The following is a 56534-nucleotide window of genomic DNA, read 5'->3' as shown; positions in this document are numbered from 1 at the left end:
TCTCGGGGTGAAATCCATACTCACCATATGGAAAGAGAAGAGGATATTGGAGGCTCATGTACAGAGGGTGGTCGTCACGTATCTGCTGCAAAGTGTCAGATTGGAATTGAACGACTATATCTCGTACTCCAATTGTTGATGACATATCCCTTACAATAAGGCCTGCGACCTCACTCGTACTCGGAAGATCATATTCTTTACCTTTTCCTTTATCTGAGAGCAACCTTATATTAAACTCTTGCCCGCTGCCTTCGTAGTAGTCACGTGCCCGTCGAAAAAGCTTAGCTAAACAGTTATTCTCGTCAATCATCTCGATGAGGCGCGCCAAGGTTGTCTCATCAAGATTACCTTCTGTTGAGGTTTGGCCCATCGCGTTTAAACGGTTTCTGACTTCGTTGCCCGTATCAAATATATAAAGCTGGAGATATTCGGGGGGACGGCCTTGTCTCGGTATAAGCGAGCCAATTCTATGGTGGTTTTGACCTTGAATCCGTACAGTGTAAGGTCCGGGAGCATTCACCATACTATAATCCATCTTCATTCCAATGGAGGTGAAAGCCAGTACCGAATTATAGACTCGAATAGCGTCTCGAAACCACCTATACTGAAGAAGTTCTTCTAACAGGGGTGGGGGTTGATTGATCAGTGGAAGCTTTATTTGGCCATGGTTACAGCAAATTGTGAAGGTTAGTTCACCTGTTCTGGAGTCTTTACCAGTACTCTCTGAAGTCCACATTAATGCACCACATTTTGTGCATTCTATGATGGGGTTATCTTCGGATTTAGATGTGGAGCCTTTATCTGTGGTTAAACGTGTTTCAATTTGTTTAGACATATTGTGGTTAGTATTTTTACAGTAAAAAGCGTTTAATATTTTATGAAGAGATATAATATATATATGATTTCCTGTATTTTGTAGGCTCATAAGCCATTTTGAAAAACACATAAAGTAAAAATTCTTTTATGATTTTAGAAATCCGCATTGAAGGCTATTGGCAACCAAAGTTTTTCATCAGAATTATCTAACATTGATCGGATTTGGTTTCTTAATTATCGTGATCATTCTCGACACTGATTTTAAATAGTAGTTTTAAATATGTACCTTTCTTCCCAGTTATTGTTGGGTGTAAGCGATGGGATTCTCGTGGAGCATGTAGACCTATGCGTATTACATATGCAGATGAATAAATAAGGCTTTGTAATCGTTTCTTTAGTGTTTTGTGGTTGACAGAGATAGTTACCTTGCGGTAGGGATAACGTTCGTTTGGATAGCAAGATGGCTTTTCTCATCCCTCGTGCGTTTTTGTGTCTCACTGGTTAAATGGTAAGCGATCCATTTAAGAGAATATAAGCATAAGACATTGAGGAACAATAATGCTTATAGGTTTATCAGATTTTATACTGTAAATGTCACATTTAACACAGCCACCTGTACGATTAAATTAGATAACTCAATTAGTTTATCAATAGATACAGATGAAGAATATATTATTATAATTCTTTTAAACTTACAATCATAATATTTGGCTTTGAACGTCGGTGGATTGCATATCTGATTGACTACAAAATATAATCATAATTTAAAATAATATGTTTGTGGAGTACAAAATAATATATCTTGAGAGTAATGACACACCTTTAGGTTTGTTGCGTGCTCCGAGTGGGCGACCTCTTTTTCTTTTTTGTGTGATTCCGGTAGAAGTTTCTGGACGAATGCAATTTAGGAAGGTGTTATAATATATCTATATACTATTTTCTTTAAAGTTATGGGAAAACAACATATCACAAATAAAGTTTAAGGTATATTTTATACTCATCGTTATAAAAAATTATTTAGAAGAATGTCACGGTGCAGATCATTATGCAAGCCTCGGTGAGGGCAACAAAGAATAAAATGAGTAAAATGAAACTAATACTCTAGATATATGAAAAACTTTTAAAACTAAAAAAATGGAAAATAATAAAAAAAAATAACAAAATTTAAAAATTGTAAAAACTAAAAATAGGTAAAAAAACTGAGGAAAAATATGATAATTAAGACGGTAATAGATCGTGCAGAAAGTTAGATAGTGCAGATAATGCAATAATAGATAGGGCAGAAAATTATTTTAAAAAGTTCATCTTGTATTAGAAATTAATATTTAGCTAATTAGTAAATATTTCATAAAAATAAAAATTATTTATTCTAATGGTTTTTTAATTGATTATATATGTATAAGTTTGAAAATTATTAGCCTCGCGAGTGCAAGCAAAACACATATCATTCATACAAAGAAGAAGAAATTCATTGACTATATACATACATATTATTACTTTTCTTACCACTTTTTTATTAAAAGAGTTTTATCTTATGTTTATCAAACCATATACATGCTTTTCCCCTTATTAACACTAACTCTTATTAAAATGGAATAATAATATATGCGAACTCCAGCTTCTAATATACGTATAAAATAAAAAATAACAAAAAATTGAGTGAGTTTGTATAAAATATAAGACAGTAATAATACAGAAAATATTAGTTTTAGTCTATTTACTATATAGAGAGTTTTTTTTTAATTTTTTTACCATGCTATTATTTCAAAAAGAATTATCTTATGTTTATCAAACCATATACATGTTCTTTTCTTATTAATACTAACTCTTATAAAAAAAGAAATAGTCATATATGAGAATTCCAGGTTCTGTTATATGTCGTTAATAAAATGATAGTAAAATACAGTGCTTTCTATAGTATACAAATAAGTCCACGAATATAATTTATGTTTTTTAATAATTGATTACTAACCTTACAAAGTTTTAACAGATTTGTGGAGACCAGTTGGATCTCATCTGTAATTCAGTTATAAATTTTATAGGCTATATGTAATTATTCTACAATATGATCGATAAATGTATAATATGTCAATCATAATTGTATTATAAATTTTTTATCTCATTTTGAATTGGGTTATTCTTATAAATAGACTATTTTCAAGTTTTGGTCACTAAATTATATCATAAGGAGGAAAATTACCAAATGTTTCATTTAATAGGTAAATGACATTAATACCCTAGATATATTTAAAAAATTTATAAAATTTGAAAAATAAAAAATATATAAATATTAAAGAAACATAATAAAAACTTTTATAAAAAAAATTAAAAATAACAGAAAAAATTAAGGAGGAAAAAATATTTTTAAATTTTTTTTTGGATTATATGTTTTCAAATACGAAATTTTTTTATTTTTTTGTTTTTTTTCCCCAAAGTTTTTTTTTCAAAACATCATTAAAATTTGTAAATTAAAAGCATAATATTAAAATATGCTATGAGTAATATCTGTCATTTTCTCAACTTATATATTAGTTTTTTTATATAGTTGGAACAAATATATGCTTTAAAAAAATAAAATTATAAATACCTATTGTTTTCATATTAGTATATTTAGCTTAGTATATTGAGAGACATATGAAGTTCTTGCGAGGGTACAGAGTTATTAGCCTACCTTTTATAAATAAAGATTGAAATGTTATTATTTAATAAAAATAATTTGCGATGTAAAAGAATATAAAACTTCAGATACCTGTTATCTCCATATTAATATATCTAGTTTAAGTATATTGGGAGACATGCTAAACCAAGAGTTGTGGTTTTGTTTTATACGTGTTCTGTTTTAAAGCTATATGAACTATTCTCAATTCCGTTTGGTAAATACAATACTATATGCAAAAGTATGTATTTTTGTACCTGCAGTTTCCAAAGGGGGTGTTCGAGGTGTGTTCTCCATTTTTGTGTAACTTTATCCTGAGAAGCAAATAGATTGTTAACTATAGGGGTGGATTAATATTCGTATACCGTTTGTTTGTAAAAATTTGTTACACTTACAGAGTCGTTTGGCGAGCTTTGTAGACAACTGTAAAAGGATCTAAGTAAGAACAGAGAAGGGAAAGAAAAATGTTACAGAGCGTTTTGATAATCGAATATGGAGATGGGAGTAGAAAGCGTTTTGTTTAATTCTTTAGGAGAAAGGTTTAGGAAAGATATTAAAGTGATTGAGATATGAGAATATTTTTTACGTTAGTGAAGGAAAACACATTTAATAATTGTGTTTGACATTAACGATATTTTCTCATTTTAGTAAGTAAATCCTAATGTATTTACGGACCAGTTGGGTTTTTCATAAACCTTATGGATTTGCGATATGGAAATATATTCATACTATTCGTTGGATTTAAGTCAATCAAATGAAAATAAGTAAAAAATAACATGTTAACCCAAATTATTTAAACACTCTGATATTTGATAACAAATGATTCTTAAAAAAAACTCTCATAATTCAAAATGAGAGAAACCATAGTCAAGGAAAAAACTCTCATAATTCAAAGACATAATGAAAAAACCATGCAGGCAATTGTAAAGGAGACAAACACGTAAACTGAATTGAAGTTGCAATCTCTGAGAAGTGTCACGAGAACCCTAGTTCCCACACTTAGGGCGTTTAGCTCTCTCCAGCTCAGAACTGTCACAGGTTCTGTTACTCCCATCTGCTGAATCCACACGGTTTTCGGATGTCTCCTCAGACGTCGCAGTAGCCTGGTTATCTTTCGAAGACACTGTGGCTGGTGAAGTGTCTAGTGGGAGGATTTTGGTCACGGTAAGAGATCGAGTCTTACCAGAAAAGTTATGCTCTGTAACTTTGACACAAAACTTATGCTTCTGACCAATGGTGCTGATTAGAGCTTTCGGAACAGGCGCCTCAAGGTTAACTCCTTCGTTCCCATTAGCCTGACATTCAATCAAAACAGGGCCAGGCTTATACGTTTAAGAGTTTAGCATGATGAAAAGAAAACAACATCTACCCAAAACGTTTCAGAGCTTATATACCTATATAAAGTTACCTCAAAATAGCTTCTGACTAACTCTGATGTTGGCTTCCCAGTCAGCTAATGACCAGCTTCACCAAGTAGCACAAAGACAGCTTGCTCTCTGTTGTCATAAACGGATATCTTTGACAGGTACCTGTTATGAAAGAATGAGAACATAATACCAATAAAAACTTAATTGACGTTCAGGTCAGAGTTCTTACTGTGGAACACCAGATACATTAACCTTTCCACACTTCTTGTTTGTACAGATCAACGAAGTTGGACCTTTGCTAACCTTAGAATGGCACCCACTGCAGGCAATATAGTACCAAGAAGAACCATGCACTACATCATCGATCGTAGCCGTGCACTCAAAGAAGGCGTTCTGCGAATTTGCATAAGAATATAAATTTCTCTTAGTGATTGAAGTTATATAGATTGAGTTTACCTTTGCAGATTCCTGCTCGATGTAGGAGAATACTTCCCCTATAGTCAGTCATTGTCTCACGTTTGGTGACTACCTCTGCATTAACCTGCTCAGCAATATCAGGATTAGAGCCCAACCTGAGACAGAGTAAAAATAATTGATTTAGTCAGTCAACTCAGCGAGGTAACGCGAGCACTTCATTGAGTAAAAGAGTAAAAGCAAAACACATATACGCTTACCAACTGAAGTAATCTATGGTAGGTTGGACATCGTAGTCCATAAACACACGTGAAGAGGACATTGAGGTCAAGGCCAGAGTACATGTTGTCAAATGAAAAAACCCATTAAAGAACACAAAATGTTGATATATAACTGTAAGAAACCTATAGTATAGATAAAAATCAGAATCTCCGAGAGTCTTCGTGTTAACGGTCGTGACCAGTAACACAGTGGGTGTGCCCTCGTACGACTTGAACTTTTTGCAGAAGTCTCTTGCAGCCTGATCCCAAAGGTATAGCTTCATGACCGGTCCACTGGAAAAAAAAACGATACTAAATAGTTAATAGGAGTAAAGAGAAGTAGTTTCCAAAAAATAATGTACACCTACTCATGTGATTGGACATGAATCAGAACACGCCTAGCTTTTGCTATCTCCACTTCGTCAAGAACTGGTGCCTCAACGATACTCTGACCATTAACCAACTTCATGTGGCCAACAACATCTAGATAAACATCACAATAGTTACATCTAAATTAAAATTCATCAACTTAATGAATCACAGCAAAAAATGTTTAAATATTGTCAACTTTTTTTTGTCTTACACATTTTATAAACTTTAAGTTTAAAAGAATCTAAGTAATTCTAATAATCCAATTTTTTACGTACTCGACAGATATCTTTATTTATAAAAGGTAGGCTAATAACTCTGTACCCTCGCAAGAGCTTCACATGTCTCTCAATATACAAAGCTAAATATACTAATATGAAAACAACATGTATTTATAATTTTATTTTTTTAAGCATATATTTCTTCTACGGATATAAAAAAATCTAATAAAATCCGAGGACCGAGTTCAGAGAATACTGAACAAACCCAAAAAATTGATTCAACCAATTTCAGATCTACGTATCTAAGCAACATTCTAATTATCAAGCAACTCAACTAAAAAATAACGTTGGGAATCATAGAGCTTACCGTAGAGGTCTCCTTTGAGGTTGCAGTTAGCTTGAAACTCTTCATATGAATGGAACCGGAAACTGTCCGCATCAAAATGAGTGGGACAGTCTAGAAGAACCATCAACTCCGAGTTCCATGAGAACGACACTGTAACGGTATGATCAGCAACCCGAAACACCGATTTGATTCTGGATCCGTAGAAGTTGTTGAGTTTGTAAACAGATCTTCGCTTCATCTCAGGCAGATATTTTTCAATACGCCATGGGGAAATGAATCCTTGAATAACAGTTCCCTGCGAATAACAACATAAGAGAAACCAATATACGTAAGTGAAGAACGATAAGCATAAACTTCTTTCGAAATGATAAAAAACGGTTAATTACTATAACCTGTTCGTCGATGAGTAGCATCTCCATGCCAATAAGCGTCTTCTTTAGCGGATTCCAAGCCTCCCAGAAATGGATGAGCCGAAACCACAACTGAGCTTCGTGGGGACTCAGCGAGAGATCTTTGAAGAAGACGACTTTTTCGTCGTTATCGGAGGACACAATCGACTTCCCATGTGGTTTCATCGCCATCAATTGAGTTTCTAGGGTTTTTATTTGTACACGGGGGAAGAAACAATATATAAAGAAGGAGGAAAGGGGGAAGATGAAAAGAAACCATAAGAAGAAATTGATGGCGGAATTGATTGAAAGAAACCGATCGTGAAGAATGGGATGATCAAAACACAGAGGAGAAGACGAAGAGAAATGGGGAAGAGAAGGAGAGACTCGCGACTTGCCTCTATAGATCTAGGTTTAACTAAGGAGTAAGCCGTAACACAAACCATACGAAGCCTATTAGCCCAGACCGAAAAACGAATCAATCCCATTGAAACAAAATCGAAGCCCAGCCCGAAACCAAATGTTGTGAGTGGCTGATTATTTTAGGTGACGTGGCAGCCTAGATTTTGAGAAAATGGAGCTTTTAGTATTGTGATATTATACTTGTAAATATGGACAGAAATCGGCCGTAAATTTATGACTTCTAACACTACTTTATTCGGCTGGCACATTTTTGTTTTCTGTCGCGTCAGAATTGACAGCAAAAGCTTTCATCATTACAAATGGGGTAAAATCGACTACTCATGGCTTAAATGTCATATACCATACCATTAATATCAATCAGTGTGTAGTTAGCAAATATAGACTTCAGTTGGGTATATTTAGCTAATTGTCTCTAAAATTAACTAAAATTATATAAAAATAATTATTTGGATGATATCTTAATTATTATTTTTATCTAGGATACTTGAGATAATTTTAATTATTCAATACTTTATATAAATTATATAAATTTTAATATTTTATCTGAATAACTCGATATTTATTTAAATTATAAAAAAAAAAAACTGAAATGAATCAAAATCAAATTATATCCTGTACCCAAAGTAACCAACCTAAACTGAACCAAATACCTGGACTGGATGGATACCACCAACACCTAAACTTAGAAATTCGGTTTACACTCTGGTTTATTCCGGTTTTATCAATAATTAGAGATGGTTTGCTTAAAACTGGACTCCGGCGAAAAAAGTTGCGATCTTCAGGTTTCTCCGACAGAAAAAAAACAGAGTGATGCGGTGGAACAAGAAGAACGTCATCAACCTAGTCTCCAGCTCCACCCACCTCCCTGCCCCTCTAACCCCGCCGCCACCCGAGATCTACCGCTTACCCCAGCCTCCACCCAAACCTCCCAACAACAACATCTCAATCCCTCCCACTCTCACCCTCTCTCCATCTCCACGTCACTCCCACTTCCTCAACTTCCTCGAATCCAACCTCCCCCACCACCAAACCCTAACCCCCCAATCCCTCATCGCCTTCCTCCGCTCCAGCCTCCGCCCCCACCCTCTCTTCGCCCACCACGACTTCGCCGTCTTCACCTGGGCCTCCACCCTCGACGCCTTCCGCCACGACCACGACTCCTTCCTCTGGATGTCGCGATCCCTTGCCGCCACCCACCGCTTCTCCGATCTCCACCGTCTCCTCCTTTTCATCTCCTCAAGCCCCTGCCCTTGTGCATCAGGGATCTTCTCCTGCCCAAAGCTCGAAACTTTATTCAATTCCGCGATCGATGCCTTCTGCAGAGCTGGGAAAATGGATTACGCGTTGTTAGCGTTTGAGACGATGAGGAGATTGATCGATGGGAAGCCTAGCGTTGGCGTTTACAACACCGTGTTGAATGGGTATGTGAAGAAGGGTTGTGATATGGAGAAGGCGTTGGGTTTTTACAAGAGGATGGGGAAGGAGAGAGTGAAGCTTGATGCGTGTACGTTCAACATCCTCATCAACGGTTATTGCAGGAGCGGTGAGTTTGATATGGCTTTGGGTGTGTTTAAGGAGATGAGGGAGAGAGGTTGTGAGCCTAATGTGGTTAGCTTCAATACTATTATAAGAGGGTTTTTCGGAAAGGGGAAGGTTGAGGAAGGTGTTAGAATGGCTTATGAGATGATTGAGTTAGGTTGTGGAGTCTCTGAAGCGACTTGCGAGATTCTTGTTGATGGGTTGTGTAGAGTAGGTTTGGTTGATGATGCTTCGGGGCTGGTGATGGATCTTTCGGGGAAAAGGGTTTTACCTAAAGGGTTTGATTATGGGGGTTTAGTTGAGAAGCTTTGTAGAGAAAAGAAAGTGGATAGAGCGGTGGAGATGGTGGAGGAGGTGTGGAAGAATAATGGTGGAGCTCCGTGGTTGATTGCTTGTACTACACTCGTCGAAGGGTTGAGGAAATCAGGAAGAGCAGAGAAAGCATCAGAGTTTATGGAGAAGATGATGATGAGTGTAGGTTTGGTTCCTGATAGTGTGACGTTTAATTTGCTTCTTCGGGATCTATGCGATTCTGGTCGTTCGATGGATGCAAACAGGTTGAGAGTGTTGGCGACAAGCAAAGGGTTTGAGGCCGATGAGACGACGTACCATGTTTTGGTTTCGGGGTTCTCGAAAGAAGGGAGAAGGAAGGAAGGAAAAGTTTTGGTGAATGAGATGTTGGATAAAGACATGTTGTCTGATATCCTTACATATAATAGATTGATGGATGGTTTGTCCACCGCTGGAAAATTTTCAAAGAATCAAGTCCCGTTAGTTTAACCGGTGAGACTTCTTCGGCCAAAGGAATATGTCAAACACATTTGATTTTGAAGAAACTGAGATAAAATGAGATATGAAATGGAAACCAAGTTATATAGTAGAGGTCTCATAACAGTTTAATTGTTAATAACTGCAATTTATTAACAGTAACCACCCCTTGAATTCTGTGACTGGAGAGAGATTAGGTATGAAGTGTAACGATAACAATATCTCCAAAGCCAAAGCCAAAACCTATTCAGACAAGCAAGCTCACTTTTGTTACGAAAAGCAAAGTCTTCACTTTTTTCTTTTTTTCTTTTTTTTGCTTTGTAGAGAAAATCTCCTTTTATGAGAGTTTTTAATAAAAAAACTGTATTTTTTCTTGTTCATGGAAATATGAGAGATTACTTTGCCTTGTCTACAACGTTTAAAGTTACACTAAACTAGTAAAGGATTCACTTTACTCTCGTCTTATTCCTAGCAATGTCAGTAAAAAAAATTACTAGCAATGTCAGTTTTGTTGTGTAATATAAGTTAGGAAATAAAATTTATATATGTGTATCGTGAGTGGGAGAGAGATTTGATAAAACTTAAAAAGAGAGAGTGATGAGGCAACGTAAAGAGAGAGAGGGGTTGACTTTTTCATTCGATAATTGATCATGTGATACAAAGACATGAGAGGATATTTATAGTGAGATCAAGTTGGTGAAACAACCGACTATAAAGAAAATACAAAACTTTAATTAATATATCTTTTGTAGATATTTTCTAATAGATAAGCATAATATCTAATAAGTTTTAAAAAAATTTTGGGTCACTGGCGGTGCCGGTCGAGTGCTACAATGCCTAAAACGCACCAAAATATTATGCCCCTTTCAACAATATTTTTTTTACTTTTATTTTGTTTGCAAACAAAATCTTAAATTGTTTTTATTATGCTGAAAAAAATTATTCTAAAAATGTTTACTAGTGTGGAAGCCCCCTTAGTCCGTCGGTTTAATTAATGGTTCATTAATGCTTCTACACCAAGAGATCTGAGGTTCAAATCTCAGAAAATCCAAATTATGCAGATTACGAAGAAAAGAGGTTACAAGAGATCTTCAGCATGATGTATGGCGTACCATCGGACATGGATCTCATAGGACCGCTCGGAGTGACACAATTAGACGTGTATTCATACAAGGTGGTAAAATTATCGGATGTAGAATCGTCTATTTAATATTTTCCATTGTTGTAATAGCATAATTAACCAAACGTTAAAAAAAAATGTTTACGAGTTTGTAACCCACGAAGAATAAAAGAAGAATTATATGTGGTAATGCTAATGAAAGCAGAGGGAATAAGAATTGTATGTGGTAAATGACATCGGTCAAGAAAAGAGATGTTAAACAAAGATAGTCAATAAAGGAAACCAGATGGATCAGATTCTTTCGTTATTATCTACTCTTTCTGTTTCATAATAAGTGTCATTCTAACATTTTTTTTGTTATACGAAATGTTTCATTATAAGTGTCATTCTAGCATTTCTTTTTGTTACACGAAAAGTATCACTTTACAATTTCAATGCAAATTATACTTCAATAAAGGAAACCAGATGGATCAGATTCTTTCGTTATTATCTACTCTTTCTGTTTCATAATAAGTGTCATTCTAACATTTTTTTTGTTATACGAAATGTAACATTATAAGTGTCATTCTAGCATTTCTTTTTGTTACACGAAAAGTATCACTTTACAATTTCAATGCAAATTATACTTACTTTCAGCTGAAAAATAACTGCAAATTGCATTGATTTTATAAATAATTTTATTTATCTCAAATACTATTTGTCAGAGAGATGTAATTAATAACAATTTACATATATTCCAGCAACTTTCTTAATCTGTGTGAAAAATGTCATAGTGACACTTATTCTGAAACGGAAATAGTAAAAGAAATTAAAAAAAAATAGAAGAAGGAAGGCCCACGATTCGAACCAACACATGTGAGGTAAAAATAGAAGATGCCAAAGCCATTGGACCAAAGGGAATTATTAGTATTTGGTGTCCCTAAGAGCATCTCCAATGTAAAACTCCATTTTTTTTTTCAAAATGGAATAAAAGTGAATATGAAGTAAAAAATGCTCAAACCCTACTTCATAGTGATGAACAAAAAAAAAAAAGATTATTCCATTTATGGAGTAAACGTCGTTATGGAGTAAATATGAAGTTGGGTGAAATATGAAGTTGGATTAGAGCAATCTTTATTCTATTTTCTCTTTTACTCTATTTTGGAAGAAAAAATGAAGTGAGGTTAGAGACGCCCTAAGAAGTATATATTTTTTGGCGCCTAAAACCCTAACTTTATGAGCTTTAGTCCAGGGCCGGCCCTGGTCGTTGGAATCCATTTTTATTTTTGCTGTGTCGTTTACAGATGAATTTGGGCTGCCGAGTATTTCCTGATTTTGATAGCAACAGCTCGAAGAATGATGTAGCCATGGTACAAACCGTGGCATCCACGTCTTCTCTCTTGGAACATCCAGATCAAGGGAAAGGCTTGGTTGATATAAAGATATGAACTTGGTCCTTAGGTTCTGTCATTTTTTGGGCTGCAACTTCTGGTGATGGAAAGCATATATAAACCCACTACGAATAATAAAGCCATAGAGGGTTAAAAAATGTGTGCCTCTGTCTCGCAGGCCCTGAAAGCAAATAGTGTGAAACTGTGAATACCGTTTATTGGTTTAGACCAAGATGTTTGCTTGATTTCTGATGATGTGCACCTTTGATTTATTTTGCTACTACCATATAGAAAAATCAAATGTTTTTGACCAAGAGGTTTGCTTGAGTTTCTGACTTTATTTTGATACTATCGTATAAACATACTAAAATCAATAAAGAAAATCATTAAGAAGAGATGAACCCTTTTAAAAAGAAAAACCTATCAAAATAATATCACAATTATAAAAAAAACTACCAAGTTACAAAACAAAAGGGTTGAAATGAAACAACAATAAGTAAGGACTAGAGAAACACACATAAATAGGAAAAAGAAATTGAAGACAACCATAGCTAAAAGCTGAATCTCCTATATATTAATTGAGAAGCATTTGAAAAATTAGAACCTTAATTTTGTATTAATTAAAAAAAACCCCAAATCCTAGGTGGCACTCTAAATGCCTTCTAAATTTCATTTCAAAGAATTCTAGAGCATCTAATATAAAGTATAGTTTAATCTAATGGTGTCACATTATTCCATAATTATATAACACTAGAGAACATTATATTAACCTAAAATATAGGAAGTGTGTATTATTTCTTTAAATAAAAGCTACGGAATTACCTAATATGATTTACATATATATAGCAATTAATGATTATGAATAATAAAGATTTGATAACAATTTTTGCATCCTTCTTCATTTTTGTTTAAATGTATATTATTAAAAAAATTAAACAATCACATTAACCATATAATAAAAAAATTAGATTTTTTCTTATATGTTATATTTTGAATTTTTTAAAATGACTTTAATTTACAAAAATGAGAAAACCTTATATGTTATATATATTTTTTAAATGACTTTAAAATACAAAAATGAGGACACCTTATGTTTTATATTTTTCTTATATGTTAGAATTTTCTTATATGTTATATTTTGAATTTTTTTTAAAACGACTTTAAATTACAAAAATGTAAGTTTTTCTTAAGTATACGACTAAAAACATTAAAATGACCTGTATCAATTTGATGGTTGATTTGAAAGCTTTCAAAACCATATGGAAGATAAAAGTCAAAATAATTTAACTGTGGAAACAACACTGTTCACTTTTTCAAGAATGTGTTCGAGGGAAAAAATAAGGTTTTTATGTCATAATTTGTTTAATGTCCACTAGAGAACATTATATTAACCTAAAATATAAGAAGTGTGTATTCTTTCCCTAGATAAAAGCTACAAAATTACCTAATATGATTTACATATATATGACAATTAATGATTATGAATAATAAAGATTTGATAACAATTTTTGCATATTTCTTCATTTTGTTTAATTTTATATTATTAAAAAAATAAACAATCACAATAACCATATAATAAAAAAATTAGATTTTTTCTTATATGTTATATTTTAAATTTTTTAAAATGACTTTAAATTACAAAAATGAGGAAACCTTATATGTTATTTTTTTTTTTAAAACGACTTTAAAATACAAAAATGAGGACACCTTATATGTTATATTTTTCTTATATGTTAGATTTTTTCTTATATGTTATATTTTGAATTTTTTAAAACGACTTTAAATTACAAAAATCTAAGTTTTCCTTAAGTATACGACTAAAAACATTAAAATGACATGTATCAATTCGATGTTTGATTTGAAAGCTTTCAAAACCATATGGAAGATAAAAGTCAAAATAATTCAACTGTGAAAACAATAATGTTCACTTTTTCAAGAATGTGTTCGATGGAAAAAATAAGGTTTTTATGTCATAATTTGTTTAATGTCCAATCCGATCAACCCATGATGTATTAATTATAGTTTTGTTCCATTATTTTTAATAAAAATTGCTCTGATCCATCGGAAAGAAATTATATAATAACAACAAAAAATATTTTATATATATAAATAAAATGATCAAATATATAAAAAAAACTATCGATAATATATACAAATAAACTTACCATCCGCAAGGCGCAGGTCTTATCCTAGTATAATCTTATTATATAAAGTAGAGATTCACTTTCTTTTCATGATGACACGTCATCAAATAAGGCAATGAGAGCACGCCACGTGTCCCAATTTTTAAAACGCTGCGCTTCATTAATGGAAACAGTGGTCTGCTGCGTTTTATTTACGGTTTTGTTACAGGGCCAGAGCTATTTATTTTCTAACTTATTTATACATCGTTTTAGGCTAATGTGGTTTTTTAAATTGGGCTTATTTTGTAGATTAGCTCGTGGTTTTGTAAATTGGGATTATTTTGTAGATTAGCTCTGGCCCACTCTGGTGGTGTCTTCTCCAAAACGCTTGCTACAAAGAAATTCAGACAGTCGCCACCGACTAGCAGCAACCGTTTTCCCTTCCATCAATGAAGATCTCAGTGTTAGGTATCGCTTTACTTCAATTGCAAGCTTTTCAAATTCGTCGTCCATGTTTTGTCGATTGGAGTGCTTCTAACGGGGAAATGAATTCAGGCACCTGTCCACTCGATTCATGAATCATCATTAACACTTATTTTCCACTCATGACACGATCTCTCATTCAATGAATGAATTTTCTCTCATTCATCTCTGTGGATCCATTACTACAAATATGTAAGTTTTCTTCCTAAAAATTCATTAGTTCATTCCATTTAATCAATTTTGTTTAAAATCTCTCAGCGATTAGAATGGCTCCAGTCTGCTACTCGGTGATTTGAAGGCCGGCTGTTGTAGCTCCACCGTTGTAGTGCGTCTCATGAGATTCTGGGAGGCTCGCAACGTTAAGAAAGCCAACAAGCTTATGGTGTTGATATGCTCTTCCTCAAACAAAGAAATTTTCCAGGGAACAAAAACATGAGGACCTTCCAGTTTCATGAGAGTTTATATTTTCTGATTTCATAAGAGTTCTGAAACTTTAATTTTCCGCCTTTTTCATACAACTCTCATGCAGGTCTCATCATTTACATGTATCGGTTGTGATGATACAAACGCAGTCGGTGTTCTTAGGTTGACATTATTTTCATTCCGTTCATATTATCAAGCATCACCAAAGTTCTACCTTCTCCCAGTTGAACTTACAACTTATATGGATCCGTCTACGTCTTCCAGATACCGTGTGGATCCTGCTATCGCAGATAAGACTGACGAAGGTAATATATCTTTGGTTTGTTGGAGTTCTTAATAGGTAAAATGTTATCTCTTAGATCTTCTTTCATAGTAAGATCTGTAAATGGCAATGTAATGCAATTTGATGTTCAAGTTTGCAGATTTGAGCCACGAAGAATTCAAGAACACGTATTTGAGGCTCAATACTGATACACGAAGAGGCGATGATGAAAGATCGTATGAAGAGTACGCTTATAAGGACGTTGATGTCGAGGCTTTGCCTAAATCTGTTGATTAGAGAATGAAAGGAGCCGTGTGCTATGTCAAGAACCAAGGCTCTTGCAGTAAGCTAAAATCTTGCATGTACTTTTAATTTTTTTTTTTAGATTTTTTTTAATTGTTATGCATGAAGTTATTCGGCGTTTTCGACAGTTGCTGCAGTGGAAGCTATAAACAAGATTGTGACAGGAAACTTGACAAAATTGTCTGAGCAATAACTCATAGACTGTGAGTCTGTGACACGACTTACAGCAATGGCTGAAACGGCTGTCTCATGGATTATGCTTTTGAGTAGGCTGTCGAGAACAGAGGTCTTCGCAAGGAAGAGGATTATCCTTATTCCATGGAAGAAGGAACTTGCTAGACGCAAAGGTTTTTGTGTAACTGCGAAAAAGGAATAAATTGGTCATAATAATTCTCTTTGCTTTTAAACAGGATGAATCTGAAATGGTAACTATCAGTGGGCACCAAGATGTACATATAAATGATGAGAAATGTCTCTTGAAGGCATTGGCTCATCAACCTCTCAGAGTGGCTATTGATGCCTCTGCTAGAGAGTTTCAGTTCTATAGCGGTGTAAGTACATTATTAAACCCTTGATCAAGAAAATGAATAGTCTTCTCGATGTTTGAATTATTGTATTTCGGTATATGAAGGATGTCTTTGATGGGCGGTGTGGGGTCGATTTGGACCATGGTGTTGCTGCAGTTGGGTATGGATCAAGCAAGGGTTCAGATTATATCATTGTGAAAAATTATTGGGGACCAAGATGGGGAGAGAAAATTTACATCAGGGTGAAGAGGAACTCTGGAAAACCCGAGGGTCTCAATCAATAAGATGGCTTCTTTCCCCACTAAAACGGAGTGATGATATCATTTTATCTTATTTGCATTTGATTATTATCTTCATAACAACATGAATGTTGTCATGAAATTGTTATTTTACTGAATATAAACGTTGTAACAACTATGAGAAATAACAACAAAAAAAGATGATTCAAACTATAGAGAGCATTATTAAAGTGAATAAAAAATAGAAAGTACATTAGATAATAGAAGAAGAGTACATTAAACAGTTTCTTGGGTTACGTAATTGTAAAAAACAAAATATCAAATACAAAAGTGACTTCCTTTGTCTACTAAACTTGAATATGAGTCTTTGTATCTCGATCATCATTGTGTCTGAACCAAAGTGCTTGCCGAGGATTTCCTCTCAAAAAACAATTCAATTCATGAAACAAATATATAACTAAGAGAGAAAATAACTTCATCTACTTACTCCAATCGAATGTATTTTTTAAAAAAACTCTATGTTACTTATTGATGTAGTTAAACTAAAATAACCATTACGAGAAAGTAAATAATTACTTTATAAATTTTTATTATAGTTAAAAAATAATATAATTTCTAAAATAAATAGTTAAAAATTGTTGTTAAAAGTTATAAAAGTTAATTCTACTTTTAGTTAATAAATTTAATATTTTTAAACAATTTGATTAATAAATTATTTACAACGGGCGGGTTTACCCTAGTTGAACATATAGGAAAAAATGATTGAAAGCATATAAATGGGAAAAGACACATCAGACAAGGAATCTCCAAAATCAAGAGGCGAAATGATGGTGAAGGTAGGCATACACTTGGGTAGATACACAATCTAAAACTATGCAACATAAATGAAGATTTGAAAATCAATTTTATTGTTGGTCAATATTTGTGCGGCTAACTATATATGATAAAAAATCAATACTCTTATAAAAATTATTGAACATCAAAGAGTGAAAAGGACAATCATGTTGATAATGACGATTGAACATTAGCTGACAACCTAAGCACATAGTCATATCATTTTGAAGTGGCAGTCACAACATTGTTTTTCTTCTTTAGAGTCAGCTCGGTTGTCCAAATAGTGATAGGATTAGCTTTCCTTCCAACTTTCCCAAAAGCTACTAGTGTAGCACCAACATCAACCACACTTAGTTGAACCTATTGAATCTAAAATCAAATCTGGCAGCAGAAACATCTCTCACTCAAACTAGAACATTTCTCCATTCACAATCTCTCCATTCACCAGCTTCATCATCAAACCAGAGTAGCTTCCTTCCAATGACTCTAAGCAGAATCTTTCCAAAGAAAACTGTGTGGGAATAGCTCTTAACCCCCACAAGGAAATACTTTTGAAGGTTCACTGAACCACATACCATTGTGAGCATCAAGAACATGCTTCATTGACTTATCACTAGAACTGGAAGCAGACCACAGAGCCAGTTCCTCAGTAGCAGTAGAGCCAATCAAGAACACTATGCTGTGCATGTGCATGTAGAGAAGGGGATCTTCTACCACTCTCCAGAGTTATCGGTTGCACAGAAAGATTCTGGAAACAGACCCTTACCACCACAACCTCCAAGAACAAATATGGTCTCTTTAATTACAAACAAAAAGCTACTCTCGATCTCTATTTGGCCATGTATCAAAGATACAGTCTCGTTCCAGACACGAATTCCAGAATCTAAAGATTTCAATTTAGAGTAAACCTGGGAAAGAACAATAAAACAGTAATTGATAGACAGAACAAGGGCTAAAAGATGTGCAAAGATTATTTTGGATTGAACAGATATATTGTCGACCCAACACTAGTCATGTTCGAATGTCCAAGAAAATACTCTGCGAAGAGTAATTTCATCAGCCAGAACTCTGACGAAACAGTGGCCTTGTCAGTGGTCTTGTCAAGTTTCTTCCCAAGACAAAACCAACTATGCGTAAGCTTAGTAGAGTTGTTGTCACCTAAACATAGGTACACCATCGGCTCCTTCAGTTCTTCTGATCACCTCTTGAAGAGAAATTCTAATCCAAGAATGGAATCAGGACCATGTGAAGTAAAAGCGGCGGTCCGGTGGTGTTGGATTGGAAATCTCGCGAGGCAATCAAGGGTTACGTTGGAGTTGTTCTCAGGAAAAATCGTCATCTTTCTGCGCGAAAAAGAAGAATATCAACAATGTGAAATAAACGAAAGCTTTCTTGGAGAAAATGAATAGGTTGACAATTTCGAATTCTTCTAGTTGCTTTTTAGTGGTTCGTTATGGCCGAATTAATAACTTGTTGGAAAGCTCGTAATGGACACTAAAATAACCTGAGCTGGTGCTGGGATCTTGGGTCTTCAACTTGATCAAGTATGCTGACAACGTTCTCATCAAAGACCCTCTGAAGGTTTTGGTTATATGCAGAGATATTAAGTTCGAACTTTACTTTCCTAACAAAATTTTTGACAAACTTGTGTAGAGAAGTCATTAGGATTGATTATGGAGAGGTAACTGGTTTCAAGCAAGGAAAGAAAATAAGTCAATAATGAAGATTTGGGAGCCAAGAAAGGAATGATAAGAGAATTTTGGTAAGATAGAGATATACTATTTCAATTCCTTTAAAAAAAACCGTAAAAACATGTCACAATGGTAGAAAAGGTGAGTCGAGGAGGGGATGAGAGTTAAATGGAATTATTAGGGTTTAGAGCAAAAGCAATTGTCAGCGTCCACGATAATCAGAAGATTAGTCCTCCTAGGGCTTCCGATACGGATGACGTGTAAGATTAAACTCTTGTTTGTTTCCATCTCATATCTAAGTTGTAGCTAGCCCCACTACAAGAAAAATGTATTTTCTTAGCGTAAGAAAAATGCTATTATACGTGTAAGATTAAACTCTTGTTTGTTTCCATCTCATATCTAAGTTGTAGCTAGCCCCACTACAAGAAAAATGTATTTTCTTAGCGTAAGAAAAATGCTATTATACGTCATTGTTAGCATTATTGAAACCGCTATGTATGCCCCAGTTATCTTAGATCTACCATCTATTATAGTAATTTTCTAAATGCTACCGTTTATGAACGTTATGATAGCATTTGTTATTTCGCATTTATATTTTAGAATTATCATTATAAATTAATATATTTTAAACCAAAAAAAATAATTTTTTTTTGGTCAACCAAATAAAAAATATTAATTAATTTCTAATACAATTAGTTTGAGAAAAAAAATAGTTTATTATTAATATTTTGGTTTACAAATGATATCGGTTATCAACACTGATTTACACACTAACCCGGTTTAGAAATCTAAACCTAAAAAGGCTTAACCTAACAAAAAAATTAACCCTAATTTGTTTCTTCAGCCGCCATGAAACACAAGAGCAAAAGACGTTGCGGAGGAGAGGAGCCGTCGCGGAGCAGACGAGGAGAATAGCCGTCGCGGAGCAGACGAGGAGAGGAACAGACGCGAAGAGGAGGCGTGACGGAGCAGAGGAAGAGAGGAGCCGTCGCGGAGCAAACGAGGAGAGGAGGCGTCAAGGAGCAGAGGAGGAGAGAGACGTCACAGAAGAGAGGAGCCGTCACGAGCAGATGACGAGAGGGGGCGTGAAGGAGCAGATGAAGAGAAGCGTCACGAAGTAGTGGATAAGAGAGCCATCGCGGAGCAGAGGAGGAGAGAGTCGTCGCGGAGCAGAGGAGGAGAGAGTCATCCCGGAGTAGAGGCCTCGCCACTGGCGCTATCGGTGGTGGCTTCACTAGCTCTTCTCCATACGGTCGTTGGTTTGTTGCCAAGAAGAATGATAAGTTAGATACAGAGGAAGAGATTGTGAGACGGAGATGAAAGCGAGCTTCGTGAGAGAGAGGAAGAAGAGCAAAAACAAAAGGAAAGAGATAGAGAAGAGGAGAGTGAGATGAAGACACGTATGAGGGAGAGGGGTGAAGAAACACAGTTTAACTAATTAATCAACGGCCAAAAATATTAATTCTAATTTTGAAGGATAGGCCAATAAGAAAGAAGGACGAAGATCACAAGAGAGTGATTTTGGATCTTTGGATCAAAATCAATCAAAGGCCACAAAAAGCTAACAAAAACTAGTGTTAAGTATGAAGTATATTTTTTACAAGGTTTGAAGTATGATGTTTAGGGTAAAGATTAATTTGTATAATAAAGAGTATTTGAGTTTACTATTTATGATATAGAAATTTTGAGATTATTGTTTGAACATAATAAACTGTTATTTATGTTCAGATTTGGTGTTTAAGTTTCAAAATATTAGATTAATATTAAGATAATGAATTATGATTTAGATATAGAGTTTAGGGTTTTGAAGCATGGTGTTAGAGAATATAATATTTGAAATTTGATTTATGAATTAAATATATGGGGTTTGGAGTTAGGGTAAGATTTGAGTTTATCTTTTGAAAATATTAAATTGATAGTTTATATTAAGGTTTGGTATTTAAGTTTGAAAATATTAGATTAATATTTAGATTATGATTTGGATATAGAGTTTAGGGTTTGAAGTGAAATGTCAAGGGTTGGTTTTAAGATTTTGAGATTAAATTTTGAAATAACTAAATTTTGAATTTTAATTTAAGATTTGGAACTAAAGTATGAACAATAGAGGTATTGAATACAATATGTTAGTGTTTATATTTATAAATTGGAGTATAATTAAAGATAGTGGATAGAGTTTAGGGTATAGAGTTTGACTAAGATTTAAAGTTTTTGTGTTTTGGAAGTTAAATATTAAGATTAAAAGGAATAACTTTGAGTTTAAGTTTACAATTTCAGGTTATTGTATGTAAATATTAGAGTTTTAACGTTTATGTTTAGAGTTTATGATTTAAAACATGTTTAGGGTTTAAAATTACAAAGATTAAAAATTGAATTTTCATAGCAGTTCTTAAAACAATGCTATCATAATGTGCTATCGAAAAAAGAGAAAAAAATTACGTCTTGGCGCGTGTCTAAGTTTCACTTAAATATTGGCAATATTAGTGATTTTTCCTTTAATTTTTCATAGCAGTTCGGAAAACAACGCTATCATAATTTGCTATCAATACCACTTTTTTTTGTAGTGCCCTTGCGTAGGGCTGGGCACGAATACTCGTTACTTGCTTTATACCCGCTACTTGATCCGTACTCGCCTTGTTTTTTCAAGTACTCGTCGTTACCAAGTCAAGTATGAAGTCGTTGAGTTTTGCTACTTGCAAGTACAAGACAAGTAACAAGTATCACAAAAAAAATTACGACTCGCCTTGATATTACTCGTTACTTGTTTTACGACTGAAAAAATGATAACTAAACCATAAAACCAAAGCTCTAAACATATATTTCTTTGTTGTAAGAAGTAAAAAGTACTTTCTTATTGAATTCTATCTTCTTTTTTTATATCAGGTGCAAATATTTAATTTAAAATAACTCTCGTGTTTTTACCTAGTCAAGTAAATAAAACAAACTTTGATAACTTTCTCTCGTAAAATATTATTTATCAAGTAATTATTAGAAACTTGGAAATATATCAAAGTAATTAATAAATACTTGTAAGTATCAAATAATCGAACAAGGCAAGTAACTTGCAAGTAACATATTTTTGGACAAGTACTCAAAATAACAAGTACTCGTTTCCGACAAGTCAAGTACTCGTTTTCAACAAGTCAAGTACACGTCCAATTCATTACTCGGTCAAGGCAAGCCAATTATCAAGTATACGTAGAAAAACAAGTACCCGCCTTGAGCCCACCCCTACCCTTGCGATGCCTTGTGCTACAGTTAGCTATTGCTCTCTCACTTTTCATATCTACGATTTGTTCCAGGTCTGAAAAGCCAGAAGCCAGTATCGATTATTCAACTCTTATACCTTCCCTCAACGAAGCATTGGTAAGTTGTATGCATGCGTTGTTTCATTCTGGAAATTAAAAAAAAAAAAAAAACTCAATTTTTTTTTTCTTTATTTTGTAAATAGCTGGAGGCTTGTGGCGCTTTCTCGGCAGATCTTTTGCTAGTGAGATATCTCCAGCGCTTGGAGTCTATATTTACTGGCGTACCAATCCCATGCGATGTTCTTTTCACGGATCCTCTTTCCTCCGAGCTCAATGTGAGCTATTTTTTTCTTCTTAATCCAAAAAAGAAGCATATTTTAGATTTAGATTTTTATGTTTATGTTTATTTTTTTGATAAAACAGGTGCTATCTCATATTCGTGATCCTTTTCTCAGTTCCTTACACCAATGGACCAAGAAAAAACTATCTATGAACTCATTCTCTCGCGTTGTAGGGTGGTCGTTTATTCATTTTCTCGATCCTCAGTGTCCCCGTTCCATACATTTTCATAACATTTCTGATGTAAGTTTCTGAAACCCTTTATCACTACCTACCTATGATCCGCGACCTAACTGCATTCATTATATATATATGCTTTGTTAGGTGACGATATTTGCTGCATTAACACTGTCACTACGTAGCAACCCTCTTTCTTTGGTTGTCCGATTGCCTCTTATGCGGAATAGGCATCTTTACTATCAAGAAAAGGGCGTGGATTCTGTCCCCCTTACAATTTGGATGGTAAATCAGGCCTCCCAGTCTAGTGTACATGCAGGACTGAAAGCATGGGTGCATAACTTGTTACCACTACTACTAGTCGATAATAGCCAGAAGACTCATCAGTGGACGGAACTCATCCTGGATATTGTCGAGAAGTTAGTACTCAGAAAGTGTTTTCTTTGTTCCCTTTTGCTATTTTGTATATACTACAATCATCTCAATGCATTTTTTTTTTAAACAGAATTTTGGCGAAACCAGGGACTCTGGAAGAACTTGTAGGAAGTCCTTCTTGGGAGTCCCACGTTGTGATTCCTATTACTTCACTTAAGACCATGCTGCGGGTTAGATTCCCTGCTACCGAAGAAGAGGTAGGTTGTTGTATTGGAATTTTTATTATATAAAACAAAAAAAACTTTGAGAGGATGATTCTGATCAACAAGCTTCGTGCACACACACAGGATACAACGAGGAGGTTTATGGAAATTTATCACTCGTTGAAGCAAGTAGCTCTTGCCGGTGCACAACTACGCATGGATCGCTTTGAGCGGTTATTCACTGATTCTTTGAGATTAGCTGGAGAATGTATTAATTATTATATATTTATTCGTAACAAACAAAACACCACCTTTGAATCAATCAAATCAATCAATCATTGAGCTGTTTGTTGTTTGCAGAAAATCCTGGTGTAGCCAGGGAAGCTATAGCAATCGCTATCTGGTATCTGAGGACCAATATATAAAAAGGATGTCGGCTTCCAGCACTGGCACAGTCGCTTAGAAAAAGAAATGAAAGCTAGTCTTGATCTTCTCAGGACACTTGTAGAGGAGGAATATCAGCATTCCCCCAAACCACTACCATCAACCCATGCAAAGGACAGATTCATTCAGCAGTTATTCATCGTTTCTTTGAAACTAGCTGGAATAAAAGGTATTACTTAGTAACAAAAACAAAAACCCCTGATTCTTAAGAGTTTGTTACTACTAATATAATGCAGGAGATCCTGTTGTGGCCAAGGAAGCTGCAACAATCGCTTTGCATTTTCTGACCGAAAATGATGCTGTTTGCTGGAAGTGTTGGCGCTATGTCAGTAAAAAGAATCCACATGCTAGTGTTTTTCTTCTTCAAACGCTTGTACACCAATGGACTAATGATCATTCCCTCAAGCAGCAGCTGTCATCATCAACAACCGATGCAATGAAACAATTCATTCAACAGTTGTTCATGGTTTCTTTGACATTATTAGCTGGAGAAGGAATACCTGTTGTTGTAGCCAAGGATACTAGAAAAATCGCTATTTGGTGTCTGATGGAAAATGTTGAGTGCTGGAGGCACTGGGATAATCTTTATAAGAAGAATATAAAAGTTGGTGTTGCTCTTCTCAAGACGCTTGTAGACGAGTGGAAGGATCATTCCCTTAAACTACCATCATCACCGACTGATGCTGTCATTCTCAGTCGCACTATGAAGAGCTTCAGTCACCGAGTAATGCCTCTTACTCGTCTAACTTCACTCTTGATTTCATCTCTGACCTTAACTTGTGCATTGTTTTCTCGGAACAAGAAAGGCATCACTGAAAGAGGAGAAAAAGCTTCTCTTTACAAAGAAGCTCACAAGTTCTGCAAAGTGATATCCCGGAAACTCACCCACGGCAGCATTACTGTTGTGGTTCTAGTGACTGCAGTAACCACTGCTGCATTTGTTCTGTTGTATCTGAGCGTGTTTGGTTATTTGAAGTAGATGTAACTCTCTTGAGGGTCTCTCGTGTGTGGGAATTTTGAGTACTGACCAAAGAGTAATCATTGATTTTTTGGACCAGGAGTGGTTGTCACATTCGAGTACTAACCAGATAAAAATACAAACAGAAACAGTTGCTTGGGAAGGATTGTAATAAATCTAGTGACCTAACACTTATCATATTCTTTAAAGAATTTATGATGGTGAAACAGAGAATCACTTTCTTGTTGACAAAGGAACAGCTCTCAACACATAAAAGCATCAAAGTAAAAGATAATTTTATTATCTCATTCCTCAAGAGGACAAAACAAACCAACCTACCAACACCAGCTTCATCTTCTACTGCTTGTTTGTTTGTTCAGAGAGGGCAACTCGGGTTCCTCATCAATGTCCGTAATCTCCCGCTCACTTTTGGCACTTTAGGTTGTGCTCTTGTCTTCAAACTCTCAAAATACTGCAACCATAAAACCAACGACCATTATAGTGCTTCTCAGACGCAGTGTACATATTTGGTTCCAAAAATACAAAAGCTATACCTGTTGCTTCCTCTTCCTCTCCAACTCTCCCTATTTAAACAAAAGTAATTATTACAATCCTTTTCACAAAAAGAAAAAAAATAGTGTTTTAACAAAATCAAGATCAATTAATTAATACCAATGCATGTTTTAGCTGTGCGTTCTCTTCTTTCAACTGGTTCAGTTCTGCTTCTAACTCCACCGTATATGCCTTCATAACAAACAGTAGCTTTTTATGTGACAAGGAACATTTAAATGGATGATTACAAAAATGTTGTGTATAGCAACCTGCTTTCTTGCTCTAGACCTGGCAGCAGACTGTTAAGTATAAAAGTCTATACTCAACTGAATACTTCTTATAAAGGTTTGCTCAATCAAATTACAACAATAGAGACGATCTCATACGATCGAATCTCTCACTCTCATACGAGTAAGGATCAAGCTCATACGCTTAGATCAATATTATTGTAAAATGATCGATGATCTCTAACTGCCACTCTACAAATCTATTTATACTCATCCATCTTTCTTCTGATGATTTCCACGTGTCACTTAAGCTCCTCAGCTCCCTTCTCACTTGCCAGCTCAGCTCTTTTCCACCTTCTTCTCGAATAAGTATGTTTATACCTATCAATACTCCCCCCTTTGAAATTAAGCTTGCCCTCAAGCTTGTATGACGGAAATTGCAGCCTAAACTCCTCCAGCAACATCCACGTATTGTCATGATCCAAACGATCCCTCCATTTCACCAACAACTCTTCCTTGCCAGCCTCCGTGACTCGTGATGCAACGATGTTCTCTGGTTGCAGAACCATATCAGTCAAATCAGAACAAACAGGAGGAATGGCTTGCACAAACTGTCCATGTCCCAGCGCTGCCTTCAATTGCGAGATATGAAACACAGGATGAATACGAGCCTCGTCTGGTAACTTTAATCGATAAGCAACCTTCCCAATGCGCTCACTGATCTCATAAGGCCCAAAATATTTGGCTGCCAGCTTTTGACAGTAACGACGGACCACAGTGTGTTGCCTGAATGGTTTTAGCTTCAAATATACCCAATCCCCTACTGCAAAACTCAACTCTCTACGATGCTTATCCGCACTTGCTTTCATCAAATGTTGAGCACGCAGCAAATGCTGCTGAATCTGAACCAACATCGCATCACGTTCGCGTAAAGCCATCTCCAAATCATAATTGTTCGTTGAACCTTCTTCAAAACGAACAATAGCTGGTGGCTCCCTACCATAAACCACTTGAAAAGGAGTAGCTTTCAAAGCTGTATGAAAAGATGTATTGTACCATAGTTCAGCCCAAGATAAAAATTTGTGCCACGTTCTTGGATGACTGGACGCAAAACACCTGAGATACGTCTCCATACATCTGTTTAACACTTCCGTTTGGCCATCCGTTTGTGGGTGAAAAGCTGTGCTGTACTTGAGTTTAGTTCCCGAAGCTCTGAACAAATCCTTCCAAAACGAACTCAAGAACACTCGATCTCTGTCAGAGACAATTGAACGCGGAAAACCATGATGCTTAACAACCTCAGAAACGAATTTTGAAGCCACCTCTACCGCAGTAAACGGGTGTTTCAGTCCAACGAAGTGAGCATATTTGCTAAGCCGATCAACCACCACCATGATCACATTAACCCCTTGAGAACCTGGAAGCCCTTCCACGAAATCCATTGACACATCTTCCCAAATACGATTCGGAATGGGTAATGGCTGCAACAATCCTGCTGGTGCTAGTGTAGAATATTTGTGAGTTTGGCAAATGTTACACTCAGAAACATACTTCTGCACCCTCTGATACAGACCCTCCCAATGAAACATCGACTGAATCCGCTTAACTGTTTTTAGAACTCCTGAGTGTCCTCCTTGTTGACCATCGTGATATTCTGATAACAGTAGTGGAATGGAGGCTGAATCCTTTGGTATGACCAATCTGCGTTTGTACCAGAGCTTTCCATCAATCACTCTAAACTTGTCATTAACAATTTTGCCTTCCTTAATCCACTGAATTTTCTTCTGAATCTCTACACACGCTTCAATCTCCTTATATATATCCTCCACTTGAAGTGCTGCTGGTATAGTAAGAGCCAACAACAGCGAACTCATCTCTCTCACCACGTTCCTCTCAATCCTTGATAAACCATCCGCTGCCTTATTATCACACCCTGGCTTGTACACGATGATAAAATCAATGCCCAATAACTTCGTCAGCCAGCGATGATATTCCATATTTACCTCCTTCTGTTCCAACAGGTATTTTAAGCTTCGATGATCTGTATGAACCACAAACTGACGCCCCAACAAGTAGTGCTTCCATTTCTGAACCGCCAAAACCACTGCCATCAGCTCGCGTTCATAAGCTGGTTTCATCTGCTCTCTCTCTGTTAAACCGTGACTGAAGAACGCAATTGGTTTACCATCCTGCATCAATACAGCCCCTACGCCAAAGCCTGATGCATCCGACTCAATAACAAAAGGTTTTTCAAAGTTTGGTAAAGCTAGAACCGGTGCTTCTACCATTGCTTTCTTAAGTGAATCAAACGCCAACTCTGCTTCTTTAGACCACTGAAAACCGTCCTTTTTTAGTAATTCTGTCAATGGTCTTGCGATCGAACCATAACCTTTCACATAATGCCTGTAATAGCCTGTTAGTCCCAAAAATCCTCTCAACTGTTTCACTGATTTCGGCAATGGCCACTCTTTCATACACTGGGTTTTGATCGCATCAGTCGCTACGCCGTTCTTGGATATGATATGACCCAAATACTCAATCTGCTGAAGACCAAACGAACACTTCTTACGGTTAGCCAGCAACTTATGCTCCTGTAACACTGAAAGTACCAGCCGTAAATGTTCAGCGTGTTCCTCGACAGTCTTACTGTATATTAGCACATCATCAAAGAATACGAGAACGAATTTTCGAAGATATGGCTTGAAAATGGAGTTCATCAATGCTTGGAATGTAGCCGGCGCATTTGTGAGTCCAAATGGCATCACTAAGAACTCATAATGCCCTTCTACTGTCCTGAAAGCAGTCTTTGGGATGTCTTCTTCTTGCATACGGATTTGATGATAGCCCGAGCGTAAGTCCAGCTTAGAAAAAACGGAGGCGCCATACAACTCATCCAATAGTTGATCAATTACAGGAATTGGGAATTTATCCGGTATCGTAGCCTTGTTCAATGCCCTGTAATCAATACAAAACCTCCATGATCCGTCTTTCTTTTTTACCAACAAAACTGGACTTGAAAACGGACTTGTGCTCTCTCTGATTATCCCTGCTTCCAACATTTCGCAGACCATTTGTTCCATCACCACCTTAGTGTTGTGTGGGTAACGATATGGTCTCACAGAGATAGCAGTCACCCCTGGTTTGAGATTGATCGCATGATTCTTTCCTCTAAAAGGAGGCAAAGCCGTCGGCAATGCAAACACCTGATCAAACTCAGCCAGTACGTCTAACAGCTTATCCGGAATCATAGGATCGGTTGATGTTACCCCACTAGAGATAGTGAAAAGCTCTTCTCTTCCTTTTACTACCTTAGTAGAAATAGGAGACAAAGACTTCATAGAGAGCTTGGAAGTGTGGAGTGATGGATCCCCGAACAATGTCACTTTAACTCCTCCATGAATAAAGGACAGTTCTTGTTCCTTCCAATCCACCTCACATCTTCCTAAGGTCTCGAGCCATTGAATGCCTAAAATAACATCAACCATTCCAAGTTCCAAAGCTATAAAATCTGATGTGAAAGTCGCATCTGCTAGTTGGAACGAAACCTCTCTGCACACGCCCAAACTGTTGACTGAGGCTCCATTTCCTAGCAAGATGTCGAAACTTGTTTCTGCACAAACTTTCAACTTAAGTTTCGTCACAATCGATGGAGTAATGAAATTGTGAGATGCCCCACTGTCTAGCATCACTATCACATCAGTCTTCTGAATCTTTCCATATAACTTGGTGGTCTTTGGCGAACCAACACCCAAATACGAGTTTAATGACAATGTGCATAACTCTTGCATCTGAGCCTCAAAGAAGAACTCTTCTCCGTCGTCCTCTTGATCCTCCACGACTTCCATTTGTAACCCGTTGAGTGTAGTCATCACTCTTACATCTTTATTTGGACATTTGTGAGCTCTTGTCCATCCCTTAGCTCCACATTTGAAACAAATGAATTCTTTACGCATCCTGTCCAATTCTTCATTAGTGTATTTCTTCACTTTACTCTCATTACTACTGCTATTCTCACTCTCCTTCTTTTGTTGAGCGGTCGTAGAAGAAGATCCTCCCGCACTCGTAAACTTATTCTCACTATCAACATATCTTCTGTGAGAATTGTAATGGGACGAAGACCTTAGTGGGTTGTGTTGATGCTGCTTGTGCTCGATCTTGTCATGTTTAGTTGCTTCACTCACCACCTTGCAAAAGGCACTAGACTCCATTCTCAACACAGCAGCAATATGATTTTCCAATCCCACTGGCTCCTTTATTCTTATCACTTCCTTCATCTCTTGGTTGAGCCCCGTGTAAAAAATCTTGATCAAAAGATTATCATCCAATCCTTTAACCAACCCTGACAATTCTTCAAACTCCGAGATGTAATCGCTTACAGACCCCGTCTGTTTGATAGAAAACAAGCGTATTTCTGGTTCTTCTTCAATAGATTCAGCAAATCTCAATACCAATTTCTCTTTGAACTCCCTCCAATCTCTGAATCCTCTTCTTTTCAACTCCCATCCAAACCATTTCTTCACCTTTCCTTCCAGACTCAGCCCCACCAATTCCAACCTTTCTGTGTCATCATACTTCCCAATACTAAACCAACGTTCGACCTCCGTAATCCAAACGTAAGGTTGCTTCCCGGAGAACAGTGGCATTTCAATCTTTCGCAGCATCGATTCTCTGTTTGCAAGATTCATATCACCAGATCGATAACCTAGCACTCGTTCCTCCGGATTTCGTTCCCAGTTCGAGTGATATACCTGAGGATTAGATGATCTTGGATCGTGATGAGGACGATCGTCGTTGCGATTGTTTGACTTCTCCAAGATCTGTAAGATAGAACCGAGTCGTTGATTGAGCTCCTCGAATCGAGCATCTGCTTCTTTTCTTGCGCGATTCAATCGAATGTAGCCTCCTTTCAAGAACTCTAGATCCATATCTTGCAACTCGTTATCGGTTTCCTCCTCCGTTTCGTCTCGCGACGGACTGGGCTCCCCAACTTTCGCCTTCGACATTCTTACGATTTCGCCGGTAAACTTCTCTTCGCCGGAACTACTCTCCGCAGCTCAAATCAAGCTCCGATCAGCTCGATTCCCACCTTCGCGTCGTAACGAACCTGCTCACCGCACCAATTGTTAAGTATAAAAGTCTATACTCAACTGAATACTTCTTATAAAGGTTTGCTCAATCAAATTACAACAATAGAGACGATCTCATACGATCGAATCTCTCACTCTCATACGAGTAAGGATCAAGCTCATACGCTTAGATCAATATTATTGTAAAATGATCGATGATCTCTAACTGCCACTCTACAAATCTATTTATACTCATCCATCTTTCTTCTGATGATTTCCACGTGTCACTTAAGCTCCTCAGCTCCCTTCTCACTTGCCAGCTCAGCTCTTTTCCACCTTCTTCTCGAATAAGTATGTTTATACCTATCACAGACTCACGGTTCTTGATCATCCTCCTCTGCCTTCTCTCCACTACTTTCTCCACTGGACCATCCACTACTCTCTTCCTTCCCCTTAACCCTCCCATATCAACTCCATACTGACCTCCTATGTTATCCACTTGCCCATGTCCTAACCCATCTGACGATACCGGGCTTAACGGTCCGACCATCCCCATTTGCTGTCCACCTGCTCCAAACCCGCCACCACCACCGCCATAGCAAACACCTTGCTGAACCGGTGGTGCCTGCTGATACCCACCTACTCCTCCTGCCCTTTTACCATAATCACCTACACCCACCGGGAAAGTAGGATCACCACCTCCTGGAAACACACCGTAAAGCTGTTGCTGCTGAGTAGATGCCGGTATAACACTAGTCGGGGTCGGGTTTAACATAGGTTTAGGGTTAGTGGGGTGCTCTCTAACCACACCAGCCTTCACTAAGAAATCCTCAAGTGTCATCTCCCCGAACGTTGGTTGCCTAGTCGCACTCTCACCACCGCCGTTATTAGCATTGTTTTGACCGTTACTACTACTAGTACTACGTCCGTTGTTGTTGTCTCCACCACCACTACCACCACCTCTATGTATCTCAGACCAAACCTCTTCAACAGTCTTCCTACAAAGAGGAGCTGGAAGTGTCAACGAGCCTTGTCGTGAAAGACTCGGCTGCTTAGCTATCCCTATCCCTGGCTTCTTATTAACCCCTTGGTTACCTGAAGAACCACCACCACCACCAAAGACGCCGCTCTCGGTTCCACCATTGTTGAAACCGTTATGACTCGGTGGAACGGGATGTGAAGCTGCGGCTGCTTGGTGATTGTTGTTGTTATTCTCCTCAGCGTTCCAAATAGAGACGAGGAACTCGTCCATGTTCATGGACCCGAAGTTCTTGCCGTTCTCGCAGAGAGCGTGTTGGAACTCGTCGAGTGTCAATGAGTAGATAGAGGATTGTCTTCCCAACGAAGAAAACGGATGATTCTCTCCTCCTCCAGCTCCTCCATTTTGTCTTGCTTGCGCCGTCGATGTTTCTACTTCTCGTTCAGACATCATCTCTGTTTCTCTGCCCACCATCTACCAGCTGCAGACAAAGAGCGTCAAGATTACGTCATTTGGATATTACAATCTTTTTATGCTATATTAATGCTCAAAGGACCACAATTTTTATGAAAAAGTTAAAAAAATTAATTTCCTGAGATATTTGTTTTAAGTTTTGAATGGGTAAATCTAGTAAAGTAGTGGGGATTTATACAGATGCGAATCACTTCAATGTTACATGAAAAAATGGGATTTAAAAAAGAATCTCTATGGTAGTGAAGACGGTCCACGTGAAATAAAGAAGAACGGTCTACATCATGACAGCGACAAGCGACTACTAAATTTAGCAATAAACAAACTAATAATTTCTCATTTCAATAAAGGTTCCGTTTCCGAAAGAGGAAAATATACCCCCACATCATTAAGCCAACTTATCAACAAGACAACACATATATTTTCAAAAAAAACAAGACAACACATATATGTTTTGGTTTATTTGTTTTAAAACGTTGATATTAGTTTAGAGCTTAATCTAATATAATCCTAAAAATAAAACAATTATTACTGAGTGTGAGTACCAATATCTTTCATGTTTATCCACTTTATAAAAAAAAAATATATATTATTTATTCGCAGAGAAGAACCGTAAAGCAAACAAACACATAAAACAGCCTTATGTATATAATATATTAAATCAAAGATATTTAGCTAAAATTAGCTAAAATTAATTAAATAATTACTTTCTAAAAACAATTTTAAATCCAAGACATATTCCTAAAGTTTAATCCAAGACATATTCCTCAAGATCTTGAGGACAAAAATAATTATAGAAACTGAAAGAGAACCTGAAAATTAAATCTGTCTCCCAAAAGCGGTGGCTCAGTGTTCCTCCACCACCGGAAAAAGTTGAGAAAATACTTTTTTTTTTGTTTCTTGGAGGTTCTCCTCCTTCACATAGATTCAAAGACTTCAGAGATTTTTTTTACCGAGAAACTTGTGTTTTGGTGTTGTAAAGTGGAGAGAGAGAGAGATGAAATGTTGAGGGAAGCGGTAAAAGAGGTTAGCTGATATATTTATATTCACCGTGAGTAAGGGTGGCGCGTGGGACCTGCGACAGTGGCGTGAAGTGAAACATCTTTTGTCTAAAGTTATCTCTTTGACCAATGAGATTTCAAAGAAATGGAAAAATAGAGAAGTCCAGGTCCAGGCCCAAGATCAGAGGCAAAGAATCGGTTCGGCTACGTCGACACGTATGATACACGTGTTGTCTTACTGTTTCTTGGAGTGTCTTCCGTAGAGCATGACACGTGTGACTCTCTGCTACGAGATGTTAATTTACGTCAAAACTCTCTCTGGATTCTTTTGTCAGCATAGCACGTGAGGAAACTGGATTACGAGTTAAGAAACTGTTATAAATCCATGATATGGATATGTGGATTGCCATTAACCATCAAGGAGGTTTACATCCGATCAGATTATCCGGTCCGTCTACACCCGTCTCCGGTTTGTCTCATCCGTCCAAGACTAGTCAAGATGAAGACTCATCCAACCGGAGCATTTATGAGCTTTGACCAAGACTATATCTTTGTGGTCAATATGTAATAAATGTGTAGATTTTCTCCTTTGTTGTAAACCCTTATGAACCTCCACTATATATTGATAGTGAGAGCTAATGAGAAAGACACAACTTTCACAACAACACTTCTCTCATATTTCTAACACGTTATCAGCACGATTGTGCTCTCCACCTGAGAAATCTCTCTCAGCCGGCGATCCTCTTTCCGGCCAGCTCCTCCGGTGCTCAGTCTTTGCTCCACCGGCGCTCAGCCTCCTCTCCACCAGGCCACCTCTCTCTCTCCGCCGGAAAACTCCTCTCTCTCTCTCAAATTCCGGCCAACTCTCACGGTGATCCTCTCAGATTCTTGTGGTGAAAAAGGTAAACAAATCAAAACCTTGAAATCTATAGAACACCATTATGTCTGAAACAAATCTAGGATCTATATGAATCCATAACTTATAAACAATCTATGGATTTAAAATATTGATCTTGTTTCTATGATCCATATGATCCATATGAAACTTGATTCTAAAAGTATCTTGAATCCATAAAACTTAAAATTCTCTAAAGGTTCTATGTTTCTCTAAAAAACTTATAAACTTATCAAAATACCTAAAGATCTACATGAATCTTGTTTATAAAAACTTATGAATCATAAAATTATTAGAGAAAGCTTAAACCTTTTTGATTCAATCCTTTTGTTTGGCCATTTTACCAGATGTGATAAACATAAGTGTATAATCTGGCCAAAACAAAATTCCATCAATCCCTTGTTGTGCCATTTTCGGCCAGAACTCCTAAAATCAGTCAACCCATCAATAAAATCGAAATTAAAATCATTCATTGCATATCCTTGACTATTAATATTTATTTTGTAACTATCAAAGTTTTAAAAACCTTTTATGATTTTTATAAATGCATAATCGATTTTATAAATGCTTGTTTGAATTTATTAAGTGCATATCTTTGACTGAAAATTATTTCTAAAAGTTTTATAAGCCATAGTCTTGTTTTAAAATTGATATGTCATAAGGTAGAATAAAATCTGGTTGAAATCATTTGATCATATTGTTAATTAAACCAACCATGAACCGATTTCATATCATACTGAATTTTGATCACATAGTTTGCTAGTTAAAATAAAACTTGATCTAGTTTCATCCTTGAACTTGATTCTATGATTAAATTATGTACTGATCATTTGCATACCTGATAGCATCATTTAGTAAATCATTAGATCGAACTTGAATCATCCATGAACTGACCTTTGCATGCATCCAACTATCATATTGTTAAAACTGGACATAGGTATCACATAATTGAAACCAAACATACATGTTCGCATAGCTTTAGCAATGATGATACTAGTGCGTCTGAAGTGGTTCATGTTGTTTGCATCTAAATGATTCACACTGTTTGCATATAGTTAGACAAAATCGGTTTCCATTTAAAATTTAGTACATTTGCTTTATTCAAAATTATAAACCAAGTTTTAACCGATTTTGAAAATCTACTTTTGTTTACAAATATCTTGAACATTTTATCTTAATGCATATAAAATATTTTCTGAAAATAAAATGCATAATAAACCATCAATCTCCTTGGCATATAAATTCAAGTCCTGAATTATATTATGAATCCTTACTCCTTTATGGATATTTGATTCAGATGTCGAAAATCAACAACCTTGAATATGCTTCCCTCAATCTCTCCGGAGATAATTACCTCCAATGGGAGCTTGATACCAAAATCCTCTTAAGGTCCAGAAACCTTGGTGATACTATCACTGAAGGCACTGAGCCATCAGACAAGGATAATTACAAGGCACTTGTTGTCATTCGCCATCACCTTGCTGAAGGTCTCAAGGACCAGTATCTCACAATTGAGAATCCTCTGGAACTTTGGACAGAGTTGAAAACCAGATTTAATCATCAGAAAACTGTGATATTGCCAAAAGCCCTTTATGATTGGAGAAACCTGAGAATCCAAGACTATAAGTCTGTGGAAGAGTATAACTCGGCTTTGTTCAAAATAGTCTCAAAGTTGAAACTTTGTGGTGAGACTATTACTGATGCTGATATGTTGGAGAAAACATTCTCCACATTCCACACCAGCAATGTTGTGCTTCAGCAACAGTACCGAGAGAAGGGTTTCTCCACTTATGCTGCCTTAATCTCTTGTTTGTTGCTAGCTGAGCAAAACAATGAGTTGCTCATGATGAACAGTGAGCTAAGGCCTCCTGGTGCTAAAGCATTGCCTGAGGCACATGCGGCCGTAGAGCCAAAGGATGAGACTCCAAGAGAGTCATACCATGGTCGCATGAGAGGCCGTGGTAGATGGCAAGGTCGTAACCGTGGATTTCAACCACGTGGCCGTGGATTTCAACCACGAGACCATCTTGGTCGCAGCCGAGGCCGAGGCTACAGCCGAGGTCATCAAGCTAACCGTGGGTATAAGTCCGACTTCAAAACCCATGGCTCGAGCTCGACCAAATCTGCTTGCTATCGTTGTGGGATGACCAATCATTGGGCTAATAAATGCAAAACTCCCCAACACCTTGTTAAGCTCTACCAGGAGAGCATAAAGGGCAAGAACTCTGAGGCAAATTTCGTCCATTATGATAATGAGAATGATCTGGACCATGAGGATGATCAAGCCCATGGCAGAGATGGTCATGAGGATTTTGAGACTTCAGACCTCCTTACAAGTGGCTGAATATGAAGATTTCGATATCATATTGCTTTTGTCTTTGCATTTTGAATTCTTGATTTGGCTTTATGTTCTATGACTTTGGCAATTCTATTTATGAAATAAAGTTTTTACTTTATATATATGCCTTATACAAAGTCGAAATTATTAAGAACATAAAACAAAGCCATTAAAAACATACTCTAAACCTTAAGTAATATCTAAGGTGTTGACTCTTGTCTATTTTTCAGAAATGAAAGAAGACAAGAACCAGCTAGTAGTGGATAGTGGATCAAGTCACACTATATTAAAAGACAAAAGATATTTTGTTAACCTCATTTTAAAGAGTGCCAATATCAATACTATAGCAGGCACGGCCAGCCTTATTGAAGGCCATGGCCCGGCTCACTTAGTGATGCCTAAAGGCACGCATTTAGAAATTTCTAATGCATTATATTCTCCAAAATCAAAGAGAAATCTGTTAAGTTTCAAAGACATTCGCATGAATGATCTACATGTTGAAACTAGGGGCGAGGGAAAGAAAGAATTCCTCTTGATTTATGAAAATGCCCAAGGCCATAAGAAAGTCCTAGAGACTATCCCTGCTATATCAATAGGCCTCTATTGTGCCAATATAAAATCGAGTGAGGCTAACACTTCAATTCCTAATGAGTTCAGAGAAGCCTTTAAACAATGGCATGAAAGGCTTGGCCATCCTGGCAGATCCATGATGCGCAAAATAATCTCGAGCTCAACTGGCCATTCCTTGAAAGATAGGATAACTATCCCTATGAGCATTACATGTATTCCATGCTCACAAGGAAAATTAATAATAAGGCCATCACCTGGAAAGGTGAGTAAGGAAACATTAAACTTTCTGGAAAGAATACATGGTGATATATGTGGACCAATACACCCACCTTGTGGGACATTTCGATATTTTATGGTCCTCATTGACGCATCGACCAGATGGTCGCATGTTTGTCTATTATCATCTAGAAACTTAGCATTGGCAAGACTATTGGCACAGATCATAAGACTGCGAGCCCATTTTCCAGATTTTCCACTAAAGACTATACGTCTTGACAATGCAAGTGAATTCAGTTCCCAAGCTTTTAATGATTACTGTATGTCCATGGGGGTAAGTGTGGAACACTCCGTGGCACATGTACATACACAGAATGGATTGGCCGAATCCTTCATTAAAAGAATCCAGTTGATTGCTCGACCATTACTCATGAGGTCGAAGCTACCAGTATCAGCTTGGGGACATGCGGTATTACATGCTGCTGAATTAATACGCATAAGGCCATCCAGTGAACATAAATATTCTCCATCCCAATTACTCTCGGGTCATGAGCCAGACGTATCCCATATCAAAATATTTGGATGTTCTGTGTACATCCCTATTGCACCACCACAGAGAACAAAAATGGGACCTCAAAGGAGGATGGGAATATATGTTGGTTTTGATTCTCCAACCATTATTAAATATCTTGAGCCTACTACTGGAGATTTATTTAAGGCCAGATATGCTGATTGTCATTTTGATGAATCAGAGTACCCAACATTAGGGGGAGAAAATAACAAGCTGGGCAAAGAAATTGTATGGAATCAAACATCCTTATCATGGCAAGATCCTCGGACTCAATCATGTGATTTAGAGGTCCAGAAAATAATTCATATGCAAAAGCTAGCTAATCAATTGCCTGATTCCTTTGCTGACCCGAAAAGAGTGACTAAGTCCTATATACCAGCTTGTAATGCACCAATAAGTATTGATGTCCAAGATGGACACAATCAAGTGGCTACAGAGTCTAAAGCACGTCTTAAGCGTGGTAGACCAATTGGTTCCAAAGATAAAAGACCTCGGAAACTAAAGAAAGGTGCAAAAGAAACCGAGGTCATAGATTGTCCAGACAAGGCCGAAATGGCCATGCCTAAGGTACCAACCAATGAGACTCGGGACGCCGAGCCTCATGGTACTGAAGGTGCTAATGATGAGATCTCAATTAATTATTTAATGTCTGGGACAAGATGGAACCGGAATGATGTCGACATCAATGATATATTTGCATACCAAGTAGCCCTTGATGTTATGGACTTAGATGAGGATCATGAACCCACGTCTATACTAGAGTGCACTCAAAGATCAGATTGGCTCAAATGGAAAGAAGCCATAAACGTGGAGTTAGAATCTTTTAAGAAAAGGAATGTCTTTGGATCGATTATCCGGACACCTTATAATGTTAAACCAGTGGGATATAAGTGGGTATTTGTGAGGAAGAGAAATGAATATGGTGAAATTGTAAGATACAAAGCACGGCTTGTTGCACAAGGATTCTCACAAATACCAGGCATCGATTATGAGGAGACATACTCCCCTGTGGTGGATGCAACTACATTTCGATTTTTAATAAGTCTGGCCATCAAAGAAAATTTGGATATGCGGTTAATGGATGTTGTAACCGCATACCTTTATGGTCCACTGGATAACGAAATATATATGAGATTACCAGAGGGTGTTGAGCTCAAAGCTAATAAAGGTTCTCGAGAAGAACACTGCATAAGGCTGAACAAATCCTTATATGGACTTAAGCAAAGTGGTCGAATGTGGTATAATCGCTTAAGCGAATACCTTGCCAAAGTTGGCTATAAGAACGACCCTATCAGTCCATGTATCTTTATAAAGAAGTTTGCAAACAAAGGATTTGTTATCATAGCAGTGTATGTTGATGATTTGAACATCATTGGAACCCCTGGGGAAATCGCCCAAACAGTTGAATATCTCAAGAAAGAGTTTGAAATGAAAGACCTAGGTAAAACTAAAGTCTGTTTGGGGTTACAACTTGAGTACATAAAAGGAGGAATCCTTGTGCATCAAAAGGCATATACAGAAAAAGTACTCAAGAGATTTAACATGGACCAGGCTCACCCATTGACCAGCCCAATGGTCGTGAGGTCCCTTGGAGTGGACACTGACCCATTTCGTCCTAAGGACGAGAATGAGAATGTCCTGGGTCCAGAAGTGCCTTACCTCAGTGCCATAGGAGCGTTACTGTATTTGGCTAGCCACACTAGACCAGATATATGTTTTGCCGTGAGTCTCCTAGCCCGTTTTAGTTCATGTCCGACCCAGAGGCACTGGAATGGAATTAAACATATCCTACGTTACCTTCAAGGAACTAAGGATTTGGGTCTATTTTATACCAATGAAACCAAAGATGGTTTAGTAGGCTTTGCTGATGCAGGCTACTTATCTGATCCACACCATGCTCGGTCCCAAACCGGATATGTGTTCACTCATGGTGGTACTGCAATATCATGGCGTTCCATGAAACAAACTATAGCAGCCACATCATCAAATCACTCAGAAATCTTAGCCATGCATGAGGCAAGTCGTGAGTGTGTATGGTTGAGGTCTATGACTCAACACATCCGATCAGATAGTGGAATGGTCGAGGACAATGGTCCGACCATCATATATGAGGATAATGCAGCCTGCATTGCTCAACTCAAAGATGGGTATATCAAAGGTGACCGAACCAAACATATACTACCCAAGTTCTTCTTCACACATGAGTTGCAGAAAGCCAAGGAGGTCAGCATCACTCAAATCCGGTCAAGTGAGAACTCAACCGACCTCTTCACCAAATCACTTCCCACCAGCACATTCAGGAAGCTCACGCAGCAGATTGACATGCGAAGACTCAAGGACCTTCAGTGATGTCCAAATCAGGGGGAGTAATGTGTGTTGTACTCTTTTTCCTGTCCTTGGTTTCCCTTTTTACCACATTGGGTTTTTGGGTTTTCCGGGAGAGGTTTTAACGAGGCAACGTTAGCACATTACAAGCCCGATATGGTTATGGCATCCAAGGGGGAGTGTTATAAATCCATGATATGGATATGTGGATTGCCATTAACCATCAAGGAGGTTTACATCCGATCAGACTATCCGGTCCGTCTACACCCGTCTCCGGTTTGTCTCATCCGTCCAAGACTAGTCAAGATGAAGACTCATTCAACCGGAGCATTTATGAGCTTTGACCAAGACTATATCTTTGTGGTCAATATGTAATAAATGTGTAGATTTTCTCCTTTGTTGTAAACCCTTATGAACCTCCACTATATATTGATAGTGAGAGCTAATGAGAAAGACACAACTTTCACAACAACACTTCTCTCATATTTCTAACAGAAACTGATATAAAAGTATATATCGAACAACACGTAATAAGAGCTTAACAAAAAAAACATCTTTCCATTTCGATCATCCGCTTCCAAGCGCCCATGAATTATCTGTTCAGAAATCGATAAAAATATTTGGAAAAATAAATCCGACCTGCCGGAATCGAACCAGCGACCTAAAGATTACAGCAACTACTACAGTCTTCCGCTCTACCAACTGAGCTAAGGTCGGATGGTAACATTGTTTCCTATTATGTTATTTATATACTTGCACGTAATTCAGTCTGGGCCATTGTAGTGAACAACTACATTCTATACCCTTAACAGTACAAACAAAAATCAAGAAACAAGGTCCAATTCGTTTTGGGCTACCAGAATTAACTATTATTGTTTACCTTTGCTTACCAAAATGAATACGACTTCTTTTCTATTTGTAAAAGTAAAAGAATACAAATAATCAATCTCAAACTATAGCTTCTGCTCTAACTAAACTATAATACTACTATCAATGCAACTTGTTTTCTACGATCACGTTCCACGTTGTATAGCTTAAGACTAATATTGTTGTGACATATACTAAGTAGTATTCATCAATAAATCACACTAAAAAGGTAAAAAGATCACCAACAAAGTATATTAGTAGTAATCAAAAGATCTACTAACAAATTTGAGATATTCATGACTCTTTTTTTTAGTTCTTGACTTCTTCGTTGGTTAAGAGCGTCTTAACGATGTTATCAACCATACCAGGAAAAAGTGGGAACATATGCCCTGCTCCAGGAATCTCATGGTAATGAACCCATGGCAGTTTCTTAGCAACGTAACGTTGTAGAGTCACAGGGACAAGAGCGTCATCATCTCCCTGCCACAAGTGCACTGATCCCTCCTTGTTAGGGAACAAGTTCTCCAGCTCCATTGGATCGAACTCCCATTTTCCAAATCCAACAATCATGTCACGGATCACTGTCTCATGTGTTCCTTGCTGCCTTATTTCTCCCTGCATAAGATAATTTGATTACGTCAAGTTACGTGAATAAGATGAAAGTGATGAAGAATGTTAATATATATTACACCTCATGTGGCCTCCCTGCAGCACCAATCTTGAAGAGTATCTCTTTGTCGGATTTAGACAGCAACCCTAGGTTTCTGGTCACAACACTTGACCCAAGGAACCACTTCTGAGAGTTCCACCAATGAGTAAGCCAAGGAGCATAGTGTGCAACACGAACCGCCCATTGGTCGTTTCTCGGTTGTAGGTTATAAGCTTCGTTTGAGATGTCTGATGGAAAGCTCTTCCACCAGTAGTTCACCACTGGAGTTACAAGAGCTGCTCCAGCTAACCTGAAGAATCAAACACACCATCTCAAATCATTCCTTTCATTAACTATGCCATCATTAAAAATGTGTGTTACCTGTGAGGAATGTATTTAAGGCATGCCCATGTAGCTTGTCCACCCATAGAGTACCCTATTATATAGAACTTAGTCCCTAGACTCAACTGATCAGCAAGCTCCTCTATGTCCAAAGCCAAGCTTTTGGGAGTACGGTTTGGGTCAGCATCACTCTCTCCATAACCAGGTCTATCAAATGAAACCATATACACACCTAGTCCATCCTTAATATCCTACAAACATTCATATGATTTCTAAAGTTAAGATCTGTAAACTGAATGTACGAAACAGAAACTAGTAGAAGAGTTGTAGTACTGGTGTAAGAAGAGCTGCAAAGGCATTGTCGTGCCTGCAACTATCTGATCCATGGACAAATACGATTTTACGGGCAGCTTCATCTCTGGGAACACCGTGCTCCTTGTAAGCCAAGTGTCTTCCGTCTCTAAGTTTAATTCTTGGTGCTGTGATAGATGGACCACCAGGAGAGCCGCATAGCTTTGGAGGAGGAGGCTGGAGTGCTTGGTAAGTGGAAGCAGCTATACAGACAGAGAACACGACAAACAGCTTGTAGAGAACACCTGTACATCAAAGATTCGGACAAAACAGACACTGTTTCTCAATGAATCTTAAAGATCAAGGAACAATGATGTGAAGTCTTTTATGACCAAAGTAGTTAAGAACCAACTCATGTGCATTTAATTAGACACCTTTAAACAAATATTCTTGGAATATAAAATTAATATCTCAGTGTAAATAATTGGCTAATGATGAACTAAAAATAATAATCAATCAAAATTCACAAAAATGGGCAGGACCCACTGTAAAAAAAACATCAAAACGAAACTTCTTTTTTTTTTTGGTAAAAATCAAAACGAATCTTCATCTTTAGATTTACTACATTTTTGTTTTTCTTCTTCTTGTTCTTTCCTTTTGTATAGGAGGAAGATTCATGAAACTAAATTTCCAGATAAAGTAAAGCTATCATTAAATGCATCGTCTTAAATTTCAACAATCTTAATCATCATTTCATTTCACCAGCATGTTCCTATTCCGGAACGTTTATCTACCTTAAACTGATGGCTACAAAGTAGAAAAATCGAAAGCTAATGGAAGAAGAAGATGTGGAACCTGAGGAGCGGGAGGTGGCGGAATCTGTCGATCCAGTAGCCATTGGCAAGATAGAGAGAAGCAGAGAGAAACAGAGGGAGAGAGAAAAGTAGCTGGAAAGTGAGAGAAGTGGTTTGGGTCTTGTAATAAACGCAAGTTTACTTTCAACTTAGCAGATTTGGTCCAAAGTTGAGCAAAAAAAAAAAAAACTTTATCAGATTTGGTCGTTTCTTGGTTGTTTGGTTAACCCACTGTAATAGGAATGAGATGTGAATCTGCTTAATCCACGTCATCTGTTGATCACTGTTGCCACGATTTTAGAGAGGAAAAAAAATAGTTACCATCATCCATACAGTTAAACAAAAAATAAGACCCCAAGAAACTGTAAAAGGGGTAAAAAGGAAAAATAAAAAAATGTACAAAGTTACCAAACTCAAACATGAATATAGTTTGGAACATAAAGTGGGTGGTGTAATGTTCATCACATGAGGTTTGTGTTTTTACAAAAATAAAATTGTATACTTATTTTAGTCTTTTAAGTTTTAACTGAATGCATAGTTTTAGTCTTAGTTATTACATGTGTGAACTCTCGCGACAGATTCTATAATAGAAAAGATTATATAATAATTAACTAATAAAATAATAAATTATACTTGATTGGTGTACCTAAGACATATAAGTAAGATTTTTTTTAAAAAAGAAAATTTTGTAAGCAAATGTAAGAAGGAGAAAAAGAAGAGTGTTGGTTATAACTAGGGCCTATTTTATAACTCGTGTTTGTTTATAATTGGTTCAAAAAATTTAAAATATTAAAATTAAGAAAATAACTAAATTCTAATAAAATATCAATAGTATTAAATTTTAGTTATAGTTTTTGGAAAAATGATTAAATTTATAATTCCTTAGAGTATCTCCAACTCATTGCTATTTTTGCCTCTATAATAGCATTTAGAAGCAAAATGACTCCAACTCATTGATATTTTTTCCTGTAAAATAGAAATTGTTATTTTTCCTCTATTTATAGGAGAAGAAATAGCAATCTCTATTTTTACTCTATATTTTGAAAATTGCTATTATAGAAAAATATATTAGAGTAAACTTCAACTATTTTAGAAAAAAAAAGAAGTAAAATACACCGGAGATAGTCTTGACTAACATAATTTATCAATGAACATGCTTTTATACAATGAATCGTGTTAGGTGTACCTTCTCCTCCATCTCCATGAATTATTTTATTCTAACAATAACAATAAAATAATCATTTAGTTTTGATAATGATAAATTATGAGTTATTAGTTATAACACAAACTACATTTTCACCAAGAATAGGAGTTGAAACATTTGAAATTCAATGCATTTGGATTAAATCAAATTCTTTTTTAACTAACTTTTCAACTGTTACCATTAATTTTGTTTGTATATGACAATAGAGATGTTCGTCTAGTCCGGATTTAATTGAGTTCATTACATTTTGTGACCTTCGGATCTTTTTAATTTTCATTTTAGAAAGTGTACAACCAAATATTAAAATTTAATCTAGCCGTCTTGGGGAACCAAACAAATAGTATTAATCGTGTAAACAATACTGTTCTGTTTTCTAAAGACACTGTATAACTCAAATTAATATTCTAGGAAACAACCACTAATCAGTATAACCTTATTATCGAAAAAGTGTTTAAAAGAGCTATAAGCCAACGACGGTCTTGAGTCTCTTTTTTCTGTTTGAACAAGGGTTGATGATGGTCTTGAGCCTTGAAGTGATATGTATTCAAGCATGAATGGGTACACTGAGTGGGTGGCATAATTTAATGATTCTGAGCAGTGGCGGAGGTAAGGTGTTAGCAGGTGGGTCAATTGACTCAGGTGGATTTTGTATTAAAAAAAATATTACTTGTATAATTGTGTAAAAACTAAAGTAAATTTTGTGTATTTTAGCTAAATGACCCATGTAATATATGCTAATTTCGAAATTGACCGCTCTAAAACTTTTTCCTACCTCTGCCACTGATTCTGAGTAGAGAAGAAAGCCATGATTGACGGATCTGCAACCTTTTGCAATCGGGACCGATTCCACATGGGACATTTTACGTAAGTTTCATCTTCTATATGTCACAGCCAACTACGTTGTGTTTCTTTGACCCTCATATTAACATACTGGCTGTATAAAACATATTGAGTTCAACAAGTCTCTGCATGATTACGGTTTCAAGGCTACTAAGCGACTAGTCAAGGTATTTTGAGAATGTTATTTGAGAGTTACTTTCTTGATATGAGTAGCTAACTTCAAATTTTCTTCTTATCATTTAGGATATCATTGCTTTAATAATATTTTTAGAGCCGATTTTTGGTAATAAGCAATTGTTGGTCCGCGCCAAGTAATATGTGTGGTGAGAGTTCTTCGTTTCCTCATGGAACATAGTTGGTTTCTCTATTCTTCTTGCTTGTAACTTTTAAAATTTAACTATTGGATTTGGTTTGTGATCAGGCAAACATATGTTTGGATGTTGAACAAGAGTTGAAAGATATGATGTTTTGTCATGTTCACACACTATTGAAAGAGATATAAAAAGAATGCTGACTTCAAAAGATCTACCTATCATCACGTGTGGCGGTTTCAACATCGTTCTTGGGATGTATGGCTGACTCACTTACATATATTGAGCCAAATACATCAAATGCTTATAAATAACTAAACTTTTCATTTCCAAAACAGTGCTTCACATTCGCTTGTTGTAAGGAGAAAGATCAACCCACTGCACCAGGATTTAATGATTGATCTTTTGGGAATCTTGCACAATGTTTACTCACGGATTGACTCTTATAACGCTATTTTCAAGTCATTACATATTTAAACTCTTAGCCTCCACTTATTTGTACGTACTACGACAAATAAAACGAGATTAAATGTATCAAAAGGCGAGTACATACTCTGCCTATTCAAGACTCCCAATGGGTGTAGGGTTGGATACACACAAGATGAGAATAGACTCTACTTTAAAGGAGATTGTTTACCATATGTACCAAGGATCTATCAGCTTGTCATGATTACATATTCTACACAAGTTTGATTGCCTACATATTCTACTCAACTAATTGTGTTGCACATTACATTATTACATTTTTTCTTACAACTAACAAACAAATTTGTCTTTTTATCAGAGTATTTTTCTGAGAGTGAAAAGCTTGATGGAGTTACTAGATAAAAAAAGAAGTGGATGTTGGATTGGTCGATCCAACTCGCCCAATGGCGAGTTGGATGTATTACGCAAGTCTCTCATCTAAGCATTGACCTTCTAGCCACATTGTATTCTTAGCCCAGTTTAGGTGCACACCTCGGAAACAGGGGATATGAACACATTGGAGACAAATACATGAATAAATGATACTCAACTTTTTTAACTCGTGCTAAACCTAAAACCTAAAACCTAAAACAAATTTTATTAAAAACAAAAGTTATTCTCCACAGCGTCACATGGAAGATGATTCATTGCAAACTTTTTAATAATGATATAAGAGACATTACTAATGATGTTAGTTTTTTTATTTTAGTTAACTTTCATTTTTTTTTTTAATTCTTATATATTTTTGTGATTTTTTAAAGGTTTTTGTATTAGTTTTATATTAAATTTAGTTCACATAGTTTATGTTTACATAATTTATGCTTTAAAACATAATTTCTTTTAAAAAAATTAAATTAAGAAGAGCCTAACTAAGAAGAACCTAAATAAACTGATCCAAAAAATAAATCCAACCGAACCGAATACAAACCGAACCGAATATAAACCGAACCGAACTGAACAGAAACCGAACTGAACCAAACCAAACTAACTATCGTTTATTTCAATTGGAAAAAATACTAGAACCGAACTAACCAAACCGAACCGAACCCGAACCGAACCATGAAAATAACCGAAGTGTCCACCCCTACTACCCACAGCCAAATATATCTATAATATTTGCAAGGAAGCAGGCTGAGGAGTCTCTGCACAAGAAAACTCTCATCTGTCCTTTGTGGCGTCTTGTGTTTATTGAGTTTTCTGCGTCAAGGTCTCGTCCGACTTGTGTGTTTATTGTAAAATTGTTCAGTGTGAAGTGTCGATGCGGTGAAGTTGTTTTATTCCTTGGTTTTTAAACGACGGGTTCTCCAAATTTCTTGGTAAAGGATTGTGGAGCTATATCTCAATCGCCTTTGGTCTGTGAGTAGTTTGATTTTGGTCTGTGAGTAGTTTGATTGTCAATTGTGTTTTTCATTGGCTGCTCGTGTGAAGATTTTCATTTTCGTGGCTTCCTTCAGTTGAAGCTTGTTCTTGAGTTACTAGTGCTCATGGTTCCTTTGCTGGAACATCTGTTGGAGTTTTTCTGTCACCCCAATAAATTCGACCTTCAATGCCTTCTTATGTATCCCGGCTTCCCTTATCGATTAGCTCCAGAAGTTCTAAGTTATCTTGTTCCTTTCTTGTCTTAGGAATGTTATTGGCTGTTTAGATCCTCTTATCTGGCTTCAGATAGTAATGTTTACAAAGCTAGCTGTTGCTCCGAAAATATTTGCAGGTTTGTGTAAAGCTTGGTTAAGTTTGAATATATTAATAAAAAAAACAGATTAATTGAATGCAACTAAAGTTGATTTGATTGCTTGATAATAATCTATGCGAGTAAAGTGTCATTCCCGTGTGGCAAGGAGAAAACCACCAGATTGCCTCCTTTATCTGTGAAAATAAGAAGGCAGAGAATTTGCAAAGAACAAGCTGGGAATGAGTTGATGAACAAAGAAGCTGGGAAGCAAGACATGACAACAGATTTCGCAGGAGGTCTTGAGAGTATCTCCAAGGTCAGATCCGGAGGTAACGATGGTAACACAGCCTTCTCTCCATCTTTTGTCTTCTTTTCTTCTCAGTTCTCCATCAACAATGTAGCTCAAACCCTAAGTTTTATGCTCCTTTCTCCTCTTTTGATCTACTATATGAAGTTTTAGACTAAAACCCTCTCCCTCTGTTCAGACCAAACACAAGTTAAGATAACAGATCTCCTGCTTTTTTCTGATATCTGCGCGGATGTCAAGCTAACTAATATGTAGTTTAATGCAATTTCCATCAAAAGAACATGAATTGAGTAGAAAACTCCTTTTATGACACAGCGAATACTCTTTACGGAGGGTAAGAGTAAAAGCAATTCTGGGATTGACAGTAGTAGAATAGCCAAGAATCCTTCTCCTTCCCTATAGACACCTACCCGGAAAACAGACTAATCCAGAGGATTATCAGAGCATTTTATTCAACTAAGCCTTAGTTCCAAACAGCCAAAATGCTTAAACCAACTCAGTTTTTTTTTTTTTGCTTACCTAAAGGCTAAAACCTAAGCAAATCCTCCTAACAATGTCAAGCATTCCTACTGGGATCTAAAAGCACATCTCCACAGCTTCCTAACCGGAAATCGAATGGCTAAAGAAACTCTAAAACAGAAGCAGATAAGCTCTTCTCAATACACTGTTTGTTCTGCATGATGAGCATTCATTCAGATACACTTTCACAAATAGACTGTCTACGAGAAAAAAAAAAGAGAACACATTGATAATAAACTCTGTAAATATAAACTCCTGAAGTCAAAAGATACAAACATTGAATAAAATTAAAACATGAAGCCTTTACACATCGCTCCACTATTCCCACCACAAAACCAAACAAACTTTAGATCATCATCATTCGTCCTTACTAATCACCATCAAAAGATTCCCAGAAAAAAAAAACTATCAATACTTCGTAATTAAATCATCAAAATATGACAAGAAGAGAGAAGAGAGTATAGATCAAGAAACAAGCGTAAGAGATCAACCCACGATGCTCCTCTCCCCCATCAGCCAAAGACACAACCAACGCCGAGCAAGCCCTCGTCGACCACAGCACAAACACCCCCGCAACCGCAAACCTAACCGCCCCCGCTCCCTGCGGCACAAACAACGACACAGCAGACAAAATCACCACCGGAAGCAAACAATACCCAACCAAACTCGTACACGTGTGCAGATTCAGATTCCCGTTCCTCCCCGCGAGCATGTTGAACACCGCGTAGAGGAAGATCGACGACACCACGATCCACCCGAGAATCACCCCGAACTGGATCTTCCCCGCGAGGAGCTGGAAGAGGCAGAGCGCGAGGTAGAGGAAGATCGGCCCCGAGAGATCCGAGTCGTGGTGGACGGTTTGGTTGATCCGGAACGGGTTGAGGATGGATCTGGTCTTCTTCCAGATCTGATCGGGGTGGATCCCGAGCTCGTCGAGGAGAGGCTCCTCGTCCTCGAAGGAGGACGATCCTCCTCCTCCGAAGGATGCGGATGAGTTTAAGGTCCCGGTGAACGGTCCAGCGGGGGCGGCGGAGGACGCGGCGGCGGATCCGATGTCGAAGGACATGAAAGGGATCGCGGAGGAGGAGGGGCGGGGAGGTTGGAACGGAGCGGCGGGGAAGCGTCGTTGCTGGACGTTGGGGTTGGATGTGGATCCGCCGGAGGGGAAGACCACAGGTGGAATCGCGAAGTCCTTCGTCATCTTCGCAAGATTTGAGATCTCGAAATCGAAATTAGGGTTCAATTTTTCATTAGAAGTAGAGACACGACTTCGCGAATCTACAAAGAAGAAGGTGAGTGAGGGTAGTTTCGTCAATTCGTAAAATACTATGCATTTGAGTTTCTTCCGCATTGGACTATAGTCTCCTCTGTATTAGTTTGAAGTAGTTTTGGTAAAGGCCCAATGGGTCTCACCGCCAGCCCGGTGAGCATCGATCCGAACTTCTTCATTGAATTTTTATTCTGTTTACTTTTAAAATAGAGAAGTAATGATTATAGAAATTGAACAAATTGTACGTGAGAAGATGATGATGTGCAATGATCTTCCAAAGAGATTTTCGGGATAATGATCAAATGGGAATAGTTTTCTGAAAGTTATATATCTCAAAGTTGACTTTCCAAGTCTGAGTTTATGATGAATGATGATGATTTACTTAGAGGACTATTTATGTATCATCGAGATTCGTAGCTCTCTCTCTCTAATTTTCTCACAAACACTTGATTTTTTTTATGGTGCTAAAACATAATTATGAATAACTGAAAAAAGAAAATGACAGCTTCGGTACAATTGTACAAGTTTTAAAAAGAAACCCCAAAATAATAAAATATAGAAAGGCTTTGAGACATCAGCCCGAGCTATTGATCACGTGATTAAAAATGGTACCAGCAACGAGTAAGTGTACCTATGTTTTAACTGAACCCTTTTCTTGAGTATCTTCTTATATCGTTACTATCAATACTTATCCTCATGTAAATTACATTATCAATACTTCCCTTCTCAATTACATATTGCTTTGACAACAAACCTGGTTGAGGTCATAAATCTCTTAGCTTTTTTTTGTGCAAAAAAATATCTTAGCTAACATGTATAAAGTAGTGAACAAAATTCTTGAATAAACAAAGGAAAATGTAGAATAATATAAATAATAAAGATACTGGTTGTTTAAGAGAAGATCAGAAGGTAGTACAATCAATGCAGTCCCAGAATCCACCAAATCCTAAAAAACCAACCCCACATGAAAAAGGCAACAAAGAAAATCTAATTAACATACAAATGGAAACAAAAGTAAAATATCCCTCTGAGAAGATAGGCAGAGAGACACTACACTTTTGTCCTTTTTGTAGTAAATAAACTAGAAGAACCCACAAATTAAAATAAAATTAAACAACAATAAAACTAGTTGATAACCTTAATAACACCACTAACCATTTTCTAATATTACACTAATAAAAAAAAGAAATAAGATAATATGGGTTCTTCTAATTGAGCTGGGAGGGTCATGATGATTTTCCGGTCTACCATATCCAATTCTTGTCCTAAGAGTTTTGCTGCATAATCAGGATTGTCCAGAAGCAGAACTTGACGAAGAGAGGTTGCTGTTGCTTCCTTGATTTGATCCATTAGAGTTCTTGGTTTTGGAGAGCTTCTGTTTGAGCTCCAAGAGAAGCTGTTGATTCTCCTGGTTCAGAATCTGAGCTTTCTTCCTCAACCTCTCATTCTCCTTTATTATAAAACAGTTTTGCAGGTAAAGCTTCGAGTTTAGCCTCTCCATTTCGATAAACCTTGCTCTGTGAAAGCTAAAAGAAAAAATAAGAAGGTTTGATTTATTAAAGCTCTATGCTATGATTATAGTCGAGGTTAAATCATTGCAGCACCACATGGGTTGTGCAGCTTCACACGTTTAATGTGGAATTACATTAAGCAAAAATCATGACTGCATTTATTTCGGTTTCAACCAAAAATGTCAATTTTTCTTGTAAATAAAAATCAATGCTCAAACAGAAGAAAAAATCACTCTTTTTGGTTTCCAGAGTTGAAAAGATAAAGCCAACACAACAATAAAAACAAAAATAAATTAATGATGATGCAGTAAGTATAATGATGAAGTTTGAAAACGAAAATACAAAATACATTTACAGAAGATAAAAAATGAAACCGACGAAAACCAAGCAGGTACAAGCAAAAACAGAGCCAAAATAATCTTTATTAAAAAAGGAGAGTTTTGAAACGAGAAAAAAATATTGAAAAAGACAAACAAATAGGGTTTTTTCGGTTGCCTTTGTCTGAAAGAAAAGGATAAAGCTTTAAGTTTTTCCATCAAATAAAAGTTTTGTTATATAAAATAAAGAACCAGAAAAATAGTTGGGTGGTTATGTGAATGATATTCACGTTGCTTGTACGTGAGGGGAGAGATATTACCTTTAGGTAAGAGTGTTGGAATCGGGTGAAGAAGATGTGAAGTGTGTTTATATGTTTGTAAGGGAGAGAGATTTGTATGAAAGGTAGAGAGGGACAAAGAGAACAAAATGAAGATAGTGTCTCTTATATAGAGCCACAAAAGCTAGTCTTCTGACACAACAATCATGCTTTGTGTTGTGTTTATGCTTACATGGCAGCCGAATTCGCAGCTCTCTATATTTTGTTTTTGTTTCTTTTCTAAATACTTTAATAATAACTTGTGAGGCAAAAGTGAGAAAAAGATTTGTGTTGCGTCATGTGAATGATGATCGAAATAAAGAAGAAAATTAGAGGAAAAAAAGTACTTGGAGGAGGGTTTTACTTTCTTTGCTTTATTTGAATTTTCTCTATAGCATAGGTTCTCGTCTTTTACTTGCATCTTCACATTTTGGTTTGGTATTTGATAACCGTTATAACATGTTCATTTCCTCACCCGCCAAGTAATCATTCCCGTTTACAGTTTATGATATCATCATAGGCCAACAGAAATTTATAGATGTCATCACAATGTTTCAAACAAGTACTACTGTATGTAGACCGGCTTGGTTCGATACTTAGATAGGGTAAAATGTAATATTACAGAACGGTTGAAACGAGTTATTGATTGAAAATGATGATGATGAATGATGATGATGATGATGATGATGATGATGATGATGATGAAGAGGAGGGACTCTATAGGCCGTCGTCCCTTAAAGATTCGCAATGATGGTTTGGGATTGGTTCGAACCATCATCATTCATGATTCAATTTAAATTTTTAGTTTGGACCATTTTCATTACTCTCTTTACTTATTTCATTACACGGTTTGGTCAATGTTGGTTTAGTCAACACTAGTCATCATCAGCCAAAATAACACATATTAGAGGGTGTTCGTGTCCGATTTTTCTTCCTTTTTTTGTCATCGAAGGTTTCCAAACGAACAAACCCCATTACAAGCAAAATAACCCATCCCGAGTATACCCTAACCAAAAAAATCTTTGAAACAGCCTCCAAAGCAAACTACACTTAACTTGAATCTTAAAAGGATCAAACAAACAACCCTTGCTCACACCCAAAAAGTAGGCAGACATTCCAACAAAACAGATTAGCTAATGACCCTTTTCTTCTTTCACCATCCTTTATTTAGATAAAGATTGATATAATTAAAAGGTAAAGAAAAAGAGAGAAATTATGAAGAATGAGGTCAAGAGAATCAATAACTCTGTTATGTGTTTATGAGTGTGTCACTGTGTGAAAATAACATATAGCTAAATAGATTACATTACAAGTTGGATTTGTTTAATCTTTTATGGGCTCTTTCGTCGCTTCACTAACCAGCGTCCCTCGTGGACCTCGTTTGGTTGCACAATAATACGAATTATTGCACTTTCACGTTTATAATTACTGTTTACTTTAGCAAATTTTGTGATTTTTTTTGGATTTTGCATTTTATTCACGGAATAAATTCGGAAATCGTTGAATGCATACTTTGTGAAGGGTGAATGATTAGTTGGTGTGCTGTTGTTGCGCTAAGAGTTCCAAAATGACAATGGTTTAAAGTTTCTTTTTCTTGCCATCGGTTTTAAAGTTTCAAACACACAAGTTCGAACCCACTAATTATTGTGTGTCTTGAAATGGAACTATAAATAAATAAAAATGGAAGTGAAAATTAAATAGTGGTTGCACTTCTTGCTTACATCAAAGGCAATGATAATTAATAAGTAGGGAGGTGTATGTGTGAGTCATCCATGTTATTGTTAGGAGAATTTGAAATGATATCTCTGCCCCAAATGGTTTGGTTATCTTTATCATTAATAAAATATTTAATTATATGCTAATTTAACAGATCGCTTTTCTTAAAAATTTCTAAGAAAATATATAGTCTGCATTTAGCTCAATAATCACTTATGTGTTGGTCTTAGTGATATAAACACCCTTGAATATTAGAATAAATGCTATATTGATTGGTTGTATATATATGCAGGACATCAAAATGTATGCTCTATAGTATGTTAGATCGTGTGAGTATGAAACTATATATTTCCCACTTTTAATCATTATAATTTGTCATCATTTCGTCCCTTTAGAGCTTTATTTCTTTTTATGTTTTGGGTCTCCATAAGGTATAAAGTGCGTCCATATTGCATTGCATGGAAACATTATCATAACATCTCCTAACTTTTAAAACATACCACGAATTGTTAATGAAGATTTTGTGGGGTGGGAGCACTAATGATATACATGGGTCTGAAATATAGTATTAATTAAGAGATAAAGGGCTTTGTTGCAGCTGATACAAATCACAGAGATGAAACTACATATTATACACACGCTGGGAAGCCATTTATGCAGTTTCTAGTTATATTTTCATGTGATGCTTACAAAACCTTCCAACTTGCATCCGATATATCAAACGCTCTCTATGAATAGTTTCTTCGTGTGCAATGTCGCTGATTTAGGATCGACATTTCTTTAAATTTGAAAAACAAAACAATTCGACACTCTAGTTCTAACTTCTATCACATAGCGGAACAGTCCTCAATTGCATATAATTCATAAGGAACGTTGTTAGATTCGTATTTGGTATGATGAAGATCATATTATGATCGATATAGCACCATTATGATTTATCTATTTAGTTGTTTGAGTGAAAACTTAGTTATTCCGTTTTCTTCTTCAGTGATGTCATTTTGTATTTTGAATTGTTTTCAAGAAAAACGTAATCTGTAGAATAGTACACATGGTTGAAAATATTGTTTAGACTATTTCCAGTCCAGTACTATATTTTTCTAAAATATATTAATAGATGAGTTGTATTCCAATGTATGTATTTAACTATTTATAATAGAGAAAATCTATTATAAAGACCTACATTGGATCAAAACTCATCTATAATATAATTCATTTATTTTAGAAGAAAATATAGATGTGGGGTGAAAATGCTCATCTTCTACATATGTATTTGTATTTTATAAAAAGATTGTAAACTCTGTCTTCCTTTAGTTATTCAGCACCTCAACCAATATCAATTATTTATGAGATTTTTTTCCTATAATGATATTCCCAAGCAAATCTCTATGTATGTTCTTCTTCTACGAATCTACCTATCTTGTAATTCGTACCTTGTTTTTGTGCAAATGTTAAAATTTGAACCTTGTTTTTTTTTTAACTAAAATTCGTACCTTGTTAATCATCTAGTGTCAAAATTTCTTTGGTGTTAGTAGTTTCAAAACTTGTGACACCATCTAATGTCTTGCACATTTTTAGACATTGTGATCATTGCAAGTTTGCAACTAGCTAGCCCACTAAAGTTGATGTTAGTTAAACAAATTATGTAATGTTTTTGCATGGCGTTGTGGATTTTTCCATAAATTTTAATATATAATATCTAATTTTAGAAAAGTAATTAATAACGATGAAGTCTTTTTTTTTTCTTCCCGATCAGTATGTACAACGGAAGTTAATTATCTACCTCATATAAAACTTGAAATCGGAACAATGACTCAATTTTCTGAAAAACAAAAATGCTCAGCCAACTTATTATAAGCTATCAAAGTTTTAATTCATTCGTATTAGTTTGTTTTTAATTTTCCATGCATTCGCCTGCATTTTGGGGTTCCACTTTGTTTTGTTTTGTTTTATCTACACAAATCTTCTGTTACTGATATTTAATCTCATAAAAGGCAAACAAAAGTTATATAATGAGGAAGCACCGTGTTAGCTTTGCTCTCTGGGTGTTACACTATCGTGCAAAATTGTATCTTTATGCACATGCGCTACTTTATATTAATTTACAAACCAATAGGTGTAACCATTTTATCTTTATTTCCATATTTTGTGGATCCATAAATATTACAACGAATTTTGTCCCACGATGAATATTCTTTTTGTTTCGCTTAGCGAACGTCATATCCAACTCAAAATGTATGGAACATTAACCTGAAACAAGTGATAAAATGTTGATGTAAGATAACCAAAAGCGTATGGTCAAGCTAAGTGGGTAAAGTGTTCGCCATGGACATGGGCGGAGGAGTGTATTTGGAGCTAAAATATTAGAAAATAGAATTTAACTTTTACTAAATATTTCAAGTTGATCCCAACCCAAAGTACATCTTGATCCATATATCAAATCTTAATTCAAGTGAAAATCAATAAATACATTAAATAATAAGAAATGAATATCAGTTCAATAATATTCACTATAAATAAAAGTAGACCCATTCATATTTATATGATGATAAAATCATTTTTCTGGTAATTTTATAAATATGTTATGATATTTTTATTTGATGAGCTTTATGTAACAAAAATATTTTTTTTTTCTCATGATCCTGTAAATATTTTTTTTTGGTTCGCAACTTTATGTGAGTTAAAGTTGAGAATCAAGTTTGATAATCTGCACACACCGTATTTCTTAAAAGTATTATAAACATCTTAACTGGTTATAAAATATCCGATTTCTAGACCTTTGAAATTAAAGTTGTATTCCATATAAATGTTCACAATTCAACAAAACAGGACTAGAAAAGGTGGAATATAAAACATGAAGGCACTAGAGATGTTATAAATGTAAACCTGAAAATAAACCAAACGGGAATATTCCCTATGCTTAAATGTTTAAACAAACTTAAGAGATTGTTAAAATCATCAAACAATATATTGAGATTGATTTGCATATAGCGAGAGAGCTGTCAAGTGGACGTATAGTTCAAGTTATAGGACTTTTTAGTACTTAGTCTAACTGAATCTCTGAATCATACCGAATGTTTGAACAAATTAAAAAGGTAAAGCTTGTACACAAAAGATAAAGAAAAGCAGAAAATATGATGACTACCAGGGAAAAAAAATCATCAAAATCTATAGGCTCTAAAACTGAAAA

At 36.2% G+C, this 56534-nt stretch overlaps 7 protein-coding genes, 1 long non-coding RNA gene and 1 other non-coding gene across 14 annotated transcripts; 3 read left to right on the top strand and 6 right to left on the bottom strand.

The window, feature by feature from the left end:
- Positions 1-4233: 4233 nt before the first annotated feature.
- LOC106411783 lies at positions 4234-7781 on the bottom strand. The gene is made up of 8 exons (XM_048754620.1): positions 6842-7781; positions 6471-6744; positions 5882-5996; positions 5514-5807; positions 5296-5411; positions 5069-5232; positions 4881-5001; positions 4234-4767 (listed from the first exon to the last, which is right to left on the bottom strand). The coding sequence occupies exons 1-6, from the start codon at positions 7028-7030 to the stop codon at positions 5219-5221; spliced, it is 1002 nt and encodes a 333-aa protein (XP_048610577.1). The 5' UTR covers positions 7031-7781; the 3' UTR covers positions 4234-4767; positions 4881-5001; positions 5069-5218.
- A 206-nt stretch (positions 7782-7987) lies between these two features.
- LOC106390618 (pentatricopeptide repeat-containing protein At2g36240-like) lies at positions 7988-9700 on the top strand. The gene has a single exon (XM_013831122.3). The coding sequence runs from the start codon at positions 8072-8074 to the stop codon at positions 9578-9580; it is 1509 nt and encodes a 502-aa protein (XP_013686576.2). The 5' UTR covers positions 7988-8071; the 3' UTR covers positions 9581-9700.
- Positions 9701-14390: 4690 nt separating this feature from the next.
- On the top strand, positions 14391-16631 carry LOC106391007. Of its 4 annotated transcripts, none has more exons than XR_001278399.3 (6): positions 14391-14649; positions 14737-14856; positions 14923-15392; positions 15510-15692; positions 15781-16203; positions 16284-16631. It is a non-coding gene; the product is annotated as an uncharacterized LOC106391007 (long non-coding RNA). The 4 variants fall into 4 exon arrangements; XR_007322411.1 differs by having other exon boundaries at positions 15761-16203; XR_001278397.3 differs by having other exon boundaries at positions 15503-15692.
- A 5262-nt stretch (positions 16632-21893) lies between these two features.
- LOC125585485 lies at positions 21894-24918 on the top strand. 2 transcript variants are annotated; one of them, XM_048754618.1, is made up of 7 exons: positions 21894-22306; positions 22392-22523; positions 22612-22770; positions 22852-23123; positions 23210-23336; positions 23427-23515; positions 23643-24918. In XM_048754618.1, exons 3-7 carry the CDS (start codon positions 22678-22680, stop codon positions 23743-23745), a joined length of 684 nt encoding a protein of 227 aa, XP_048610575.1. In that variant the 5' UTR covers positions 21894-22306; positions 22392-22523; positions 22612-22677; the 3' UTR covers positions 23746-24918. The 2 variants fall into 2 exon arrangements, with proteins under 2 accessions (XP_048610575.1, XP_048610576.1); XM_048754619.1 differs by having other exon boundaries at positions 23427-23550.
- Positions 24851-33231, bottom strand: LOC106392380 (protein ABSCISIC ACID-INSENSITIVE 5-like). 2 transcript variants are annotated; one of them, XM_048754616.1, is made up of 6 exons: positions 32792-33230; positions 30905-31989; positions 25506-25537; positions 25357-25428; positions 25239-25268; positions 24851-25156 (listed from the first exon to the last, which is right to left on the bottom strand). In XM_048754616.1, exons 2-6 carry the CDS (start codon positions 31980-31982, stop codon positions 25061-25063), a joined length of 1308 nt encoding a protein of 435 aa, XP_048610573.1. In that variant the 5' UTR covers positions 31983-31989; positions 32792-33230; the 3' UTR covers positions 24851-25060. The 2 variants fall into 2 exon arrangements, with proteins under 2 accessions (XP_048610573.1, XP_048610574.1); XM_048754617.1 differs by lacking the exons at positions 24851-25156; positions 25239-25268; positions 25357-25428; positions 25506-25537 and adding an exon at positions 25556-25844 and having other exon boundaries at positions 30893-31989; positions 32792-33231.
- Positions 33232-40528: 7297 nt separating this feature from the next.
- On the bottom strand, positions 40529-40612 carry TRNAY-GUA. The gene is given in 2 exon segments: positions 40529-40564; positions 40576-40612. It is a non-coding gene; the product is annotated as a tRNA-Tyr (tRNA).
- A 349-nt stretch (positions 40613-40961) lies between these two features.
- Positions 40962-43113, bottom strand: BNAC04G09020D. Its single transcript, XM_013830588.3, has 5 exons — positions 42900-43113; positions 42087-42349; positions 41793-42004; positions 41454-41721; positions 40962-41377 (listed from the first exon to the last, which is right to left on the bottom strand). Exons 1-5 carry the CDS (start codon positions 42940-42942, stop codon positions 41072-41074), a joined length of 1092 nt encoding a protein of 363 aa, XP_013686042.1. The 5' UTR covers positions 42943-43113; the 3' UTR covers positions 40962-41071.
- A 5329-nt stretch (positions 43114-48442) lies between these two features.
- Positions 48443-49574, bottom strand: LOC106396933 (protein YIPF5 homolog). The gene has a single exon (XM_013837444.3). The coding sequence runs from the start codon at positions 49565-49567 to the stop codon at positions 48647-48649; it is 921 nt and encodes a 306-aa protein (XP_013692898.3). The 5' UTR covers positions 49568-49574; the 3' UTR covers positions 48443-48646.
- LOC106394848 (protein LITTLE ZIPPER 4) lies at positions 48443-51946 on the bottom strand. The gene is made up of 2 exons (XM_013835407.3): positions 51635-51946; positions 48443-51003 (listed from the first exon to the last, which is right to left on the bottom strand). Exon 2 carries the CDS (start codon positions 50985-50987, stop codon positions 50772-50774), a length of 216 nt encoding a protein of 71 aa, XP_013690861.1. The 5' UTR covers positions 50988-51003; positions 51635-51946; the 3' UTR covers positions 48443-50771.
- Positions 51947-56534: the final 4588 nt, after the last annotated feature.

The sequence above is a fragment of the Brassica napus genome, chromosome C4, assembly GCF_020379485.1.
Source record: "Brassica napus cultivar Da-Ae chromosome C4, Da-Ae, whole genome shotgun sequence".
Lineage (NCBI taxonomy): Eukaryota > Viridiplantae > Streptophyta > Magnoliopsida > Brassicales > Brassicaceae > Brassica > Brassica napus.
The sequence above is the reverse complement of the archived record's forward strand: the minus strand, read 5'-3'. Positions and strand labels throughout refer to the sequence as shown.

Excerpts from the sequence above, each read along its gene's own strand:
- LOC106411783 (XM_048754620.1), bottom strand. The coding sequence starts at position 7,030 with ATGGCGATGAAACCACATGGGAAGTCGATTGTGTCCTCCGATAACGAC. Across the intron at positions 5,808-5,881 it reads ATTCATGTCCAATCACATGA|TGGACCGGTCATGAAGCTAT; the intron begins GTAGGTGTACAT and ends TTTTTTTTCCAG. Across the intron at positions 5,412-5,513 it reads ACCATAGATTACTTCAGTTG|GTTGGGCTCTAATCCTGATA; the intron begins GTAAGCGTATAT and ends ACTCTGTCTCAG.
- LOC106390618 (XM_013831122.3), top strand. The coding sequence starts at position 8,072 with ATGCGGTGGAACAAGAAGAACGTCATCAACCTAGTCTCCAGCTCCACC.
- LOC125585485 (XM_048754618.1), top strand. The coding sequence starts at position 22,678 with ATGAACTCATTCTCTCGCGTTGTAGGGTGGTCGTTTATTCATTTTCTC. Across the intron at positions 22,771-22,851 it reads ATTTTCATAACATTTCTGAT|GTGACGATATTTGCTGCATT; the intron begins GTAAGTTTCTGA and ends ATGCTTTGTTAG. Across the intron at positions 23,124-23,209 it reads ATCCTGGATATTGTCGAGAA|AATTTTGGCGAAACCAGGGA; the intron begins GTTAGTACTCAG and ends TTTTTTAAACAG.
- LOC106392380 (XM_048754616.1), bottom strand. The coding sequence starts at position 31,982 with ATGGTGGGCAGAGAAACAGAGATGATGTCTGAACGAGAAGTAGAAACA. Across the intron at positions 25,429-25,505 it reads GGTCTAGAGCAAGAAAGCAG|GCATATACGGTGGAGTTAGA; the intron begins GTTGCTATACAC and ends TTTGTTATGAAG. Across the intron at positions 25,157-25,238 it reads AGAGGAAGAGGAAGCAACAG|TATTTTGAGAGTTTGAAGAC; the intron begins GTATAGCTTTTG and ends TTATGGTTGCAG.
- BNAC04G09020D (XM_013830588.3), bottom strand. The coding sequence starts at position 42,942 with ATGGCTACTGGATCGACAGATTCCGCCACCTCCCGCTCCTCAG. Across the intron at positions 41,722-41,792 it reads CTTAAATACATTCCTCACAG|GTTAGCTGGAGCAGCTCTTG; the intron begins GTAACACACATT and ends TTGATTCTTCAG. Across the intron at positions 41,378-41,453 it reads CTGCAGGGAGGCCACATGAG|GGAGAAATAAGGCAGCAAGG; the intron begins GTGTAATATATA and ends TATCTTATGCAG.
- LOC106396933 (XM_013837444.3), bottom strand. The coding sequence starts at position 49,567 with ATGCGGAAGAAACTCAAATGCATAGTATTTTACGAATTGACGAAACTA.
- LOC106394848 (XM_013835407.3), bottom strand. The coding sequence starts at position 50,987 with ATGGAGAGGCTAAACTCGAAGCTTTACCTGCAAAACTGTTTTATAATA.